This window comes from Pyxicephalus adspersus, chromosome 11 (genome assembly GCF_032062135.1).
Source record: "Pyxicephalus adspersus chromosome 11, UCB_Pads_2.0, whole genome shotgun sequence".
Classification (NCBI taxonomy): Eukaryota; Metazoa; Chordata; class Amphibia; order Anura; family Pyxicephalidae; genus Pyxicephalus; species Pyxicephalus adspersus.
In genome coordinates this window covers 28,611,119-28,683,207 of record NC_092868.1, presented here as the reverse complement: position 1 = coordinate 28,683,207, position 72,089 = coordinate 28,611,119, and the positions used below count along the sequence as shown (strand labels likewise).

Genomic DNA, 72,089 nt, shown 5'->3' with positions numbered 1-72,089 from the left:
AGGTTCACTTGTACCACTCTGAAAGGAGACTTTATTTAGACTCACCACATTCTTGTGAGAAGGATGGAGTGGAATTGCAGGGTAAAGGTTAGAGTCTTCATCATCGCCATCATCATCATCATCGTCATCTTCAACCAATATTGGTTCATTTTGTAAATGTATTTTATTCCCAGAAACTTTACAAACAGGTTCTTTGGTATTAGTAATATTGGAAGCACCGATCTTTGCATTGTCCCTGAAGACCTGTGAATAGGTCTTTTCCTGTCGAAAAGAACGAGCAATGTCCTTGTTCAGTGTTGGCAACCTTTTAAGTTCCATTTCATAAGATGCCTTTAGGTTTTGTACACTGCTCCCATAAGTAAAAAGTGCTACATTTTTTCTATGGTCTAAGGAATCTGGTACAAGGTTTTTCCACTTGTTTACTGAAGGTTTGCTTACCATTATCTTCCGGCTTTCTTCCCCACAACGTTTGTTTATTTCCCCCTGATCTAAAGATATGCGACCATACCTATAACTGGTTCTGCCCTCGACCTGTAGCAATCTGCCTTGTTGTGCAGGCTGTTCACTGGTCATTACAATGGCTGCTTTTTTTAGTCGTTCAGTAGGCAAGTACTTGTTAGGATTTATTTGTAGGGTCCTTGGTACTGTCATATCTTTCTGTTGATTAAGAAATTTAAGGTTAGTTGCAGCCATTCTCCAACTTTCAGGATCCATTCCCCAAGATGTTGTGTATTAAATTAAACGAGATACAGCGATTCTGTGCACCTACAAAGAAACAAAACAACATTATTAAACATTTGCATAACATTTCTTATTCTTGGATCACTGGTATCTGCTAAAAAGTGTAAAATATCAGTAATGAATAATAAAAGGGTTATTAGAAAGCAGCATGTATTAGTATGGCCTGGGTTGTGTTCTAGTATGTAAATGAAAAAAAGAGGCAAAATCACCAACCTACAGGCAAATCTAACAACCAGAACTTCTGCAGACAGGGTACTGGAACTCACAATTGCCTGTGTTTGGTGAAAGAGTACCAATATCAGCATTGGCTTAGCTATGCATACCAAGACTTGTAAAACCTTCCAGTCTTAAAAGGAAAAGATACATTGCCGCCTTACACAAAGAATTGTTTTATTATCAGAATTTAAAGCAACATGAAGAAGAAGCCAGTTTAAAGCTGGATAATCTGTTGCATAAAACTTTCCTGGTGCCTACATTGAAGAGTATTTACGTATTAATATTACGTAATACCAAACATAAGTATTAACTCTGTCCATTTCTTAACGCACAGTACCAGTGAATCTATTTAAAAGCTCTAATTGCCTTCAACCCCTTTTCTTTACTTTAAAAACGAGAGGAATCGTGAAGGAAAGCTATTGCCAACCTCAATTTATTGTGCTAAAAGTTACATTTCCTTTCAGAATAATCTTCTCAGTCTAGTTTCTTACTTAACATATGTATGTTGCCATATAGATGAAGAAAACAGAAAACTGCATCAATACCTACTATAGTTTTACTTACTTGGTGCCTACACACAGCAGCATACAGATCTGTTCTCATTGCTTTATTTATGAGAATAGGATAGTTACATAATTAGGTTGAAATAAGACATAAGTTCATCAAGTTCAACAACTAGGGAAATAAGCATATCCCAGATATAAAACCCTATGGACATAGCTGATCCAGAGGAAGGCAAAAAAAACTCTAATTCAGTTTGCTCCAACAGGGGAAAAAATCCTTCCTGATCCCAATTGGATGTTGCCTGGATCAACAGTCACTGTGATCTTTAATACCCAGATGGTGTAGGTTGTGATGTCACTGGGCTCCCTGCACTGCTCAATGTGTCAGTCCCGTTGTCCTTAGCAACAAGATGATGTCAGTGAGAGCTGTCTCTGCTAGGCTTACATGGCTTTTTCTATGCCAACCACAGAGGTAGGACTAATACAACAATGCAATGACAGCAAGGTGGGGGCTGACTGAAAAGCTGTGTCCACATAGATTAGGATGCTTGTAGACACACTCAAGAGGCCCCCGTTCTAGCCATTATTATTAATTCCATAAGTCCAGGTTTTAAAAAAAAAAAAAAAACAACCCCCAGATTATTACTCACTAAACTAGGCATGTCTGATTCACCAGAACAGGCTAAATATTGTTTTCAGGCTTTCAGCCATAATGATCCAACTACAAGTCAGCCAAGTACTGTTTTATAGGGAATGGTATATTGGAAATATAAAGCTTAATAATAAATGGGTTTCCAAATACAGCTCAGAGTTTAACCAGAGACAATCTGTCCAGCGATAACTGAAATCTATGAGTCTTGCAGACACAAAGACCAGACTATCACAGCAGGTGTTGTGACTATAGGGTCTGGAAGGACACAGGTTGTCAGATAAATAAATATCTGATAAGGGGAAATGTATGACCCTAGTCTGCTAGAGAGACAATTTCCAGACAGGCATTTTAAAAGAAGACAATTTTATATTTAAAGGGTAGATCATGAATTAATGTTATCCACAATATCACATTGGTTATATCCAAACATGTAAATAGGTGCAGCTAAGGTTTTTTTTATGGTATCCTAATAATGTTGTATTGCAAAGTTGGGTCAGTAATAGAGGGCATGGTTACACTGGGTGCAAGTTTAAGTGCTAAAGTTTGGTATGGACTTTGGAGAGGTACAAGTGGCTATAAAGAAAGAAAAGTCCTGATTAAAGAGCACATCTACTGCTGTAGTTTGTTAAAATTTCCACCAGTATCTCTCCATGTATGTTGGATCATGTCTTTCTTTTGTCCCTCCAGCATAACCTTCAAATAGATCCAAGGGGAAAAAATGGGGTGACCTTTTTTGGCTGTTAAAGTCTCAAAAGGTAACCAGATTGTTTCCTTCACAACAGATTTTTTTATGAATTCAGGGTATTTCTCTAGGTATAGTTTCTAAATTACGCCAAACATGACAGCAATGGGATTCTGATTTTGGGTATTATGACTGAGTCTAGTCTATCTTGTCCTTTACTTCTAGGGCACTTCCATTAGGGAACCAAGCTGTCTCATGAAACACCTACTTGTCCTTGTGATTGAAACACTAGGTTCAAACAAGAACTCTTAAACAATCCATGTAAACACATGTGCACACATATCAGGAGATGTGGTGATCTCCATGTTCTGAGAACATTACACATGTGTAGACATATCAGGAAATTCTGTGTCCTGGGGACATTACACATGTGCACACAGATCAGATAATGATGTTATCTATGTTCTGAGGACATTACACATGTGTACAGAATACATGCTACAAGCATGCTGAAGGTGGCCCTCTGGCAGTGCTGTCTTTGGGCTCCCCTGCTCACAGTATACATGGAAGGACTGTGTCTGTAATGAGCCACCATTCATCACTGTCACATATGTATTAGTCTGCCCGATCGCCCCTTACCTGGCTCCAGCCGCTTCCCTCGAATCGCTGTGGCTGGATAGTGGTTTGGGGGAGTGAGTATTTCTAAATAGGAAGAGAAGGGTGCTTCACTGGAATCTGTCCTGATGGAAACAGAAGCCAAGTGGAAAGAAGAAATCATACTTCGGTTCCCGACCAACCGCTGCCATAGTGATAGCTGGGATGACGGGCACACAGGGCTGGCTGGGCAATTCGCCGGTCTGTTCTGTGTGTGAGAACACCCGAATACCGGGATACCGGAATTCCCAGCTCTGTATACAGTGCTAATCTATATACTGAGCTGTGTATAATGTGTATATGATAATATTCCTCCACCAGTCTATAACACCTGTATATATAACACCAGAAACACCCTCAGATATGGACATCTCTACCTCACAAATAAAACCTTGCTTTCTTTATCATGTCATTATTAATCAGCTTTTGCTTTTAAAGTTTATATAAACCGATTGCCTGAGTTGGCCTGCGTTTTGTCAAGGTGGCACAATTATTTGACTTGGCTGCCCACTGTGCCATATTGCTCACAAACATGCATGGCCAGATTTTAAAAGTGTGTTGTTCATTTGCTAACTAAAACTTTTACCTTACATAAAGAAGTAGACAAACTTTTTATGCAAGGTAAAAATTACCTTCTTTTTTTGGGGGCTTCGTTACCCAATCATACGCCTGCGCAGTGTGAGATCAGGTGACGTAGGCAGAAGGCGGAAGAAGGGCAAAGAAGATAACAATGCCCATTGCTTCCTCAGCACTGGGATAAAGGAGGATTCCAGGATGGACGTAGGACCCAATCCAGGAAACCTACTTCTGCTTTATTCTTTAACCTCCCTAGTGGGAATCCCTAATGTGGCTCAGAGTGAATTTTCCAAAAGCGGTAACCCCGAGCCACACTCAGGGTGGAATTGCCAGGGAGTTTAAAAGTCCTACCTGGTTCCCACATTCCACCGGCGTCCTCCAGCGGTGCCCGCCGCGTCCTTTGGAGGATGCTCAAGTAGTCCTCCAGCAATGCCTGACAGCATCTTCCCCCGGCGATGCCAGCCGGGCATCTGTGTAACCTGGCGATGCCCGGGCGGCATCTGCGCCCCCCAGCGTGTGAAAGTTGGGGACATGACACCAGGGGAAGCAGACGGCGGCTGGGCATCTGCATTTAAAAATACTTAGTATTCATACCGCCAAGGTTAAGGTCCATGTATTTTTATTGTCAGTAGTTCCCCATTAATATTATGTGATGAATACCAGATTCACTGCTTAATAAATAAACCCCATCATCTTATTGGAAGATTTTTTTAACATAAATCCTCTGGCTACAAGGTCTCTTTAAAGCGACCCTGCATTTTTTTTACAGCACCCTGTAAAAGCGTATGCAAACACTGTACAGGAACTAAGTATCTGTTACCACCCCTCCAAAACCCCTACATTAAAAACAATTGAAATATAAACAAAACTTTAGAATAAAGAGGTAAAACACAGGCTTGATAACAGTGATGTCCCTGTGTCTGTGTGCTTCGACCTGGGAGAACCACATACCCCAAAATTCTGTGAAAATGTGATCTAGTACAATGCAGGAGCCCCTTATTCACATAAGATGGTGGCACCTAGCACTGGAACGTAGATAGGCAATTCTGACGAGTTTAGTTCTACTGTAAGAAAACAAAACTATTAGAATAACTCCGTTATGGTACCCAAAATGAAGAAAGAACTTTAATTTTGCTTCAGCATCACCCTAAGCACCATAGACATGCCTGTGCCTAAACCTGAATAGTGGTAAATCACTGCTTCCATTGACGGCTTCTCTACCAAGATCGGGATTGAAATTTAGTGATGTCAGTACCATGATGCTCATTGTTCTCTATACTGGAGGGGAAGCTTGACCTGTGAACCTTTAATCAAGCATCTCCCTGCTGCATTATCATTTATCTACTTCCTCTACCTCATCAGCTGATTCTTGATTTTTCCCCACTAGTTATCAGATTACAAGATATATTTGTTGGAATCACTGTACCAAATTGTGTAAATAAGTAATAGAAAGTAATAAAATTAGTAAAATGTAAATAACAGTGTGATGATATAGTTTTGATGTTAGTTCTCAGATAAACACCTTGGATCCTAGACCCCGAATGTACTTGGTGACTCATATTCAATTTCAACTAAGCAATTTTTTCACTTTACTATATTTTTATTGAAGTATTGTTCATTTTATTCTAGTATACAATCATCGCGTTCTTCCTGAAAAAGAGAGAGAGATGTGATTCTGTACCCCCTGAGTTAAAGGACAATTATTTAACATAGCATAGTGTAACATGATATACCTGCAGAGGAGAAATACAGAACACTCAGCTGTATGGTATAAATAATTGATGAATGCATGTATAAATGGCATTGTGGTTTTAGGAACTTACATTTGTGCGCTAAGGTTTTTTTTTATGATTTGGTACAAATAAAGAATGTTACATGTTTAACATACATAGAATATTGCACCTATTGGTGCACAAAGGATGCCAATAAATCCCATTGGGTAAAGGATAAGGCCTTTATTATACTTCTCTTTTGTTGACTCAAATTCAGTGCTATACTATATTTCTAAAGTGCTCTCTGCAATGTCCCTAATCCCTCCCACTGTCATTCTACTCTGGTCTTTTTTCTGGATTTAACATTTTTGGCCAACTACATTAGCTAGATGGGGATGACATAGCATGTGCATGGAAGACACATCATCTCAACAGAAGAATCTCTGGCAGAGGAGACTTCATAGCCTCATCTGCCATTTAAATAAGCCTTTCAGTCAGATTTTTTGCCCCACTTTAAAGAAGAACATACTATATATATTTACCTTTCCTTCCATCTGTGTACTCCTCTCTGGTTTCTTCTGCTGACTTCCATGTCGATAAAAGATACAGCAATTATGTGGAGGTCAGCTGGAGAAATTAGTGAGAGCTATAGGAGAGCCAAGGGATTACATCTTCCATCAGTGTTGGTTTCCCAATGAAAGCAAATTTCAATAATAGGTAAACATATGTAGTGGAGGGAGGCTGGGCAACAGGGTGGAAAATGCCATGTGTGCTGGGTGACGGAGGAGTTCAGCAAAAGAATCAGAAATGCTGTATGATAGATGAGTACAGAGTCAGGACATTTGGATGGCAGAGGAGTCCCATGTCAGGGAAGGCTACAAGGAAGTAAAGTTTGCAGGGGTACAGGGTAAAAATGTGCACATTCACTCTGTTATACATGGGGTAAATGTGACAATGTCATATTGCCCACAGTAAAGAATATATAAATAAATGTAAAATATGGAAGAGCCTCATCCTCAAGAAAGAGTTTAGTTGGGTGTTGAGTGATAGTTTAGCCAAACCAGATGGCTGTTAATGGCACTGAATGTCTGGAGGTGCTGGGTAGGCGGTGGAGGGTGGTTTACCTATATAGATTATTGGTAGACACATTTTAACAGGATTGATATGTATTTGGCATTGCTAATAAGGTTCATAAGTGTTTTAATGTATAGCATTATGTATTCATGGGAGCATTACTGCTGAATTATGTGGATTATTCTGTGATTTTAAGTCATTCTTGCCATCTGTTCTCACCCAATATTAAAGTGTACTGTACAACTACCTAATTCTGTTCAACATCCCAATTTATTCTATTATAAACCATGCTCACATTTTGCAGCTACACACTTTGAGGCTTCCTGTCACCCTATAAAATGTCCCCCTTGATCAACATCTTTAAAATACAGAACATACCAGGATGAAATACAGACTAAAGCTACGTACACACTTCCAATTATTATCGTTGGAAAACGAACGACGAACGTTCCTGCACGATATATATGAACAATCGTATAGCAACGATTCTGCACATAGAGTTAACGACACGATCGTTCGTAGATATTGTACACACAATAGATACGATCGTTTGAGCAATAGAGGAACTATGTGCACGACAGGAAAGTGAACGGACGTTCGTTCATCACGCATGCTCTGACCATGGACGATCAACGAACGACCGTACACACGAACGATGTTCAACGATCGTCGTCCAATCCGATCCGTCGGTCCGGTCGTTCGTTTCCAGCGACTTTCCTCGTTCGTCGGCGTCGTTGGTTACTTTTTTACAAACGATTTTTTGCCCAATCGATCATTCGTCGTTCGATTGGAACGATAAAAATTGGAAGTGTGTACGCACCTTAACTCAAAAACTAATCTTGGTGAACACATTCTTTCCTGGAGGCTAATGTAGCCTGTTTAGATTGTGCTGATACATTTATATGTGTCCCGGAATTAGGGCAAATTAGGTACCCTGTATTATTTATAATTATTCTAAGCAGACTTCCTCCTAATACCCTGTCCTTCCGCAATGAACTATCCTCTTGTATTGCAGCATCACAGTTGGGTACGTTTTGCAAACTGATGTGCTTTGCTTTTCTTCCTTTAGGTACAACATTGCAAGTTTCCACCAAATTAGTAATCTTATACAATTGTTATGTTGTCCATTTTAGATAATTTGTCTGATTTTGCATTAATGACACCCAAGCCAAATGTATTTTAAAAAACTATTTTTTGAGAAAAGCCGACTCTCAGTTACCAGTATTTAGATGTTAGCATTGTTGTAATGTGTGTGTTGGTTGGAGAAGTGGAAGACACCTGTCATTTCACCCAAATTACCACAAATGATTGTTTGGAGCAATGACAATCTAATGTTAATATGGACTTAACGTTTGAAAGCTTGCTAAAATATTAACTGATGGCACATGAAAAAAGATGTTTTCATGTACAATATTCAACTATTTTGTTTTAAGACTTTGGAAAAATCCAGCTAAAACTGCTTCAAATGTACTTTTATTACTTTTCATAAAACATTACTACTATTTTATAAACATACATTAAAGCTTGTTGAACAAACAATATAGCAAAAACGTGGTGTGAAAATATCAACATATACAGTATAATGTATGTGGAAGATAAATCATGGGGGCCATTGAGAATGGGTTATTGCTAGTGTCAGAACAAACCTACCCATACAAATCCAAGAAAATACAAAAGCAGATTGAAGCAGACTGATGAAGCTTAGAAGGTCATACTTAGGCCACAGGGAGGTCAACTGCAAATGATCTCAGAACCATTATTAATATTACACAGTATTTATATAGCGCCATCATATTACGCAGCGCTGTACAAAGTTGATAGTCATATCACTAACTGTCCCTCAAAGGAGCTCACAATCTAATATCCCTATCATACTCATATGTCATTAATGTAGTCTAAGGTCAATTTTTGAGGGGAAGCCAATTAACCTTACTGCATGTTTTTGGGATGTGGTAGGAAACCCACGCAGACACGGGGAGAACCTGCAAACTCCATGCAGACAGTGTCCTGGCTGAGATTCGAACCTGAGACCTAGCGCTACAAAGGCAAAAGTGCTACCACTGAGCCACCGTGCTACTCACGGCAACCATCATAATCTGATCTCAAACTCAAGTGGAATTTAAACTATATTAGAAGAATTAACCCCACCTGTTTATATTCAACATGGCCACATCCCTAAAATAGATATTTATACATACATGGATAGCTTAATAGTGGGACATTTAAGGCCACATATACACAACACAACCAAAATCTGCCCTCCTTATTATCTGCTAAACTGTGTGTAACAATGCTGAAATTACCAATCTTTAGCCACTGAGTCTATAAATATTTATATTGATAGACTGCCTGGTTGTGCCTGGTCTCAGTACTACTTGTGAGTCACAGATCAGGACCATGCATTCAGCAAGCATAAGTCGAAGTAAAGTCAGAGCACCTTATCTCTATAATTATTCAGACACTTTGACTTGAAGTATAGAGAGAAAAACATCAGCTTGAAACAATGCAACAAGCTTAAAAGAATTTTGTGATCTTGAAATGTATCGTTTCTTGTTTTTTGTATCTCTTGAATATATCATTCTGTTGCCTGCTTTTTATCACATGACTGTAACTCATGGTTTTGTGGCTATATTACCTTTGCCGACAATTGTTGGGAATTGTTTTCATGGCACCAAAAATGCTATTTTTATACTGTCCTGATAATATCATGTGATTTCCTACTCACAAGGATGTAGTCCCCAGACATCATGACTCCAGAGACATTTCCATTGTCATTGGCATTGTTTGCCATGTGATCCCTCTTGTGGTTCCAGGGTATGGTCTTACTTCCACTGATCTGCACCTGCATGTCAGACAGCAATTTTTTATTAGCCATGGTCCTGTTTATGCTAATAAATATCTAATTTCTAATAATATATTGCTTAATAGTGTTGTATGTGTGCAGCAGTGGCCAGCTTTGGGAGCTTGTCACATGGTTAATATAATGTTTCTGTATTTGGCTTCTTCTGTCTGTAAATAACATATTTTTGTTACTGTGCTTTGTTGCCTTCTAATCAGACGTTGTGTTTGATTAAAGGTTAGCTACAATCACAACTGATATTTCTGTTTTTGGTGTTTGCTGCCATTCCCCAAGTGTGCCAAAAATCAGTTACCTGGACTGAATGCAGACCTAAAAACAAAATTACCTAAATAATTTTTTTACCCTTCCTATGAGTCTTTGTATTGAATGTTTTTTTTCTATTACTTGACTTTCTGTTCTTTTAATCAAGAGATCAGGTTAGTAATAATTTTTGTTTCCTGTCCAGGAGTGACAATGCTCCCTGGTTCTTTGTGGTGACCCTAGCTATGCGCTACCCCTTTGTGCACAAAGTTACCTTTTATAGAAAAAAGTACCAAAGTACCTATTATATAATTGTTGGCTTTGCAACGCTCACTCCTTCAATGGTTGAATAACAATGTCTGGTCAAATGATTCAGGAGAGATGTGGACATCTATAGTACAGGTACATTTAGCAGAAGTGGCCAATAACATGTTAAGCTCTATGGTTTAAGTACTATTCATTGTAGAGGGTTTATTTCACTTTGAGCTCCAGACTCTCCAATTGTAAGCCCTGTACAGATGTCAGATGGACATCAGAGGACTGTTGCTGGAAATGATCTTTCGTGATTGTTTCCCGTAACAAATGAACAAATGCTGTACACACAATGTCATGCTCTATTCTAAAGAAATGCACAGTGGTCATTTCCAATCCTTGGCAGACTGCTATACACATGTCAGATTTTCAACTAAGATAAGCGGAAGAACATGCCGTTAAGCGTAAGCAGATTGCTCATGCAGTTAGGTTAATAGATTTTCTCTCAAAATTTGTCCTTAAACTACGTTAATGACATATGACTATAGTAGCAATTGTTAATTGGGAGCCCCTTTGAAGGACAGTTAGTGATATGACTGTGGATTTTGTAAAGCACTGTGTAATATGTGCTGACTCGACGTACTGTATGTAAATACTGGTTAATAATATCAATCTGGGATTCCTATTATCTGATGTGTGTATGTAGCTGTAGGCTGGATTTACACCACAATCATTATGTAAAGTACATTTTTTTCACATGTTAAACACAACATATTTGCATACACTTTACATACATTAGAAAGCTCTGTTAAAACCATAGCAGGGGCTTTTTTCTTTTTACACAAGTGAAAGGTATAGATCTATGCAACCAGGAACAAAAAAAATCCCAGGAGCCGATAAGATAAACATCAACCTGGTGGCCTGGTCTCAGAAGTGATGTCAGCTGCAGCTTCTCTATTTTCTAAACCGTTTTGTTTTTACCTGGAGTAAGAGGCTGGCAGGGAGGTGGATTTACCTAAAATGCAACAGCACTTTGGCAAATATACCTTTTTTGCCTGGCTAACACCAATGTACTACATTACTGTGGACTGTGCACAGTAAAAAACATTGATTTTCTTATGTTCCAAACTTAGTATGCATCCCAAGACCCATGGGGTGACTTTGTGCAGTGCTGGGAGCAAACTTCAGCTTGTAGTGTCGCTAAACAAAGGACACATTAAACCCAGAAGTATTGGTTCTAAAGCAGAGCTTTCTGTATTTTCCGTAAACTAGGTTCCAGGTATTTCACACTGTTACCATGCTCCAATCTGTCAGGGTTCCCTTTCTATTTTTTTTCAGTTTTTACTCTGCAATTGGTGAGTACAGTGATACCTTGGCTAATGAAGATAATCTAGTCCGGAATCACACTCATTAGCCAAAATCTTTGTTAGCTGAAAAAAAAACTAACATACAGCTAAGTACAGCTCGCCGCGGCTGCAGTTTGCTATTGCACATCCACAAATGCATTCGTTAGCCGAGGCTGAAACACAGTGGAAAAAAATTTTCATTTGACGAAAAATTCATTAGCAGAGTCACTTGTTACCCGAGGTACAACAACGATTTTGCTACTGATAATACCACGTGATTTACATGATATTGAGTGCGCTGATTCCAATTCTGAACTCAGAATTCGACTATCACGTACAGATTTAAAGTTATAGGCTGCTATGGCTGTTCAAATGGTCGGTAATTGGGTAATGTATTTTTACATGGGAACATAATAACAGTTGCAGCTACCACTATGCCTGCTGCCCCCTCAGCTGAATCACATCCCCTGGTGGCATGCATGCTCCAGAAGTACCTGGGCATGTCTGGGCAAGTCAGTGAGCTGATTTGACGTCATAAATAGGTATATATGGCGAGATGGACCAAGGGCTAGTGCGAAACCATCTTATTGGATAGTACAGCTAGGCCATAGTGAGTCTGTTTTGAGTTAAATATGAGTAGGTGCTGCTGTGTTAATAAACCAGATTACTTTTGCTACATTTGTGGCAAATATACCCCGTGTGAATGCAAGAACCTAACAAAGAGGGGGAGATTTGCCTACATGTATTACTTTGGATATGAAATTGGAGATCAGGATAAAAGCTGGGCACCTCATATCTGCTGTCAGGTGTGTTACGTTGGCCTAACACAATGGTTGAATGGGAATAAAATGCCTTTTGCTGTGCCTATACATTTGTTGTTACTTACAGTGACATGTCGCATGAGGAAAAGGAGGATGATGTCGATGTTAATGAATGTTATGAACCCCAATTTGAAGAGGGTAAGCCAATCAGATTTAGATTATCTAGTAAGGGACCTGTCTTTTCAAAAGAGAAGTCTGAACTGTTAGCCTCCAAATTAAAGGAGTGGAATTCGCTGAAAAAAGGTACAACAACTTAACACTTTTGTGATTGTCACACAAAGTTTGCCGGGTATTACAAGCTGGAAAACGACATTTGTTTCTGTACCGACGTGAGTGGTCCGATGATGGAGATAGGTTGCGAACACATACCAGAGCAGTGGAAATTGTTCATAGACTCGAGCAAAGAAAGTTTGAAAGCTGTATTGCTGCATAAAGGTAACAAAAAACCTTCTGTTCCACTTGCTCATGCCGAGGGAATGAAAGAGACATACAAATCCATGAAGGTCATTTTGAAATTGATTAACTATTCAGAACACAAGTCGAACTTTTGTGGTGACCTGAAGGTGGTGGCACTCCTTCTTGGCCTGCAATTGGGATATACAAAATATATGTGCTTTCTGTGCCTGTGGAACAGTCGTGATAACAGCAACCATTACAAAGATAAAGATAAAGCCACCCAGACCTGAACACACTGTTTGCCAGTACAACGTGAAGCATAAATCACTCATTGATCTACAGAAAGTTTACCTTCCGCCACTTCATAATAAACTTGGATTAATGAAAAACTTTTTTTAGTTTTCAGTATCTGAAGGACAAGTTTGGAAAAGGTACAACAGATGCTTAACTGAAAGCAGGCATTTTTGTTGGTCCCAAATCCACAATTTGATGCGTGATGCCATATTCAGAGACAAACCCAACCCACTTGAACTTGCTGCTTGGGATTCATTTGTGCTAGTTGCACAAAACTTTCTGGGCAACCAGCGAGCTGAAAACCGTGCTGTACTAGTGAACAACATGCCAACACCATACCATCAACTTGGCTGCCGAATGTCACCAAAAATTAATTTCTTTCATTCCCATCTAGACTTCTTCCCACTAAATTTGGGTGATGTGAGTGATGAACAAGGGGAGAGGTTCCACCAGGACATTTCTGTTATAGAAACAAGATATCAAGGTCGGTGCAACCCCAACATGATGGGGGACTACTGCTGGTTTCTGCAACGGGAAACAGCAGAGAGCCACAAACGCAAAAGCAAGTGCCTGAAACACTTCTGAAGTGTACATGTGTGTTGAACAAGGACTCAGGTGAATTATGTGTAATTGTATATGTTGCTGCAACATAAAACTACATTTTTGTTATGTCATGGAACTATGGGGCAAAAGTTAGTTATGTATAGAGATTACATAGTAACTGCGGAATCGAGAGAATGTAGCTAATCGTGTCTATATCGTGTCTATTTGTGTAATTAACTAAAGATTCTGACATCCTAGGCAGTATCAGACTTCAGATTTAGATTCAGCGCACTTGATTTAGTATAGGACAAATGGATTAGACCAAGTAGCAGACAATATTTTTTTGTGATGCAGTGTAATTGTTACAGGAAATGATTTTTAATGATTATTACAATGCTCATTCAAAATAAATGGGCTGCTTTTTTGCATGTTGGCACATTACCATATGTGCATTAATATAACACACAGAAAATGGCACCATGAGGGAGTATATAATGTGAGCAAGTCCCCAGCCATGTCATATAAAGCAGCGGTTGCCAAACTTGCTGACCTCATGGACCACTAAATTCATAATTTTAAAGCCGGCGGACCATTAATTTGATTTTCAAAAAAAAGATAAATACATTTGTAAAATAATAATCTTACTAATGGTACCTGACAAGGACTGTGGATGCTTTGAATAATTGATCAGCTCATGGTTAAAGCATACCTAAAGGCAACCCTTTTATGTAAGGTAAAAATTTTGTTTGATTGTTTTTTTTTTGTTTTTTTTAAGTGCAACACACTTTAAAAAAAAAAAGTAGCTCCACACCCTTAATTCTCAAGAATAAGGAATGAGTCAAGAATGAATGGGAGCACAGAGCCTCCGGGAATACCAATGTCACTTATCCCAGGGAGCACATCGGGCATGCGTAGAAGAAACCCTTTTGTCAAAAGGAAAAAAATTGCTGATCTCATGCATGCGCAGTGAGATTGGCAAGTTTTTTTCCCAGTCTACGTCACCCGATCTCGCACCTGCATCGGGTGATGTAGGAAGGACCCAGTAAAAGAGAAAAAGATGGTGGCGCCTAGCGTGCCGGCCCGAAGACAGATACTGGGGCGATGTGGGACCCAATGGAAGAAACTTTCTCACCGATCGACTGCTCTGCAAGATTTAAGGTAAGTGGATTTTTTTTTGGTTTTAGACAGTTTTGAGTTTACCTCTTCCTTAAAGTTTTACTATTGTTACTGTTATCAATAGTTGCAATATTTTTGGTATTACTAAAGAAATGCAAAATATTTGTTTGTTTTTGTTTTTTCTCACTCATTATGGGTTTGTTTAATTGAACTCCAAGGCAAAACAAGATTTGATAGTTATCAAAGTCAAACTATTTGATGCCATTAAATATAACAGTTAAAGAAAATACACAGTTAAGGTCATTCTTACCTAAAAGAGCATCTTAAAAAAAATAAAATAAAAAAATCGGATGAGAATATTGGCAGAGCAGGCTGACTGCTGTAATGGTGGACACAATACTGAAGCTTATGGCTCTGCAACGGTTGCCTCATTTAACTTGAGACTACACTGACGTCACGATGCACCTCCCTTGTTTTTCCGTCTCTAGGACAATTTGTGAATTTAATGCAATATAAAGGCCAAAAATTTCATATACAGTTAGGTCCAAAAAATTTGGACAGAGACAAACTTTTTTCTAATTTCGGTTCTGTACATTACCACAATTATTTTTAAATAAACCAACTCAGATGCAGTTGAACTGCAGACTTTCAGCTTTAATTCCATGGCTTGAGCAAAAAGATTGCATAAAAATGTGAGGAACTAAAGTCTTTTTTTACACAATCACTTTATTTCAGGGGCTCAAAAGTAATTGGAAAAATTAAAAAGCTGAAAATAAAATGTTCATTTCTAATACTTGGTTGAAAACCCCTTGCTGGCAATAGCAGCCTGTAGTCTTGAACTCATGGATATCACCAGATGCTGGGTTTCCTCCTTTTTATGCTCTGCCAGGCCTTTACTGCAGCGGCTTCCAGTTGCTGTTTGTGGGCCTTTCTGTCTGAAGTTTAGTCTTCAACAAGTGAAATGCATGCTCAATTGGGTTCAGATCAGGTGACCCAATCAATGTGACTGCATTTAGCTGGATTTGAGCAGACAGTATGTCTCTGAACACCTCAGAAATCATTTGGCTGCTTCTGTCCTGTGTCACATCATGGATAAACACCCGTGTCCCAGTGCCATGGCAGCCATGCACGCCAAAGCCATCACACTGCCTCCGCCATGTTTTACAGATCATGTGGTATGCTTTGGATCATGAGCTGTTCCATGCCTTCTCCATACTTTGTTCTTGCCATCATTCTGGTAAAGGTTGATCCTGGTTTCATCTGTCCAAAAAATGTTTTTCTGGAACTGTGCTGGCTTTTTTAGATGGTTTTGAGCAATCTATCTTTTTTTTTTCTTGAGGCTTATGAGTGTCTTGCACCTTGCAGTGCACCCTCTGTATTTACTTTCATGCAGTCTTCTCTTTATGGTAGACTTGGATATCGATATGCCTACTTCCTGGAGAGTGTTGTTCACTTGGTTGGCTGTTGTGAAGGGGTTTCTCTTCACCATGGAAAGGATTCTGCGATCATCAAACCTGTGTTGTCTTCCGTGGACATCCAGATCTTTTGGCGTTGCTGAGTTCACCAGTGCTTTGTTTATTTCTCATGATGTACCAAACTGTAGATTTTGCCACTCCTAATATTGTAGCAATTTCTCGGATAGGTATTTTCTGTTTTTGCAACCTAAGGATGTTTTGTTTCACCTGCATGGAGAGCTACTTTTACCGCATGTTGTCTTAATTGATAATGACATTACTTTTGATTCCGTGAAATGAAGTGATTGTGTAAAAAAGACTTTAGTTCCTCACATTTTTATGCAATCTTTTTGTTCAACTCACTGAATTACAGCTGAAAGTCTGCAGTTCAACTGCATCTGAGTTGTTTCATTTACAATTACTTGTGGTAATGTACAGAACCAAAATTAGAAAAAAGTTGTCCCTGTCCAAATATTTATGGACCTAACTGTATAACGCATCCATGTCCAGTCATGACACATAAACCTGTACAGACTTCCAGTCAAGTTACACTAACATAAAGCTGAGACATATCTCCAGCCATGTAACAGGAACATTTCCCCATTTATGTTACATTAGGCAGTGACATATCTCCAGCCATGACACATAAACAGGACTGTGAATAGACAACACTTGAATGGCAGCCACCTCATCCCTTGTACTATGACTGATAATGACATGAGGCGCCCCCTAGCGGAGAGCAGCCGCCCGGTCTCTGACAAGATGGATGCCCGGTCTCCATAGTGAGGACAGGCCATTATAAAGGAGGGCAGCCCCGGGCCGGCTCTGGTTACACTCCGCTTCCTTAGTGACGCAGGCGCCTGGAGATGGCGTTCATGTAGGGTGAAGCTCGGCTAAAATGGCGGCGCTGGAGGTAGAGGAGAGGTCAGAGGGTATTGCTAATGACAGAGTTGGTTTTATTATGTGCATTGTGTGTGTCTGTAGGATTTATACTTTGTATTGGTTTTCTCTTTATATTCCTCATGCTGTGTTGTCTGCAGCTCTGACAGGTGCCGGGTTCTGGTGGAGGTTCGGGCTGTATGCCCAGTGCCATCCCTGGGTCTGTCATGCCCCTGCATTGATTTGTCCTTGAGGGGCCCTTAGGTGTGTGGCCCCGAGCTGTCAGTCACAGGGAGCTTCCATTCTATATGACAGCTTCCAATGTCTGAGCAAATCCTCCCATCTTTATCACATCTTATTATTTCCATTACTTTTTGTATGTCCTTCTATTAAAGATCAGACTCCATGTACACAGGTGAGTGTAATCTGAGCCAGGGTGTTCCTTGTATTTAGACCCCACAATTCACCCTGACAGAGGATTCACACCTGTGTACTGTGCTATACATATAAACCCCAATATACATCTACCAATGTACAACACACCAGTGTGAATCTGGTCTAAGTGGGTGAACAAGGTCAGGCTTATTCACAGTAATTCACACTAATTCTATTTATTACAGTGTACCTAAACTCAGAATTTTCACTTTATATAAAAGGGTGGACAACCCTTTTATGTTAAGTAAAAATTCTTTTTTTTTTCTTTTTAGTGCAACACCTGCAGTGCCGCCCCCATAATGAATTGGGTGCTCCTTCTGCGCATGCCTGATTATTGAGAGAAAAATTTGCCGATCTCACGCATGCGCAGTGCGATCTGCAATTTTTTTTTTACATCCTACGTCACCCTTTCTCGCACCAGGGTCAGGTGTCGTAGGAAGAATAACCAAGAAAAAGAAGAGGAGGAGAAGGAACGGATGCCGGGACGATGCAGGACCCAATGGAGGAGACCTCTATAGGACTGCCCTGTGGGATTAAAGGTAAGTGGCTTTTTTTTTTTTTTTTTTTTTTTCAGATTAGTTACCTTTCAGATTAGTTACTCTTTAAGTTCCAGCAATTACTTGCAGGAGGTAGAGAACACTTTGCTCCTGATGATCTTCCATTTATGATATGTCCAGGCTAGGGGTAGGTGATCAGGTGTGGGTTTTTCATGTGGCTACAAAGCAAAGCAGGTTTTAATTAAAGCAGCTTACAAATGCTGAAAAAACACTTGTACTGGTGGCAAGTGGTTCCAATTTAGGTCAATGAAGGGCGGGGGTGGCAAACCACCCCTGGATGCTGTATATAGTGTCTGGGGAAAACACAGCAGTCCACTGCAAAAACAAATAATAAAAAAAATATATATTTTTTTAAAGCAGTGTAATAGGCTTGCAAACCCTGCAAGTGTGACTTGGCCTCAGAGGAAACTTGTACAGAGTGGAAGATTTGGCTGCCGTGCTGGAAATGCTAGCTGTTTGGCTGCCCTGACCCTCTTGAGTACTTTGTGCCACTAATTGCTTGATCCGTTTCTTGTAGTTATAGTGGAGCTATAGGGGTTGGTGGATCAAAGGAGCACCCAATATATCGGGAAATGTTAACTTTGATTCTAGCAGCAAAGACACTTAAAAAAAATCTTAATAAACTTGCATATATTTTCTTTGTTTTTCAGGATCAACCCTCCACAGATGGATTACTATGTAATTCATGAAGTTTATGATGGCGACTTCTCCCAAGAACAGTTTGAAGCTGAATTAGATGCTGCACTGGAACACCAGTATCGGTATATAGTAATAGAACCAGCACGCCTGGGAGATGAGACTGCCCGCTGGATTTCAGTGGGCAATTGCCTACATAGAACTTCAGTCGTAACAGGAATTATTTGTCTTTTGACACCTCTCAGCCTTCCTAGCTCGTCTGCTCTATATTTAGGACTACCAGCTGGAGCCTTAAGTGTGGCGTGTGCAGCCCTTTATGGTGTCTCCTGGCAGTCTGATCCATGTTGCCATTATCAGGTCGATCTGAGTGGCCGAGAACTTGCACTGCTCCCTCCAGGGACTCTAAGGACTTCTTCACCTGTAGTATTAGTCCGGAAGGAGGATACACATCGCAAAAGACTACACAATTTTATAGCACTGACTGCCCTAGTATACTGTGCCCAAAAGGTTTTTGAATTGTGTACAGACTGGTAGCATAAATGCTCTAACAGTAAAGATGCTGACCAATCATTTGGCCTTCTTGGTTATATTATGGGTGTGTGTTTGTAAGAATAAAATGCATATTAGGCTTGAGGAGGTTCTAAATTGCATATTAGACTTGGGGAGGTTTTGCAGTATTGATACCGCTAGTACTTTGTACTAATAATTTGCAGGGCTTCCTACGGCAGCTACTTTTTTTCTATTAAGTAATTTAATTGGAGGGGGGGAGCTCACCAGCATTTGCCATAGTGTTTAGGTAGACACAGCACAATATGGCGCACTTATCTTTGGCTGTACCCCTCTTGCAACAATCTTAGGGTTCCAATTACCTTGACGTCACTGTCAACTAGGCTGCTTTTGTTTCTCAATATCTTCTACATTAAACTGCTTCTCTCTTTACCCACTTATGATGTAACATACACCTGGTACTTGTATTGACTTGGCTCTCAGCAGCAGAAAAGTATGTAACTTGTTAAAAGCTCATCTACCAGAAGACCAAAAACCTAACTGTAGTAATAAAAGTTTAGTTCCACTTTAAGCTGACTATACAAGGTAAGGTTGAGGCAATCTCTCATATCATTAGAATTACCTGTTACCATTATGTTCATGTGAGTACATATTCCCAATATACAGTGGACAAAGGCAGTTTGTGGCCCACATGGTAGCAATCAGAAAGGTAAGGATCTAGGAGTCCATGGAATCCCCAGATTGTATTCAAATTAGGATACCATTTAATATAGAACAAAATAAGAGTCTTTGATGGTGAGAGGTCGTTATTTGAGTGGTCAGGTACATACACCTGCTGCAGCCATGGCAAGGGGAGGCAAGCTTCACCTGTTCGATTTTTCTTTTCTGTAAAGAGACTAACCAGAAGCATTAAAGGATTCCCATATGGAAAGGGAATGCCCAACACTTCCAGCTGTGAAAAAGCAGAACTATGAACTAAGAGATGTTATACTGCTGGAGTACCAAAGAAACACAAGAAGCTGAAGGATAATTCAGCCCACCAGCCAGAACCTACAATAGACACTTCCAATAAATTAGTGGTGATACTGTTTAATATTTAACACTATTATACCTCATAGATATGTTTAGGAACATAGGACATTTATAAAAACCCATGGAATTTGATTTGAACATGTAACAATACTGAAACTGATGAAAGATTTTTTTGAACATATGAGTATATTTTTTACAACAAGGGGTCAATATTCCAGGCTACATAAGGGAACATATATATTAATCCTTTAAAGGCATGGTATGTGGGTCTGAAATTGTAAAAAAAAACTTTTTACTTATCCCTTATTATTATTGATCATTTTGAAGTAAGACTCACATTTTTGGTTGGAAAATATAACATATGTAAAGATAGAGGATGGTTCCCTATAAAGTGACGTGTGGAATCTGAAGTCTGTAGGTAGTGAGCGTCTGCTATAATCAGTAAGTATTGTTTCACACTCTTACCCTGTACAGTTGCCCTGCAGCAATGGCAGGTTGAGGACATACAGGGTAATTAGATGACAATATCAGCAGATTACATTACGCAACTTTTAAATAGAGGTGTGTTCTACACTTTTTGTACACTTTGTGTACAATATTAGGGCTACACACACATGGCCACTTTATTAGGCACACCTGTTTCACTGCCTATTAGGGCAAATATCTGATTGGCGAATCAAATAGCAGCAACTCAATGCTTCAAGGCATGTAGATATTGTCAACACAACCTGTTCAAACTAAACATTGGAATCGGGATGAAAGATGATTTGCGTGACTTTGAGCATAGCATGTTTGTTGGTGCCAGGTAGTCTAAGTATTTCCCAAATTGCTGATCTGTGATTTTCACATACAACCATCTCTAAGGTTTACAGAGAATGGTCCAAAAACTGTATACTACCCAGTGAGCAGCAGTTCTCCGGGTGAAAATATCGATTTCAGAGGAGAATGGCCAGACTCAAAAACCACTCATTACATGGGAGGTATGCAGAAGAGTATCTCTAAATGCAGAATGCATCAAACCTTAACCTCCCTGGTGGTAATCCTTAGTGTGGCTCATGCGAGCATCTGCATGCGAGCGTGTGGCTGGGAGGCAGGAAATGTAAAATACTAAGTAATTTTTAAATGTACCGCTTTTACATTTAAAAATACTTAAAATTTATACCGCCAGGGAGGATAAAGCAGATGGGCTACTGCATCAAAATTGGAGCCAGAATTTGGTGTCAACAACATAAAAACATAGATTCGTCCTGCCTTGTATCAACAGTTTAAGCTGGTCGTGGTGCTGTAAATGGTGTGAGGGAAATTTTCCTAGCAGGCTTTGGGCCCCTTAATAGAAGGTAAGTATTATTTTATTGCCACAGCCTAGTATTGTTGCTGACCACGTCCATAGCTTTATGACCACAGTATAAACATCCCCTGATACGACCACTTCCAGCACCCAACAAAGATGCAGCAACTGCATCATGCTATCTTGTCAATATGGATCACAGAGGAATCTTTCCAGCACATTGGTGAATCTTTGCTACACAGAATTACAGCAGTTCTTGTTTAGCTTGACTGACTTTTTTTTGTTCTACAGGCATTTTCAAGGGAGTGCAGGCAAGTGTAGAATATCAAGGTGTAATATGTATATCTTTACAAAACCAAAAATGTATCGAGACAGATGAACAGACAAGCATCCACTGATAAAAACAATGGAGACGTAAACAATATAGGCAAACAAAGCTAAACTATTGCCCTACTATTTGTTACTTTGTTTTAATTCAGGACTTCAGGCATTTCTGCTTCCCCTGTATCAGTCTCTATTTTCCTCTGGCTCAGTTTGTAAATCTTCTCATTGTCGCACCAGACAATCTTGACAGACCAGTCCATTTCAAAGCAGGACATTTAAGGTAAACCTCAAACTGTAGCTAAACTCAAAATGGAAGATTTTTATATTGGCTATGATGAAAATGATAAAAATGACCATTGCAATACAGTACTGAAGCAAAAGGGTACTTGATACTGCAACCAGATACTTGAAGGATGTACCTAATGCCATTCAAGGAAACTGGTTTGACTTCATTTTATTTCTAGGATAAAACTGATCGAAATGTATCCAGAGCCATCTGATAAGGGATGAGTCTATGTTCTTAGTCTATGTGCACACATCAGATGATTCTCAGCAGAGACGAGCCTGACGAGAATCTTGCTTGTGTACAGATGTCGTCCGACATCTTTTTTTGATGCTTTCTGGCAGATACATGAACGACAGAAGATGAAAGACCGTAATGTAAGTGAAAGGAAGAGAGCGCAGCAGAGTGCCACTCGCATGTTCTCCCCTCTCCACAGAACAGAAAAGCGCTGTACAGGTACATTGCTCGTTCATTCATTTTTAGATGTTTGTCGCTGGAAGCAATCATGAAAGATCCAATATTCAAGTGTGTTTATGTAGCCTAGTTCTTGTGTGTCAATGATTTGAATTGGACTACTGAGCAGTGTAAACAGCAGGCTAGAGGAGCTCAACAGAAGAAGCAGTGAGTACCTTCTAGCTCCTTTATTATTTTTAATATTATACTATATTTGTAAACCAGCGACATGTTACACAGCTCTGTAAAATAAATAGGGTCTGCAAATGACAGACAAACAATGACACAGAAGGTGGAGAGGACTCTGCTCAAAAGAGTTTACAATCCAAGAGATAGGGAAAGCCGTACACAACTGGAGGGGGGATTCTTAAAATAAAAGCTATATATTTGTGTATAATGTATTATATTTCACCAATTGCAATTTCTGTTTTGCTATCAAAAACTGTAAAACCTTAGAAAATGTCACTCAAACTTTAAGTTCAAAAACAAATTATTTGTTTTAAAAGGTATTGAAGGGTAGATATCAAACACAAAGTCCTGTGCACCGAAAATAGACTCCTAAAACAGATTTCACCCGAGAAGAGAGCTGAGAATACTTCTCTACTAAGCATGTGGCTGTTGAATACATTTGAAATATCTTCCTCTATAGTCATTAATGGTTTATTTAACTTACAAAAAGTTGTTCTTTAGACAAGATCACAAAAAAAAAAACAGTTGTACAAATTAATTTTACATTTACCACACATATCTGATTGTACAATGTTTTTTTGGCATACAGACTATGTGGGTGTAAACCTGGAATGGATTGTTTAGACAACTTTTGCACTGCATACGTGCTAATAAATTAAAACGGTAAATAATAGTAATAAGGTTTGGAGGAATCAATCACACTGGGGATCCTTCACAGATTATCAGCTGAGATTTTTATCACACTAACAATCTTTTTACATGTGTGCCTGATCATCATAAGGTAAATGAACAACGGTGAATGCTATGTATGTGCATTGAATGTGCATTGTGCATTGAGTTGAATGGTAGATCACAGTAAATTATTGTGATGGTCAGTAATAGGAATGCCCCCTACATTGCTGGTCAGTGGGAAGAATTTCATCCTTAGGCTACATACACACGTGCAATAATTGTCGTTGGAAAGGATCTTTCACAATCTTTGCAAACGACTACACGATGCATGAACGAGTGCTGTACATAAGCACCGTTCTGCTCTATTGGGAGGGGAAGGGGAGAATGACTGAGCGGCACCCAGACTCTCATGCCAGACTCTCGACTGATATCACATGCCAGACTCTCGACTGATATCAGCCCTGAGACAATTATTGGATGAGAATTATTGCACATGTGTACATAGCCTTACAAATAGCCAAAAAGATCATTGTTATAAGTGGCCTCTCAGGGCAATAAATTGACACATTTGGTATTAACATGTCATTAACCACCCGGGCAGTTAGCCCGACCTTGGTTCAGGCTAAGTAAACTTGCTACTATCGTTTACCCCGAACCAAGGTTGGGGTAGCTAAAAATATAAACAAGCCTTATATTGCAATCCGATTGTCATACAACATTGTATGACAATCGGATTACAACTGAAAAAAAAAATACTTACCTTGTCCCCGCAGCTCTTCCGGAGACGTCTTCTCTCTTCTTTCTTCATCCGGCGTGTGCAGTGACGATCTCCTGGGTTTCCCGGTGACTTCGCTGCATGCGTCGGTGCGGGCGGGAAGCGGGGCGGGAAATTCAAATCACTTTGCATTGAACTCAATACAAAAAAGCTGTATTGAGTCCAATACAAAGAAATATTTATATAATATATATAAAATTGTATTATATATATATTATATAAGCTACTCTACAGGTACATTACATTATACACTCATTTTTTTAAAGAATTTTTTCTTTTTATGTTTTATAAAAAAAAATTTTATTATTAAATTTATAAAATTTTGGACATATTTTGGTGAGTTATGCGGTAATTCGGTGAATTATAAGTAATTTTGAGTAATTCGGTGAATTATAGCCTACAATCTAAAATTAATTTCCATGCAAAAAATTTAACACTTTTTGCATGGAAGTACGGAAGTTCGGAAACAATTAGAACACCCGGCGTTCGGCGTTACTCGGCGATTCCTGATGATGTCAGTGCATGCACCCGTCGACGGGGATCGTAGCGGGAAATTCAAATATTTTGTATTGGATTCAATACAAAGTCCTGTATCCAATCCAATACAAAATAATACAAAATATATTTATGTGGTTTTGTCTATAGATATGTGACGTTGGACTCTGCTTTAAAATTTACCACACTAGGGAGGTGTTTTAGAAACATATATTACTATACAGTATACAGAATTATTGCATTTTCAGTATTTTTTATTTATTCATGCATTCTTGTTTAGGCTGATTTTTGTGTTTTTTATTTCATTTTAATTTTTAAAGTTAATTTTTTTTACATGATTCTGTGTTTTAAACGTTATTATATTTTGGATATCTACTAGACCCTTGTTTAGACAAATTTCTGTAAGTTACAGGTCTACAGCTTTTGGTACAGAAATCCAGACATCAGTGAAACGCCCAGGTGGTTAATAGAACCCGATGTTTACTGGTATGTGTAGTGAGGGTCACAGAGCTTTTCAGAGGCCATAGTCATGTCACTGACTGTCCTTCAGAAGGGGCTCACAATCTAATGTCCCTACCATAGTCATATGTCATTAAAGCGTACCCAGATTTCACTTTAGATAAACGGGTAGAGAACCCCTTTATGTAAGGTAAAAATTCTGTTTTTTTTGTTTTTTTTTAGTGTGCAGCAAAGCTTCCCGGGATGCGTGACGTAGGTATCTCTTTTGGGTGCTCCTTCTGCGTATGCCAGAGCATTGCGTTGGGTGACGTAGGAAAAAGAACCAGGAAGAAAAGAATATGGCGCCAACTCGGGGACGGATGCCGGGACCCCACAGAAGACATCTCTAGATGGATCTGACTGTCCTGCGGGATTGAAAGTAAGTCTATTTTTTGTTTTATGCAGTTTTCAGTTTATTTCCTCTTAAATTGGCTTCCCCAGAAGTTGTCCTTAGACTTTATTAAAGAGGAACTAAACTCAAAAGTCCCCCTAAACAAAAAAAATACTCAACTTTAATCCCGCAGGGCTGTCGATCAGTCCAGAGCTCTCTTCCATCGGGTCCTGTGTCTTCCCGGCATCTGTCTTCGGGCTGGTCCTCCGGGCGCCGCCATCTTCCAGGTGTTTGTTCCTATGTCACCTGACCAGGCGCAAGATTGGGTGACGTAGATGGGAAAAAACATGCCGATCTTACTGTGCATGTGTGAGATCAGCAATTTTTCCCCATTTTGACGAAAGGGCTCCTGAATTAGGGGGCGGTCCTGCACTGAGTTTAGGTACACTTTAAAGACATATGACTATGGTTGGACAGATTGTGAGCCCTTTTGAGGGACAGTTAGTGACATGACTACTTTGTACAGAGCTGCACAATATGTTGGCACTATATTTATACTAGTTAGGAATAATATTGGGAGAAGCCATTTAACCTAACCTTGGGATGTGAGAGAATCCCATGTACACACTTGGAGAACATACAAACTCCATGCAGGTGGCTGAAGAGTGCAAGGCACCCCAATGATGTAAGGAAAATGGTGTTACAACAATTGCCCTCTGGTTTATTTATATGACCAGATAAATCTGTATAATCATCCTTTGGTCTAATGTAACATTTCTTTCTATAAACCCAGATACAGACGGTGCTTTACACCTACATAAAGGCAGCCAGATCCCCAACAAAGCACAGCCATGGCTGCAACTCCCGCCTATTAGCACGTGGAGCATAACACGCGCTCCCTTCCCCCCTCCCAGCGCCCTTTGTTCTCCCACATTCTACGTGCACTCAATTTGAATGATGGCTTCCAGTCTCGCGAGATTTCTGACCGCTTGCGATTGGTAAATAAAAACAAACCTTCGCCGCCTATTTCAGTGGCTTGTTGTGATTGGCTAGATGATACAACTGTAACAGGAAACGGAACTTCCATTGTAAAAACCCGAACATTCTATCAAAGCGCCGCTAATTTCACATTCAGCCTGTAGGCTACTTAAAACCCCGCCCATCACTTCCGGGAGTAGCTGATTCGTTAATTAGATCCACCCATTTTCTCCGAAAACAGCCGAGCAATGAAAACGAGCAGGATTGTCGTTTACTGAGAGTTGATGTGTGTTGTAAGTCCCGCCCCTTATTTTCCGGAAATAGCCGAAGCTCCTTTAGGTAAGTGTGGAGCTGTTGCCTCGTCTTCCCCCTGAAGAGAAGGAGTGAGTAGGCCGCGCTTGAACATTTGCCGCGGTCACCGTATCGGCTGCTTCAATGATGTCTGACTTCGATGAGTTTGAAAGGCAGCTGAACGAGAATAAGCAAGGTGAGCATTACCAGGCGAGGGCCCCGCTCCGGCCTTATACTGGGCGGCGGCGGGTAATAAAAATGTGCGCGGCTGTGGCCTGGCGGGGCGGAGCTGTAATAAAGGCCCAGCCGGTGGGAAGCCCGGGCCTGCCTGCACGCGTGAGGCGGCTCTGTGTGTACCAGAAACCCTTCATGGCTCAGGCCTGGGGAGGCTGTGTAGGCCGCGCTGGGCGGTAATGGCAGCGGCGCTTTGTTAGTGTTATGTAGCGGTGTGATATACAACTATTTGTGTCCGAATCGTCATTTCCAGCCAATATCACCACAAATCAATGTGTAAGTTCTGTAAGAATCCTGAGAAGTCTGATAGTTTGAGTTAATTTGATAAAACTGCACTTTGTGGTTCCTGATCTCTCCCTCCATGGTTTGGTCCTCTGTCCTTTTTGATTTTTTTGTATGACGAATTAATGGGAATGGGAAATAACCTTTTACTGCCATGTTTTAGTAAAATACTCAATGAAAGCCATAGCTGTTTAATAGAATGATTCACTGCTTGATAATTGAATGAAAGTGTTGGTGAATGTGTCGGTCAATGTTTGGGCCCCATTTACACCTGAGAGGTTCTGTTAAATGTGATCACTATAGATCCGCTCTTCATAATTAGCAAACCAAAGCATCTCTAAAGGGCAGCAAATGGACGGCATAAACCCTAATATTGGGGAATTGTATTTTATGTGGGGGAAAAACCAAAGAGCACCACTAGGAGTACTTTGCAGAGGAGACATGACTTGCTGACTAAACTTTTTCCTTGGCTTTTTGTCTTGGTGCCCATTGCATGGAGTATTCATCATATGTTCTAGAGCCTGGCAGTGTTACCGGCAGTACCAGGAATAGACCAAATGCCGGGACAATGTAACTCCTGTGCATGCCCATAACGTCTAAAAAAAAATATAAGAATTCCCCATTCTGTCTGCGCAAGTTAAGGCAAGTGGGATTTTTTATTCTAGTTTAGTTTCCCCGAAAACAATGTTTTTTAAGGGAAACCTAAAGCGTACCTAAACTCACAATTTACACTTTACATTGAAGGGTTGTCTACGCTTTTATGTAAGGTTACGTAGTTACATAGTAGGTTAGGTTGAAAAAAGACATAAGACCATCAAGTTCAACCACTAATAAAATAAACATCTCCCAGATATAAAACCCTATAAGACATTGTTGGTCCAGACAAAGGCAAAAAAAAAAAACTGGTACTATTCTGTAAAAAAAAGTAAATCTGTTTGTTTTTTGTTTTTTTAAGTTCAACACAGCCCCTTATTCTCAATCGCCTAGGCAATCGAGAATGAGTGCAAAGCCTCCCGGCATGCCTGCGTGACGCATGCCAGGAGGCTTTTGGGTGCTCCTTTTGCACTTGCCCAAGCATCTCAGGCATGCGCAGGAGCCTTTTCGTGAAAAGAGGAAAAAATTGCTGATCTCACGCATGCGCAGTGAGATCGGGAAGTTTTTTTCCCCATCTACATCACCCAATCTCACGCCTGCGGCGTATGACGTAGGAACAAGAACCAGGAAGAAGTGAAGATGGCGGTGCCTGAAGCGCTGGCATGTAGGTGGATACCGAGACATGGTACCCTATAGAAGACACTATCCCTGCGGGATTATAGGTAAGGTAATTTTTTTGTTTTGGGGGACTTTTGAGTTTAGTTCCTCTTTAAAGTATATCTAAACTCAGAACCTTACAGAACCCTACATAAAAGGGTAGACCTTTACCTTACATAAAAGGGTAGACAACCCTTTTGTTTAATGTAAAAATGTTTGTGTTATTTTTAAGTGCAACCCAGGGTGCAGCACCACCCCCTTAATTCCTAAACGCCTAGGCGATCAGGAATGAATGGAAGCGCAGAGCCTCCCCAGATACCAAGCATAGATATCAAGCATCCTGGGAGGCTCCTGTCTGGCTGCTCTTTCTGAGCATGCCCCATCATCTCTGGCATACGCAGAAGGAGCACTTTCATCAATAGAGAAAAGATTTACTGACCTTATGCATACGCACTGAGATCGGCAAGTTTTTTTCCCAACCTGCGTCACCCAATCTCGCGCCTGCACAGTGTGAGATTGGATGACAGAAAGAAGAACCCGGAAGAAGAGAGATGTTGGCGCGCTCCCTGTGCACCGAGCCAAATGCAGATACTGGGACGACGCAGGACTCGATAGATCATTAGACTGATCTGCAGGAGTCAAGGTAAGTCTGTTTTTTTTTTTTTTGGGTTTACTTTCACTTTAACCCGTGCAACTCGCAAGGTGCCGCCATCTTCCTGCGTTGGCCATCTTGATTGGCTGTGCTGGGATGATGTAACAGCTCATTTATCCCGGCACACACAAGGGAAGCCGGGTTTCCCTGGCAACCAAAGCTGACGCTGCATTTGTGCAGTTCAGCTTGGACGCCAGAAACACGGAGCGATCAGGCAGGTAAGACAGATTATTGCAGATTGCGGTCTCCACTAATGACCTGACTGATCATACAAACTTAAGTGGAACTTTACCATATCAACATAGCTGTAGAACTGGCCTCCTAAAATTATTTAGCTATCTGCTGTGTTAAATTGAGAGGGGTGCTATGGGGTTTCCTGCTCTGAGCTGAATTGTACTGTGCACGCAGAATTTGTTCCAATGTCGCTGGAAAAAAAATCCTGAAGGATCTTATCTGGCAACAGAAACTACACTGCTTTAGACTGTTAGGGACATTAGTTTTAAGCTTTTTTGGGGCAGTGTAGAGTTCTGTGTGATTTTTAGTGCCATAATAATACTTGATGGTAATCCACATTAAATAGTCCATGCTGGCAGGGGACAGGCCTTTCCACTCATGCTGTTGCTGCTTTCCAAACATCTAAAGCTTAGCACATCTTTTATGTTGGTGCATGTGAAACATAAGGTTTACTTTGGGGCTAATCTGTCCTTGCAGCAAAACATTAGAGTTTACAGTGGATCTGAAATAATCGTGTAAGTTTAATTTCTTTCCCTGGGTAAACTGCATTGCATGTTGTTTGGAGACCCCTAGGGTAACAAAAGTTGTTTGTGTGTAGAGGGGATAAGATGGTTTACTTGCCTCATTCCTCACCCCCTGGTGGCCAGCTGATGCGCTCCTGTTTCATCTGATGCTTTGGGTTGTAGCTGACTTTACATCCACAGCCTGGAACAAATTTGAGTACAAGCAGCAAAGCAGCAGTTACAGAGGAGCGAGGAATGAGGCAAGAAAATCTTTCTTGTTTCATGTAGACAAAAAAAGGGTTCCTGCTCCATGAGTACATTGCTCTAAATCCTGAAGCTGGATTTTAATCAAATAAGTATCCTATTAAGGCTGGGTCTACATGGACGTTTTTTAAAAAAACACATGCTGGAAAACGCCTATACCACGTTTTTGGCGTCTACCGCTTTTTTAAATTTGCATTTTAAGTGCTCAAAACTGCAGGAAAACATGCCTTTGAAATCAATGGGCGTTTTCCAGCATTAACCCAGCATTTACATTTTTTAAACGTTGCAAGCAACGTTCTAGATAAATGTCATAAACGTGCCTCAAGGAAATGTCTTGGTGTAGATTAACCCATTGTAATGCATGGGGGGATTTCAAACAAGGGCTTTAAAAGCCTCCAGTTAAACGCTGAGGAAAACATCCGTGTAGATTAAGCCCAACACTCAACAGTACAGTTAGCTTAGTGCTTCTAGTCTGTGCATTCTACTTCTGTTCTGCTTTTTTATACATGGGATCATTTGCTGTATCTGGTGGCTCTATTTCTATGCCAGTGACTTTTTCCATTAAAGAAGAAAAAGCAGTAACAGGGTGAAAGCTTGTGGAGCAAATGATTCGGGCCAGCAATACTCCTGTGCTGTTTTTGGAGACTAGGAAAGGACAGAATGGAGGGTAGTGTAAATATCACACATTTGTCTCCTGCTGTCACAAGCAAAAGTATGGCGACTGTTTATTTTAACACTCTTGTTATTCCTTACTTTATTTGCATTATATTAAACATGTAGAAGTGCTGGGGGCTGTTTGCATACAGGTGTCCATGTTTAGAAGATTACAAAATCAGATCCACCAAGTAGTCCTTGCATGCAATTGCTCAATTTGTTTTATATTTTCAGAACTTATTTTCCTTTTTATTTGACTGAGCTTGTAAGTAATCTCTCCTGTACTTTGATGACAATGTCTACTTTCTATCTTTTATCTGTGTAGGAGAAGTGTGGTAAATGTAGCCTGCTCCTCTGCTTTTCATTAGACATATGTCTGCGGGGAGCTGGCTTAGAAAACAATCTTAGTTTGATACTTTTATCATCCTTGTACCCTCCTGAGTACCAAATTTCTAAAACCAATGCAGCTACCACATCAAAGTACTGATAGGCTGCAGTAAAGTACATTTTTTATATGTAATATACAGTGTGTGTGTGTGTGTGTGTGTGTATATGTATATGTATATATATATATATATATATATATGTGTGTGTGTGTGTGTGTGTGTGTATATATATATATATCTATATATATATATATATATATATATATCATAGAGTTTGCAGGGATTTTTCAACCATTGCACTTGAAAACATTTACAAATGTTCCATTCATATAACTATTAGAAGGATTAATTTTCTTGTTAGACTGGTTACCTTGTTTAAAGAAGCCAACCATTATAGATTTTAGCATGCCTAATTGTCATTTGCTACATGCAATTATTTTTTTTTTGCCCCCACTGTATCTCTTGATTAGTGTTATATTTTAGCATGGGATGCAGTTGTTAGAGGGTCTCCAACTTTTAATACAGGGGGCCAATGTAGCAGCTATTACTTTAAGATCATTATGTTTTTGGTAAAATTCATAACCCCCGTCTGTTGTAAATTAGCCTTTGCTGACCTAACTATAAATCATTTCTTTCTTAATCAAGAGCGAGACAAGGAGAACCGTCATCGAAAGCGTAGTCACAGTCGCTCAAGAAGCAGAGACAGAAAACGTCGGAGTCGTAGTAGAGACAGAAGAGCAAGAGAACAGCGCAGTGGTTCTAGGGATCGGAGAAGGCGAAGGTATGATTCAATATTTTCTTTTTTTGAAGACCCTACTTTAACTGAATATCAGTTTACTTGCTGATTCACTTTATGTCCCAATGCTTTTTATCAGTTAACACTGTTTGCTTCAGTTGTACTACCTAGGTTAATTTTAATCCAATGGAGCAGAATAGTGACGTTTATGTTCATTATTGTTTATTCTTCACTAGTGTTTTAACATTACTAAAATATTAGGTTGTACATTATTAAGCATGTAATTTCCTTATTTAGTGTTTTCTCTGCCCCCTCTTTACTTAGTCGGTCTCCCAGACATGAAAAGAAAAAGAAGATTCACAAATATTGGGATGTCCCTCCTCCAGGCTTTGAACATATCACTCCTATCCAGTATAAAGCCATGCAAGGTAAGTCTTGTAAGCTGTGTGAATAATGCAGCATTATTTTTTTTAATCTAGTGCAAAATTATTTGAAGTAAATATAAGTATAGTGTGCACAGTGCGTGTTGCCCTAGGTCTAGTAATTGTTTTGCTGTCGCTATTTCCTAATGTGGCAGTCCATGTTTTGTAGGGGCCCTATATGTCAGGGGCAGCATGACCTAGAGGGTCAAATAGTGAAATATCACTATTGCTATCTCTTCCTTTACATGTTGATAAAAGTGGAAAATACCAAGTTAGCTAAAGTCCTAACATTTCTTGCTAATGTGAGAATGCATCTCTCCAACTACTGAAGTCTGTGCAAGGGTAAACCCTTGTTTAATGTGTGGCATTAGTTTTAGTGAAGGCTAAATTTTAGTGGCTTTAACCTGGTAAGGGTATTTCCTTAAAACCAAAGCCAAAATTGAACAAGACAATTTCTCAAAGCAAGAGGGGCAGGTAAGAGGCTTCTATATACTAAACTTCTTGATGGCAGGTTTTGTTTCTGCTTTAACACAAGGTATGTTCATGCTGGTGCACTAACACAGCATATCTGTGTGAAAAAGCCACAAGTTGCCATGTTGATGCCTTAGTGGCAGTTTTTTTTGAGACGTAGAAAATCTTTAAATTGGTTTTGCCACTACGGCAAGCTGCTAGTGTTCTGTGACAAAAGTATTTTGTTTTGACCAGAAGTTAGATTCACATGCACAGGTACTTACATGTAAAATAGTTTGCAATAAGTCTCTTTAAACATTGCCTAATTGTTCATATACTTTTTTCTCCCATTTAGCTGCTGGTCAGATTCCTGCTACAGCTCTCCTTCCAACAATGACACCTGATGGACTTGCTGTTACACCCACACCTGTTCCTGTTGTCGGCAGTCAGATGACCAGACAGGCTCGTCGACTTTATGTTGGAAATATTCCCTTCGGCATAACAGAGGTACTGAGGCTTACTGCACTAACACCTGGTTCCAAACTTTCTCCTCCATTATTTCAATTTGTATTGCTCTTTTTATTAGCCTTGTATACAGGCTAGCCTTTCTAAATTACCACACATTAACATTTCCTGGTAGCCCTCTACTTGAAAATCATACACTTGACAGTGCTTTGGTGCTCTTCACTTGAGCAGAAAGGTGATAATCAAATGGGTAAGCTGTTTCCCCTTTATTTGTAAGACATTAATTGCTTTCTCAACCTACACTTTTAGTTTTAACTAACTTTATATTGGGTAAAATTTTGCACAAGCTGTAATGTAGTTCTCCATCCCCTAGATGGTCACAGATTTACTGTTGCTACTTGTGTAGGTCTATATCCTTGCTAAACAGGGCTGGACAAATCACATGATTCAGGTAACCAATGTACCTTAAAAAAGTCAGTGTTACTCAATTGGGTTATGATGAAAGTTTAGAATGTAAGTTGGTGGCCACAAACCTGCAGCAGTTCAAACCCTATTGATGTAAACACTCTTTTAAAAAATGAGAATTATGGTATAAAGGTCTGTAGGAAGGGATGGTGCTACGTTACAGTTTGTGCAGTAAAAGTAAATTTTGTACTGCTGATGGAATAGTGATAGTTTTGTAGAGTAACACCATTTTATGTATCTGCAAAAAATCCATTTAATAAAAGTTGTCTTTTAAGCAATGCATTAGGAAATATGTTTGTCTGCAAGAAGGACTTCTTGCTGCAACCAAGCATAAGGTTTACTCAAAATACCTTTTTTTTTTTTTGCACAACATGGGTCTCAGTGTTTACTCTTTTTACTTCTGGAAATGGTAACATTACAGACATCAAAGGGAAAATGTATCAAATGGCCCTGCAATCTCCTTGTAATGCCTTTGTTTCAAAGTTTGGCCAAATAACACTGCGGTTAGTTTGGTGTTTGCAGAAATTGGTTGTTAGTTTATAAACCTTTTATTCCTTACGCAAACTTTGAATAAAAACCCTTTCTATTTTGAAAAACAAGATCAAAAAGTTGTTTCCATTTCTTTTCAAAGTGAAAATTGTGGGGCTGAAATCCCTTCGTAGCAAAATAAGTTTGCTACCATCATGCAAGGCAAGTAGGATATTCTAGATCTTACAAATGCTATCTTCGTTTATAGTCCGCAGATAAATAGACAACCTATCTTTCATATTTTTTTCCTTACAGGAAGCAATGATGGACTTCTTTAATGCTCAAATGCGCCTTGGTGGATTAACACAAGCACCTGGAAATCCTGTCCTTGCAGTGCAGATCAACCAGGACAAAAACTTTGCTTTCTTGGAGGTTTGTATTGTGTGTGTGTGTGTGTGTGTGTGTGTGTATACGTGTATATAACTGCAAAAAACATTTAAAGTTTAAATATTAAAGTAAATATTATAATGTGGTCTGTTGCCTTTTTTTTTTTTTTTTTTTTGCAGTTCCGATCTGTTGATGAGACCACACAGGCAATGGCATTTGATGGCATAATTTTCCAAGGCCAGTCGTTAAAGATTCGCCGCCCACACGATTACCAACCTTTGCCTGGCATGTCCGAAAATCCATCTGTGTATGTGCCAGGTAAGACTTGATCCTTGTTGCTTGTCTGTTATACAAAATTTGAGAGTGAACAATGTTTGCTATATCTCAATTTCTCCATCTATTTTGTGAAACCATCTATTTTCAGTTTGCTTTTAGCACCGTGCTTGTTCTGTAGCAGTCCACGGTCATTTGGATAATTTAGGTTTTGAGCAATAACAGTGTTTTTCTGCCAGAGCACAGTGCATATTTTATTATTGCAGAGTTCGCAGTTCCGTCCAGGACTTCTGAACTGACAAAAGCCATAGATGGAAAATGTCCTTTTTGTAAAAGCGAATGGATCTTGCGCCATATTAAGTGGGTTTTTTCTCTCCAAATATCATTCCTTTCTTAACAGGGGTGGTATCCACCGTTGTTCCAGACTCTGCACACAAGCTATTCATTGGAGGTTTACCCAACTATCTGAATGATGACCAGGTAACCATGGCGTCATTAAGCCTATGGGTTGGTAATTTCAGGCTTACTTATTTATTGTTTTTCATACGTGGGAATGTTTTGAATTTGGCGGCCTTTTCCTTATCATTGTGGTCTAGCTCTAAAGGTGACCACTTTAATGATGCTGTTCATCTCATTTGAGTTCTCTGTTGGCCTGCCAATATAGAAGTCATAAAGGAGATTGAACACAAATCCACAGGAATTTCCTGCATAACTGGTAAACAGTAGCAATATGCCAACCTAATTGGAATGTTTCTACTGTTGCAGCAGTTAAACATTAAGGGTTTGGGTTTCCAGTGCAAAAAGAGGCACTTCATTTCCAAATTGTTTTGGGTGGGTGTGTAACTAATGCTTTATTTTTTGGCAGCTAAGCATTTAAAATTTGCATTTCAGAAAAACAAATTTGCAGGTTGTTACATAATGCTAAGAGTATGTAAACTTATTTTTCATCATCTTTGGCATCATTCTTTACTGTATACAGTTTTCTTATTGGGCAACATTGAACAGGAAAAACTTGAAGTAGGGAATTGTTGGACAATATAAGGTGTTTTTGTTGCTGTCCATATTTTGGAGATTACCACCCAATGACAAAAGAAAAAGCCAAAAAACATTTTTTTAGTTTTGTGTAGAACTTGTCAGACAACAATAAAAATAATTGTTGTAAAGGTAACTCCGAGTCCCTGCTCTATACAAAATAGATGAACCGTCCTGGTAAATCTTTCTTGCTACAAGTTTTTTACCTGGAGATCCTGTCAGTAGCAGTACTTCTTTGTTGCCCGCTGACATCTATAAGTCCCTGTGTTGTCAGCTTGCTGTGCAAACATATTAAGTTAACGCTCTTGGGTGGTCTACCAGATAGGTCATCTAAAAGAGTTTGCATTGTAGGCTGTCAGCAGGAAAAAAATAAATACATTTGAAACTGATGTACCAAAATTATGTTAAGAACACTGTATACAGTGAGATGAAATGCTCATATTGGAAAATAAAAGGTTTACACGCAGAATCGGTATTGGCCATATACAAACGCTGCTTTTTGCCAGTGGGATGTCAGTTTCTCTTGTAAGCATGGTTTGCTAAACTTTTTTTTTTTTTTTTTTACTTCTAACCCTACCACCTTTCTTGTTGCCAACAAAGTACTATGATTCCGCAGTAAGAGAAATAAAATTTATAAAAATAAAACCTATTGAGGAGAGAAGCAAAATTTAAGTCTGTAGAGCCGGCTTGGCTGTTTGCAAAAGTAGTTCAGTTCTGAACGCTTCTCGGTTCGGGGATGTCAGATTCCAGATGTTTATGCTTAGATTGGGGACAGTTTGTACTTAACTAGACCTGATCTAAAAAGATTTAAGGATTTCTCATGGAGCAATAACTCTATACATTCAATCACATTACTTACAGTGAGGATAGTTAGGTTTTGTACATCAAAACAATTGTTACCAGGAGCATATTTTCAGGGTGTTTGTGAAAGTTTCCACAGGCATCAGGAATGTATGCTTTACATACAAGAATTTGTTTTTATATGAAAGGCAATCTCTGCATCTGGATTTTCTAGTGCTCATTATAAAGTTTCAAGCAATCAAAATGTTATTTCTTTTTGCTGAAGACTCTGTAAATGATTTGCTTGGCTTTAATGCTAACAACACTGGCTTCAGCGATGTCTGTTGCTAAAAAACATTTATACAAAGTTGGTCTTATTGCTCTACATAATAACTCTGGTTTAGCTAATGAACTGGCATGACAGCCAGACAGCAAAGATTTGTTTATCAGCAATGCAGTGGCATCCCCCTTGTGTAATAGGAAAGGTTTAGTATTCATGTGGAAATAGAATTTTTTTTTTCTGTTTATATAATTTTCCAGTTGGACTAATCCAAGATTGAGAAGCTCAAAAATCTCACATCTTGGAGTTATAAACAGTGGCATCTTAATTTAAGTTGTGGATGTGGAAACAAACTGCTGTGTTGTGCCACTGCCATCAAGAGACTGACATGCCAAAGGCTACATACCTGCACTAAATTTGCAACTCAAACAAAAATGTTTTTTTTTTTAAATTGGGATAGAGTGTGAAAGTGGTACCATCCTCGGCAGTTTTTAATGTTTGTGCCCGACTTGGGCGGATTCACCTCCTTCATTCTGGTTTCTTAAGTAATAGAAAATCTTAAATTTAGTGTTTTAAAGAGGAAATGACTGGAATTTTTTCTATGGGGAGCCTTTGCCATGCAACAGCTGCCCAGGAGATTTCCTTTTTTTCTAAATAGATTTTCTGTTTGGTCTCTGGAACAGGAAGGTGATTCTCACCACTGGGACATAGATGGAGAGGGGTCATATACATTCTATACTCTATCTACAGCAAAAAAACATTTTGTGGTACTCTCTAAGTGACCCTATTGCAATTTAAGTACTATTACCTGTAAAAGACAGTAAGCCCTTGCAGTTCTATTCCTCCACTGCTGTTTGCCACTCCAATTGGTAAATCTGGTCCATTGACGTCTACTGGGAAACACTCACAGGATTAACTTCCGGATTACCCAGCTTCTCCCCCACTATTTTTTTCTGCAATGACAAGAAAAGTCGGGGCTGAATCAGTGGGAGATGTGGGGAACTTAGGAGGTAGACATTGCCTGAGGGTGTTGGTTTTCCTGAACTCTTAATGGAATCGGTTGTGGTGAGTGGTGATTGGCACTGGAAAGTATTTACTGTCTTCCCCCTACAGGTAATAGCACTTTATGGGGGGTAAAATTGTGGAAGAGTCCCCTTATCTTTTTATTTGTGCATTTCTTTTATAAAAAAAATATTTTTTTCTGTATCTTGCTTTCAATCTTCATCTCAGAATTTAAGCCTTTATCACTTTGTATTTTGCAATTTATATTAGTTGCTTAAGAGGTTTTTTTCTTCCCCCTCCAGTACCTAATATTGTCATTGTAACAAGAAAATGTCATGTGTAAATTAAGTAGGGTGGAATTTTTTTTTCTCTTAGCAGAAAATACATTGATTTTCCTTACTGAACTTATTGCCTTTTGTGGCTTGTAGATTTTATCATTTTGTCTTGGTGAAATTTTCTCCACCTTCATTTAGACATTTTGGAAGTACCTTTTTACCCCTTAGCAGGTGCCTATAAATGTGTACTTTGTATATAATGCATTGTGTAATACCTGAATGCAAAATATGGGGCTTTCATTTTTTGTACAGGTTTTCAATTGAACATTGATGTAGATCTTATGCTCAATATTAGGCAAACCTAATGGATTTAGGGGTTAAGGGTAATTTAACCTGCTGAATAGTTATAATGAAGTACTAGAACATACCCCTGGTATGAGGATCTCTCTACTAATGGAGCTAGTGAAAGTGCCCAACCAAAATTCCAGCCTCCTGCCATCTGTACAAACTGTACTTATATGAGCATTTACAGAGAAATAGGTTGTTTTATCTAATTGCATATGAAGGGTTTGGGGTTGGTATGGCTCTTTAGGATTATAGTGGTACTTCATTTTCACCTGTATGTAACACTATAACTTTTTCCTTTATATAAATTTAATGTGTTTATACATGCATGCATTTTTCCTTTCATATTATGGAGGTGAACCATTGGTGTTTTCTGGTATGTTCCTTTTAATGTTTTTGTTTACTGTCTTAACAGGTTAAAGAGTTGCTTACATCTTTTGGACCTTTGAAAGCATTTAATTTGGTGAAAGACAGTGCAACAGGTCTCTCTAAGGGATATGCTTTCTGTGAATATGTGGATATCAATGTCACAGATCAGGTAGGAAGCTTTTGTCAGTGTTTGAAGTCATGATAAAACACATCTGGAATAAATATAGGCACGTCTGGAATAATTGGACAATGGTTGCTGGTGCTTTGGGTGTAAGGAGATTTATTGACATAAACCCGTCATGGTTGAGTTCGCAATTTTATATTGAATACAACGCTATATAACAACCCAAATATTTACCCTTGACATGGAGAAATGTAGATGAGGTGTGACTGTCTTTGCAGACCTAAGCACCATACAGACATCATATGATTGTTGCTGGAAATTATCTTTTGTGGTAGTTTAGGCAGTGAGAAAAATACAAACTCCACTTTATGTCCCACTCTGATTTCTGTCCAAACAACTGCATTGCTGGGAAAATACACCTGTAGTTTTTTTTTTAAAGCATTTGATAAAGCCTAAAGTGCTTGAAAACCACCCGAGGTAAGGTGCCTAGTAACTACCTCAATCGTACATTTAAACAAGCCCCAAATATACCTAATTGCATAATACTCCATTGTTTTGCTTTATTCTTACCAGTCAGTGCTAGCAGAGAGTATTTAAACATTACATCAAGCAAAAGACTTTTTTTTATATTTCTAAATTCTCCAGTTTAGTGGGCAGTGAGTTGCAGTCCTACTAATAGGTTTCTGCTGTCATGCTGTTCAGAACTAAATTATCTGAATGTGAAGAATTTCGTTGTGTGGATTCATTCCTGTAAACTTCAGAGTAATTCTGAAATATGCCTTCACGGATGGTTCAGCTTATTCTTTATATATTATTGTTTATATTGAGTTTAATTGTTTATATTGAGTTTATATTCATCACCTGGCTCTTGTTCACTTTAATACTGCAAACAGACAATACTAAAAATTCTGCAAACAGAACTTAAAACTAAAGTACTTCACCTAAATCAATTGTTGCTGGAAAATGAGCTAAAATGTATTCTGTATCAATGTTTATACTGTGTACACAGCTTATACCTTGACTGTCGTCTTTATTTTCAAGGCTATTGCTGGTCTCAATGGAATGCAACTGGGAGACAAAAAGCTTCTTGTACAAAGAGCAAGCGTTGGTGCAAAGAATGCAACATTGGTAAGGCCTTTCAGTAGCCTGTTGTAAAACATGAATTGTACCCATACAAGGCAGTGGGGTTTTCGTTTTTTAAACAAAATATACGTTTAGTAACATAAAAACATAAACTCTGGTTTGCTTTGCTTTAACTTACAAATCTACCCGTTCGTACTAAATTTATTGTACAATAGAGGCTGCACATCCTATGCTAGACAGGGCTGTAGTTGGAAGGTATTTAGCAGCTAGCCTTAAGTTCATCCTACAGTATGTGTTTTATGTGTCGAATTGGGTAGTATTTTGTGTAGGTAATACAGACTTTTATGTATTTTTTTATGAAATTCCCTGATACTTTGTTCCACAATATTGTACAGTTTTATAATACATTATTAAACATCTTAAACATAATAAAACACCTTTTCCAATGATCGTCAGAGATTTTGTGTGCTGATGCTCAGAGGCATCTTGCTTTTGAGTATCTTTCCTCAAAAGCATACAGTCAGAGGCTTGTTTGACAATTATAGGTAGAAATAACACATTTCTAAATGCAAACTCCAGTCTCTACCACTCTAACCCTGTTTTGCCTACATAAAGAAAATATTTTAAAACTATGTGCAATATTACTGTGCAATCCCCATACAAACACATACTTTGTTTATTCTAGAGCACGATAAACCAAACTCCAGTAACTCTTCAAGTCCCTGGCCTCATGAGTTCTCAAGTGCAAATGGGAGGACATCCAACAGAAGTGTTGTGTCTGATGAATATGGTTTTGCCCGAAGAACTACTGGATGATGAGGAATATGAAGAAATTGTGGAAGATGTTAGAGATGAGTGCAGCAAGTATGGCATTGTTAAATCAATTGAAATACCACGGCCGGTTGATGGTGTGGAAGTACCTGGATGTGGAAAGGTATGTAAAGTTAAAATGAAGATTACTCTAAAATGTTGTAAAATTTGTTAAACTACTGGTGCAGCCTTTAAAGAAGTATGGGTGCTTTTGTGGCTTTGAGAGAAGTCTTGCCTTTGCAATTTCAACTTGGTAAGTACATTAAATGGCTTTTAGTTATGCCCTTATTAATGGCTTTGCTTATTATTGGGCTTACCAGTAGACTACTAAAGTTGTTGAATATAATGGGGACTTTTGAAACTCAAACAAGGAATGCTAGTTAAAGGTACATTCCTGTGTTCATGTACTGTACTTCACTATATCATGACTTGACTAGTTCTGTATGATTGTAAGTCTTGAGTGGCTGAATATTTGGCTTCAGTATTTTACTGTTTAACCTTAAACAGATGAGTCGATCAGGAGTTCTGTGTTTGCTTCATGCTTATACCAATTGTGAATTCAAGGTAATGAAGCCTAGTCTAGCACCAAAAGGAATATGTAGTGTGGAGGCCTTCATAATCTCATTTTTATGTAAAAATTTATTCTCATCATTGCTCTGAGTACACTTGTTTGTTTCTCTTTCAGATCTTTGTGGAATTCACCTCAGTCTTTGATTGTCAGAAAGCCATGCAAGGACTCACAGGACGCAAATTTGCAAACAGAGTGGTCGTTACAAAATACTGTGATCCAGATGGTTACCATCGTCGTGATTTCTGGTAGATGTAGTTGTGTACAAGATACTGAGTGGAAAGAAAATGAGTTTGAGAGGGTACTGGATGAAATAAGAACTTTCCCCCAGCTCCTAATCCCTTCGATCCCCTTTTCTTCCAGGAGGCTTATTATGATCAAGTGTTTATATATTATGGCCAAATTTATGATTTTTTTTTTTTTTTTTTGTCCCCAGAAGCAACATAACCACCCATTTTCTCTTTTAAAGTAAGACACAAATCCTTGTTGACCCCTCTCATTCAGTACGAAACAAGCCCTGGAATTTTCCTCCATAGTCCCATGGACAATGAGAAATGTCAGTGGTTATACTGTAGTAATATGTTGTCTCTCTAATTTCTTTCTGTGGCAGTTTCATATTTGCGAAGAAAAATTGCTAATTAAAAACATTTTGTTGTATTTTACTTCTGTGCATTTTTTGTGTTGAATTTACATATGTCAAACTATGAGTCCACATACCACCATAGAGAGCAGGTTTTTATGTGTGCTATTTTGATCATTTAGATTTATCAATGTCCCTTTTAAAACCTTAAATTGGTTTTGGCAAAAAAAAAAAAAAAAAAAAAGGTAATCCTAAAGAAGTTAATTGTCTATAAAGCTGTAAACAAGCTTCATGTAGCTTTCTTGAAGCTTTTAAAAGTGGATCTAAAAGTTGACTGTATTTCTGCCAGTTACTTTTGATGCTCCAATTTAAAGAAAAATAAAATTTCTGGCAAGAATAGGCTGCCTGGTTGCTTCTGTGACAAATCTGGCTATTCCACAGTAATCCAACAAAAAAGCTATGGAAGTGTGAAAGAGGAAAATAAAAAGATCTTATGTTAAGCCAAACTTCAGTGCTATATTTGGTTCATGTTCCAGAAGGTGGATGACACTGCAACTGGCCTGGTAAATCAACAAATGGTCATTAATGTCATATCTTTTAGCAATGTAAATATATAGATGTCTGCTAAACTAAACATAAAAAAGCCCAATCTGTATAGCTTTTTAGTGGTCCAGAAGAACCTTAAATGTGGACAGCATTCACCTTTTAACAAACCTCCCCTGGAGCCTTCAAAATCGTCTTTTGATGTCCTGTGAATCCTTAACATAGTATTTTTTACTGGTCCAAATAAGCCTTTATTAGACCTCTAAATTTCTCCAACAGACACTTTCAGCAGCTTTCTAATTTCTTCCTGGTACCCTCCAGCCTTCGGAGCAAAGGTCATAGCTCCAGTTCCTGGTACAAAAAGGTTTCTGGGATTTTACACCAACCAGTTTGCTATTACAATGTCCAAGGTTATGAATTACATGAAGATTATGATTACATTTTATTTATATATATATATATATATATATATATATATATATATATTATCGAGATCGATAATGCATAGGTTATGATATGACCAGCAAAATAAATCCTTTTACAATCCTGGTATGAACAGGTATTTTTGTATAATAAGTTTGGACAGACCACTATCAAAGATCAGAGGCTAGAGATGTATTCAAACAATTGCTATTTGAGTCTTTGTGATGTGGATCAATGTGCAATTCCTGCACAACAATCTATTATAAATTATTATTATTATTATTATTATAAAAGGTATGTAGAGGTCAAGTTGACTTCCATTTTGGTATAAAAATAATAGCATAATAATTACATATATAATTTTCTATTGTGGGGATTTGAGATCTCCTTTAATCCACACCTTTATCTCATGTAAAACACCAGACACAATCTTAGTGCTTAAGCAACAGCTCCATCTAGTGTACAAAGAAGGTTTTGTTGAAGGATTTGTTTGATAAATAGCATGATATTAATTGCAAGGTTATGTTCCCGTCCGAGTTTCTTATTTTAGTATTCATTTTTTTGTATGTTGTGTTTAGATTACCAAAATATAAACAGTCAAAGATCAGTGCACATATACCATCAAATAGTACTAAAGATAAGCCACAAAGCCTACTGTGTTGACACAAATGAGTCAGCTTTATCATATAAAGAGATCAAAGCAAGAATAAACTACAACTTTAAAACTGATGTAATACCTGTACAAATTGAAAAAAGTGAACAATGTAACCACAAGATAGAAAACTGAAAAAGAAGGTGGGCTCACCTGGTTAATTTTTGATTGATTGCTAAAACAAAAACCTCCTGTTCTCCCCCATTTTATATCCATAACCCCTTGTGCGCAAGTAAGAAAAATTAAATGTTAGATTTTGCATTCCCTTTAAATTATTCTTGTCTGTAAGGCAAACAAACCTAAAAAATGTGTGAAATCACAGTTGTATCTGGCACACCAAAAAATATATTCAGGATTACCCTTTTTTATTTGCTATGCTACAAATGTGTACAGATATGTGGTGGAATCCTTTTATGGGGGATTTACATTTTATTCTCTGCCCAATCTGTTCTAGTTAGCCAGGCAAAGATTTGGTCTCCTGGTGATTGGTTGTTTCCTCCTTTTGCTGGGAATATTTTTCCACTGATAGTTGAACAATAAACTAATCCAAGGCGAGGAACGTTTTTCTGCCTCCCTCATTCAGTCACTGAGGGTATTCTGCAGTGGGGTGGGCTGAGGAGTGATAAATAGTTTTGAGCATAGATGGGGGGGGGGGGGGAGATGTCTTCAGCCAAGGGCAAGTAATCGGGAGAAACCATTGTGGTCTGGCATGTCCCAGCCTAGACTACCTGGTTATGATGCTTGAGATTGCCTTGAGACCTTTATAAAGATAAGTCCCGACTTTATGTAGCCCTAGCTTATATATTATCTGCTAAATACAGTATCCTGCAGTTCATATGTATCACAAGTCTGTCAGACGTTAAAGTCAGAGACGGGCTACCCAAGGAGGCGATCCGGGATCACTGTACCTGTAATGTCCTTGAGATGAGGGATCCATTGGGGAGCTGAAGTTTGTCAGGTAAATTGGTTGGGGCATTTGGAGGCTGAAATGAGTGCAGGCAAGACAAGTAGCTTCTGTCGGTGTGTGCTCTGTAAGCAAAAATGAATTTCTTTTAAATCTCTTTTGGGGGGAAAAATACTGAACTAAAGCTACTTTTAGCAAGCATACACCTAGTACAAGTGTAAATATTAGGGGGTAATATATTAAAACACAGTGTGATGCAGCAATCCTATTGACCTATGCAATACAGAAACAAGTCAAGAACTGCAAAAAGTAATTTTTCCCCCAGCAAGTACAGATGTGCCTGATGTGCTGATAGATTTATTGCTGATTTTTGACACTTGGTATGCAGTGGCCTAAATTGCCAGATTTTACAAAATGATTTTCTGATAAGTGGCTGCCTACACTAAATGCTAGATACTGATATATTGTGATCAGAATATTATTTCTACCTATTCATTATAAAGTCATTGCAGTTCTCATATTATCTAGCAGTGCAAATTGTTTTTGGTCCATACAAATGATTACCAATTAAGGACCAAACTTCCCTATATCTAGACTCATCCACATTTGTATATAAGATTTTTTAACAAAAGTACAATAGTTTACAGTAACAAATCAAATAAGAATTGTTTTATAATAAAGCTTTTTCATATAACCCTATAGTCTGATATCTGTATTCTAAGCAACATTATCCTAGATGTTTATCTGGTCTACAAATGTATACATTGCTACTGAATGTAGCAAATACCAAGGACACCTTTCAAATATTGTGGGACATGCAGCATATTAATGTTATTATTAAAAATAAATAGAATTTATATAGCACTAACATATTATGCAGCACTGTACATTAAATAGGGCATAACAATGAAAATAATGGAGGCTGATTCTTGTTCCCTATGTCTCATTTTCTCTTCACACTTCTGTTTAAACTTGAATGCAGCAAGTACTGTGGCTTTTTTAGCTCTAAATCCCAAATTCTAATCTTGGCTAGGAAACAAGAATAAATATACTGAGCCCTCTGCTGCCTGTAGTCCTAGGCCAGTGAAGCAGAAGACTCAATAGGACAGCCAAGATTCAAATGCAGCTTCACTGCATTCAATACACTCTACATACTATTCTTCCCTAGTTAAGCCAAACAGAAGAATTGTCTCTTAAACCATATAAACTTTGGTTCAATTTATGTAATAAAATAATGACTAAATGCACCAGCTCCTTTGACTCAATTAATGATCAACCTAGCAGAGTGGGTGTGAGAGTGGAATTACAAAATACATTACATTTCAGAACTCGGTTTAGCAAGGACTGAGATATGTTTGTTTATAAGATCACAATGGTACCCCAGTGCACATTTTTTGTGTGGTGTTTTTGCAAAAATAAATAAATAATTGTCTGATCTGGGTCATGTGCCCTGGGTGCTAGGATTAGGCAACATCCTTCCATCAGGCAGATTTATTTCTTTATCAGTTCCTTATGATGTTTATTACATGAGTTTATTGTCTACTTACTCCATATTGTGCCATCAAACATTTGTTTGCAATACACAGGCATAGCTGTGCCGTGTGATTCGGGGCTCAGCCATGATTAACCTAGGTGTGTCCAATCTGCTAGGAAAAGGTTAAACAAAGACAGAATGTAAACTGATCCTTTTCACCTCCTCCCTGCTTTTCTAAACCAGTCCAACCAGTTCCTACTTCCCTGTTCTCAACCCATGCCCTGTTGTCTTACATGATCACACCTACCTATACAGCACCTGGTTTGACTGTTCAGTGATGGCTGCTAATGCTTTAGACCGCTGCCGGCTTGCTCTCCTATTTGCAGTTTTTATGGACTTGGTTGGGTTGGTCTCTCTACTTGTTGGTATCTTTGCAGAGCTACAGCTGAATGGCCAGGATTTTGGTGATCTGTTGATTTATACGGGAGCAATCCTTGTCTTTCTTAGTTTGATAGGGTGGATCTTCTGGTACACTGGCAATATTGAAATCTCAATGGAGGAACTACAGCAAGATTACACAATTAAAGATGGGACACTTGCTCGTCTTGCACGTAAAATTTCCCGTCACCTTTCTCATCGTGATGTTAGCCATGGAACTAGAAAATGGAGAAATGATGGACAACGTGGATCAGACAAGCCAGATACACTACAGTTATCTAGAACGAAGGTCCATAAACGAGATTGGTTAACAGAAGGAACAGACCAATGACAAGTAAGTCAAAGATTTACATCATTAAATGCATAACTATACATAAAAGGAATATTTGTATTTAAGGTCTGTGGACATGTCCTGGGTAACATGGAGGAGCTCCAGATTCAAGTTTGACTGATCTCCACATTTATAGTGCATGCTTAGCAGGCTTCAAGCAGATGTAGCAGAACATGCATGAAAACATGACCTGTTTGTGAATTACTTTCACTTGTTTATGTTCACACATGCCAAATTTCTGAACTAGTAATACCTATACAGTGCAAATGCCAACCAAAGCTGTTGCTGATTGAGTCAACTTCATGGAATGGATTAAGTGGCCAACTTTGCTCATATATTGTAAGCTCTTTGGGGAAGGGTCCTCTTCTGCTCCCGTGTCACTGTGTCTGTATCTGTCTGTCATTTGCAACCCCTATTTAATGCACAGCGCTGAGCAATATATTGGAGCTATATAAATCCTGTTAATAATAACAAAAATAATATATGAAGCCCCACAGACATTGGACTTTTTCATTCAGATGCATGCTCATTGCCTAAACCTACATTCCTGTGCCCAGTTCAGTCACTTGGTGGTTGATGTTTCTCAAGATAAAAGAGGCTACTGGTTAGGAAAATCCATCTTTACTAAATGGTAGTTCCCATGAGATTGATCAACACATACGTATTTGGGAAGATGGTGCAAAGCCTGTACATACGCCACTATTTTCCATTCTCATCATTTCAACCAGGTGATGACCATTTTATGTATAGGTGCAATATTCATACAAATATGCTGACTCCTGTATGTCCCAAAATAAACCTCATCATTTCCAAAAGCTGCATTGTTTCTTCTTTAAAAATTCCACAGAACAAATATGATAACAAGAAGCAGGGATATATGTATATAATCACATTATTTCATATTTCAGAGAACAAGGATGTTTAATTACAACCAGCAATGAATTACATTTTATTTGTAGGACCACATTAAAATACCATTGAGAAAATCTTTGTAGAGAGAAATTTGCTGTCTTGTGAATACTTTGCCTGTTTGTCTTTGGCTTCAATATTTTATACACAATGCTTACTCACTATACTGTATCTATGGAGGAGCAGTGTGGTCACCCTAGGACACTGAATTCCTATTTCCTTATTATTTCCTATTTCCTCTTCAACAAAATATAGGGGGCAGTGTTTTATAGTCCACGTATCAACAAGTTTTTTGTTTTTTTTTTATAATTATCAATCAGTTTATTAAATGGATATAAAAAAAAACTTCAAATATTTAATTATTATACTACTATTACTACTATTATTATACTATGAGCAATTTAGAGAAGTTTATTGTTAAAACTGATATACCTGCAGTTAGAACTCCTTTTCTATATACTTTTTCTAAATCTTTGAGTCAACAATAAAATCAAAAGATTGGCATCATTGCCAGACTAGCATTTTAGGGATATAAGGATCAGCAATGCCGTCACAGATTTCTTAGTAGATAATACTTTTAAAATTAAATTAAAATAACAACTTCTACACATTTTTATAGATTCAATAAAGCAGTACAAAGATAATTAAATAATGTTTCATTAATAGAAAATTACAATTATTTAAATATATGCATGCAAAGCTGTCTAATCTTCAAAGAATTATAGCATTCAAGTTGCTTTTTTTATCTGGATTTCTGTGCTATAAACAGTCACAAATCAGACAAATTTCAGTACAAAAATTTAGATGAGTTAATAATTAGCTAATCTGAGTGACAATTTCTGTAAAATGTATTTTAATACCCTGTGTTCAAATTTCTATAATCCATAATACCATTTATATTGACCTTTTAATGGTTCAGAGGGATATATATATATATATATATATATATATATATATATATATATATACATGAAATCAGTTTTGCAGGTGAAATATATTCCTTTAAATTGTTATGTTTTCTAGTCAGATTTTGTCAGATGTTGTTAGCATGTGTAAAGGACAGATTTGTGATAACTTTTTGAGCTAGAGGTGACAGGAGGGGGTTTACAGAACTAAGCTTTGAATGAAAGTTCATAGTCAAACATTAACTGCAGTCATAGTTGAGGCTTTTAGTTACCTACCTGCATAGTAATTACAGGCAGTGAAACAAAAGGAGATGAAACACAAAAAGTTTTGTTTGACTTATGTTAGGTTTCAGGAAGCAGGAAGACCTAAATGAGAAGACAGCCAATAGACAGCCAGGGACATGAGATAGCAAAGTCAGGAGGTCAGGAGCTGAGAGGTGGTTTTGGGTGTTGTCTACAGGCGTGGCACTAGAATCCAAAGGATTACATTAAATGTCTGTCTATAAGGCTATTCAGCAGAATAAAAGGGGTCAGAAAACCAAAGTCTGTAGTAACTCAACAGACAACAGAGAAAGTAAAAGAGAACCAACAAGTAGGAAGAGATCCAGGACTGAAATAAACCCTGGGTACTCAGATGAGAGAATTCAGAGCAGTAAAGAATAATCAACCATGCCAAAGGCTAAATTAAAATCAAGGAGGATGAGAAATACTTTAAAAGGAAGATGGGAAACTAGTCATTTCTAGCCTGACACAAACTCCTTGGCTTGAGGTTTACTCTTTGTCACACTGCCTTCCAGGAACCTGAGAGGATGTAGACACAATGCCTGCGCCACTAGACTGGACATCTGGAAGAAGTATTTCTCTTTAACAATTACACATACTATTCTATGTTAGCTTAGCTTTACAGCCAAACACATTTCCGTTAACTAGTTATTTTGTAAGCTATTTAATTTTTTTTTTCTGTGAAAAACCTTTAGCAAGTCCTTGTAATGACATTAACATCTGACTTGGAATACTTTCAATCCATTTGTGCCTTTGTGCCCAGTCTTGACTTCTGCCAACAACAACCAATTTGCAGCAAACTAGTATGTTAATTTTTGCTGAAGAAATTCCAGATCCTTCTGCAAACCTGTATAGAACCTGCATGGTATTTAAAGCTCAGCTGACACAATTGGCAGCATTATGTCGGAGTTCCCTGTCTTCTTCTGGATACCCCTATGACCCTGTGTACTTGGCAATGCCAGTCCTGTGCAGTCCGGGTACCTAATTATAGCAGCATTTCTTTTGTCTGTTAAAGAATTGCTTTTTGATTAAACACACATACATCCTTTAGTACCACATTATGCTGACGTCACATATATACATCATCGATTTTGTATTCTCTACATACACATGTCTTTTTGATATTAAAAGCTCTCATTCCTTGTCTATCTCTGACTCACTGACCTCTTATCTGCCTTTTTTCTTTTTACTTTCAATACCTTCTTCTCTATCTAGTATTATCTCTCCTTCCCCCTCTTTTTCTTTTATTTGTATTCCCCCCCCCCCCTCTCTTTGTATGTTTTTCTTCTTTTGTTCCTCCCATGTTCTCAGATTCTATCTTCCTCGCACTATTTTCCATGGTGATTGAAGTAAGACAAGGAAGTTGTAGAACTTCATTATTGTCTTGTATGAATTTTGCCATCTAATGAAATTTGAATGATGGTATTATTCTGTGTTTTGTTTGCAAGCGGGCTAGAATTACCACATCAGCTTGACAACCAAAGCAAAGTCATCTTCATTCAACTGATGGCAATTGTTTAGAATGGCAGACTTCTTCAGGGAAGGGCAAAGTATAATCTGAATATACATAATACAGTAATCTACAGTGACCAATTAGATTTTTTTTTATCAAAGTAAGATCAATGAAAAGGAAAATTTTGATTGATTGCTACTTACCTTAATAGCCAAGCCTATTTATTACAGTGCATGTCTTTGGTTTAGGGTCTGCAGGGTTTGGACAATAAACTAGTCTGTGGCCCGTGGGGTAGAAATGGCTACAACGGATAACCTTTTGCTCTACCTGCTAAGATGAGCGTGTCAGCTTGTTTAGACCAATTTAATTCCTGTTTTCCCCCTAATGGTTTTTCAAGCTAGATTTATATTTATTTATTACATTTTTGTTTGACAAAAGTTTTATAGCTCTAACACACAAACAAAATAGGCGATTTGTGTACAAGTGCCACTGTAATTTTCAGTATACTTTCCTGGCCATTCCTGTGCTAGTCTGGCTCTAATCCAGTCCTTTAGCCTAACAATGACGGTCCAATACAATGCTCGAGAAAGGATTGGAACATGTAGTGGTACTTCTAGGTGCTAATGAGTGTTCCCATAAAGATTTCCTTTCCTTCTTGGAAAGTCTTAATGTTTACTAGCCAACCCTTCTGTATTTTCAGTGAGAAAAGGGAAGGAATGAACAAGGCTCACTGCTCTATAATCAGTGGAGGATTTTAGCATTGCAGATAATGGTCAGTTATCTTTCTGCCCCATACCCTGTCCTTCTGTAGACACAGTGCTTCTAAAAAAAAAAAAAAAAATTGTTTTTTGGGTAAAAAAATGGCTTTGGGTAAAAAAGGGCTTTTTGGGAAAAGTTGTGTTTTTTCATTTAATTGTTTCTATTTTCCTTAATATAATCCCTATTTGCATTTTTTGATAGATTCCACAAATATTTCAGCTTGTTGGACTATGAAGAGAAGATTTTTCACGGCTACTGGAAAAAATTGTGCACAGGAAAAGACTGGACTGAAAACAGATGTGCTGCAACATTTTATTATACGTTTTGTAAAATGAAAGACTGTTATATTTTTCTATTTACTTCAAGCTTACTATCCATTTGTTTGCAAGGCTAATTCATTTTTATTATGTATAAGTGTAGATGATATATGGACATTGCAAGACAGACAAGTTAATTTTAGCTCAGATCATCATTTCAATATGAAAGTTTTTAAGCCCAGACAGAAAATAAAACAATTAGCACTCCTTTTCAGTTACTGAATGTGTTGCACCATTATGCTATTTTATGCAGAAATATACTCAAAGGTGGAAAGGTAAATATGTCACAATATTTGCTGAGTAATTGGGCCCAAATTTCCCCAATACTGCAACTGTCTCTGAAATTGCTGACAAAATGCAGTAAGACGTTAGATGTTGGCATTCCTTTTGACATGCTTTAGGCAATCTTCTGCAGCACAAAGAATACTTTGGAGGAACTAATTACTTTTCAATTTGCCCTTGGAACAATTTTTTTATGATTGCATCCAATTTAGCTCCTTGAGATTTACATTTAGAGGACTGAATACTGGAAAATGGGAAAAATATAACAACCCATGACTGTTCTGTTGAACTAGTATATTCTGTTTGTTACTCCCATTAACCTGCCCAAAACAGAAGATTACAAAAATTAGGTTTATTGATTCTGCAATAACATGAATTTATCAAATAGCAATCATCTTTCACTGTTTAAATCAGGTTCCTAGCTGGGCTTTAAAAAAGCCTTGCTGCTCCACTATTGCCACAATAATTTGAACATCAATAGCAAGACAGGTCGTCTTGTCTAATAGCAAAACGGACCTCTTGATTAATATTTTGTGTACAAATTCCTGTAGACACACTCCACACTTTGTGGAAAGCCTTTATGTAATGGAATGTCCAAGAAACTCTCAAAGATGTGATGGCCAGGTGACCACAAACTATGACACATGTCATAAAGCAGTGTACTGCGTTACAGTAAAATTAAATAAAAAAAAGGATCAAACTGTAAAAAAGGGACCAAATTATAAAAAAAAACCTACATTGCTATGCTTGTAAACAAAATTGCTCAAAAGCAAAGAAAAAGACTACATAATTCCCTCCACATTATCCAGACACACGTTGCTAATAAATATTTGTTTTGTCCCCTGAGCTGCACTGCCAGATCCATTTATGGATCACATTTGAATGCTGCCAGGAAAGTGTGTCATTTATTCAGACTAAATAATCTACAAAACAAGAATATTACAAACTTTTCAACATTTCAACTGTTAAAAATTGTTTTAGTGGTTCTTGATGGGGTTTGCATTTTTTATACCTTTTATAGTAAATAGTTCTTCTAAAGAAATTAAATGGAGAAAGTTTTTAGTAACTTGGGAAGCATGGGAAATCAATTAATACTGATTTGTAGAAAGTGAACAATAGAATTATACAGATTTTTTTTGCTGAATCAACTAAAGATGTTAAAATGACAAGTGCAGATATGATTGCTATCACAACAGTTTTTTTATTAGTATCAGTTATACTGTATGTACATATACCTTCTTGACTTTTCTGTGTAGTCCATATGCATTACTATGTACTAGTTGTACAGTTTGCTCATGAGACTCACAGATACAAGTTATCATTTGTATATTTGCCAGAATATGTATGTCAGTGTCATTTTCATGGCATGAGATGCTGAAATAAGTGACCTATGTATATATTATTTAAAGGTTATTTTTATTTTTATGTGTGCTGTTTTTATAGAAATAAAGATTTTATTTGAAAACTTTTAAGTGTCTATTAATCCTATTTTAGTATATTCATTTTAATTGTGACACACATACAAACTTCAATGCAATATTTTTAGAGCTTTTTATTACAAAAAAGATCATTGCTGATTGGCAGACATTGATGCTTCATTTTTCTTTACGCTGTATTTAGTTAGCCAGTAAATCTTTTTTTATTTAATAAAAATATCTTTACAACCTAAAATGTTGGCATAGTTTCTCTTTCCCTTAACTCCAGTAATATAATATCTTCATATGACCAAGTGACTGAGCAATGATTATGTTAATGAGAAAAAGTGTTAGTTAATTATTGAAACACATAAGGATCAAAGAAAAGAAAATGACAAATGATTCAATGTATAGTTTGTGATTCTATTTGCACACAGAATCACCCATATTCTCTAAGTACAAAAGCAGTCTCTGTTTCTTTGTTTGCTGTACTGTACAATGGTTCTTTATTGCCTGTTTTTGGCTGACTTACTGTAAACAATGCACTCCCTGTGTTGGTGATATCTCATTTCATTAGAACATCTACACCATTACTGTGTATTGTGTTGTATGTGGCCCTTACACACTACTTATTCCAGACAGCTGTATTTTTATTTGTAACAAAAGCTGGAAAATTAAACTGATAGAAATAATTGTATTCAGAAGTACTATATACATACAGCTTTCTGTATAACTAAAGTCATCTGATTGATTTGATGACATTACACAATCTTAATGGGTTGGGTTTGGTCTTTCCTGTAAGTTTTGCAGTACTTTTCCTCTAATTCTGTATCACCTAAAGTCAGGGCCACCTTTAAAAATGTCTGGGCCCCATACTATCTAAACTTTTTGCACTCATATCTAAAAGTTCCAGCTAATGTTATTTGACCATACAGGTAAAGTATAGTAGGGCTCAGTCAACCCTAGCCACCAAATCCAGTCAGATTTCTCAAATGCTCCAACCAGATTTGAGTCAGAATTTTTGTGTTCTGACCACCTCTGGTTCCATCATTGCAAAAGTCAAGTCAAAAGGCCTGGGCTAACTAGCACAGGAGCCAGGTTCAATTATTTCTTTCAGGATAGCAAGCAAGGGAGCCAGGTGTAAGTAGATGATCTGGGGTAGCCAGAAAGAGAGACGTGGGGAAATAGGGTCAGGCTTTATTTGCACTTGGCTAACCAGACCCTCCACTTTCACTTGGCTCTCTTTATGGCTAGACCCTTCAAATCCACCTGGCCTCCTTTCTGGCCAGGTGTAAAAAGAGAGTCTGAACTAAACCAGCAATGGAGACAGGTGCTGCATGGAAGGATGACAGGGAGGATGCCAATGGAGGTGGTAAGTGGGTTTTCTTTAAGTTTAAAGCGACCCAGAGTGTGACTCGGGATTACCGCTTTTAGCATGATAAATCCACGCTGAGTCACATTCGGGAATACCGCTAGGGGGTTAAAGACCAACATAAAGCCTGTGAAAAAAAGTGACAAAAACTGAACTGTTTGTTGCAATGCTATTTAAAACAAGTAGTCCCCAGGCTAGGGACATCCAACATATGAACAACTCCTAGATACGAATGGGGCTTCTCTACTCTCTTGTGTGCAGGACCGAGGCTTGGAGGGGGTAGGGGGCGGTTTGCATGACTTGCAGAAGAAATCTTTTGCTAAACACAGCTGAGACTGAGCTCTTCTGCAAGCTCTTGTAACCCTTCAACCTCCTGGGCGGTTCATTTCTGTCTGGATTTATATGTCTAAAAGCGGTACATTGTCTTTCATGAAAATGTATTTTACAGTATAATATAATACTATGAGTATATTAAAGTTTGAAACACAAAATCATGTCAAAATATTAAATTAAATACATTTTATAAAAATAAATTTATTAAACTTTGATATGATTTTGTGTTTCAAACTTTATTATACTCTATATTTTATATTATACTATAAAATACATTTTTTGGACATATATATTCAGTGTATTGCATTCAATACAGTTATTTTGTATTGAATGCAATACAAAATAAATTGAAATTCCCGCCGTGCCCCTAGCGATGGCTGTACGCACCAACGCCACAAGGAACTCCCGGGGAAGGTCAGCACATTCGCTGGGGGACAGATCGACAGGGCCAGAGGATGGCAGAACACTGGAGGACGCCAGAGAACACTTATGAGACCAGGTAAGGCTTTTATTGTTTTACTTTTTTAGCTATCCCGAATGTGGCTTGGGGTTACCGCTTGCAGCAGGTTTTTTTTTTTTTTTTTTTAATATTTTTATTGCCAACTCATCATAGACATAACAATTCACAGTAAATACAGTAACAATAACACCAAGAAAATGTGTACAAAAGATGACCAGAGATGATTATGATTCCTAAACACATATAACATTAAGAACAAAGAAATAAAGAAAAAATGTTGGGGGTTGATAGGGAAGGGCCAGGGAAAAGCAGGCATCTACAGGTTACACAATAAGCTCCATCTTGATTACTCTCAGATCAACCTTTTTTCTCACTGATTTTCTAAACCCACATATTCAAACATTCATAAACATAAACAAAGAACAAATTTTCAATCTGATTTCAGAAGTCCATAATATAAATTTCACACAAGATCACCTGAAGGCACTAAATTCATTGAAATTACAAAAAAAAATATCATAAAACCTTCAGACAAGGGGGGAAATATTGTAGTATTGAATAAAAATCACTACCATCAAATTTGCATCATTTCAACAATGAGGACTGGTACTGTAAAATCCCTCATGATCATTTGTTAACATAAAAGCAGGAATTTCACCAAAACCTCTGGCAGGGTTTCTCAGATGGAATGATTGACCAAAAAAACTAAGAATATCTCTTAATTAAATACCCTACACTTCCCACCTTTTACACACTGCCTAGTGCATAAAAAACAACTTTGCCCAACCGGACGTCCTAATATATCAGGTATTGGTTCGCTAACTGCAAATGCGAGCGAATTGATAGACACATACATACGTCCCTTAGTTACCCAATTATCATAGACACTATAGATGTACTCAAACTCACACACAATATGTCAGTTCCTCTAAACACTCTAATAGTTACAATTGATGTGGAATCACTGTATAACAGCATACCCCACACTTTGGATAAAAAAACTATCTCAGAATGCCTAAAGAGATCATACCCCTCGGCACAACCCCAAAATAGTTTCATTATATCTCTATTGACCTTTATCCTAAATGCGAACACCTTTACGTTTAATGAAAAGATCTACCTACAAAAACAGGGGGTAGCCATGGGAACAAAATGTGCACCCTTTTATGTGAACCTTTATTTAGGTGAATGGGAAAGAATCCTTCTCTCAAACCTCCTCACTAGCATATACATCAAATACATTCTCTCTTGGAAACGTTACATTGATTACGTCATTCTGTTTTGGACTGGCTCAGAATTACTTCTTACTGAATTTTCTAATTACATTCAACAGATTGAACACAATGAAACATAGTAGAGCACAATGACCCTTTCTACTATCAGCGGTTCCTGGAACCACACTTTCCAGGAAGCCAACGGCAGGGAACACTATACTGCATGCGGATAGTGCGCACACGATAACCTTAGTACACAGTATGCCATTCAGCCAGTACCTAGGACTTAAAAGGAACTGTACTTGCAAATCAGATTTTAAAAATCAGATTTCCCTTACAGGAAAGACCCTTACAAATGGGCTACTCTAAAAATCTCTTTTAAAAATCTAACAAAAGAGCCCTAAAACACTAAAGGAAGGATCTCCTTTATAAAACAGACAAATCTAGTGACCAGTCACCAACTCCAGTGAGACTGATTACCAGATACAATGAAAACCATGCGTTTATTACTAAAACATTAACTTTAGAACTGGCATATTCTACAAGCTGATCCTAAAGTGAAGAAATTCATAGGTAAACCTATAATTACTTTCAGGAGATCACGATCTTTAGAAGACCGCTTTGTCTCGAGCCACTATAAAATATAGTGACCACGAAAACCCAATCCAATAAGTTGCAAGGCACTTTCAAATGTGGATGTTGCAATCAACTGGATAAAGGAATCTCTAATGATCACATTGCCAAATGGCAAAAAATCATAAACCGAACTTCTACATTGATTGCAATACAGAAGGCGTAATTTACATATTTGCATGTATTTGCGGTTCCATTTATATAGGAAAAACGAAAAGACCATTTAAAAGAAGAATTTATGAACACCTGCATTCAATTAAAGTAGGCAAAATTTGAATGTACCGTTTGATTGGGCAGCCAAGTGGCAAATGACATTTAATATAGATAAATGTAAAATGATGCACTTGGGAGCTAACAACATGCATGCTTCATACTGTCTAGGGGGAATACATTTGGGGGAGTCAGAAATGGAAAAGGATCTGGGAATCCTGGTAGATCATAGACGTAATAACAGCATGGAATGCGAAGCTGCAATATCTAAAGCTAGTAAAGTACTTTCTTGTATTAAAAGAGGAATAGACTGCAGAGAGGGAGACATAATCCTGAACCTGTACAAAGCATTGGTCAGACCACATCTGGAATATGCAGTCCAGTTTTGGGCACCAGTTCACAAAAAGGACATTGTGGAAATGGAGAGAGTGCAGAGAAGGGCAACTAAACTAATAAAAGGAATGGAGGAGCTCAGCTATGAGGAGAGATTAGCTGAACTGAATCTATTCTCCCTTGGGAAGAGATGTTTAAGGGGAGATATGATCACCCTGTATAAATATATAAATGGTCCATATAGAGAACTCTCTTCCCCATTATTCATTTTGAGATCATTACAAAGAACAAGAGGGCACTCTTTGCGTCTGGAGGAAAAGAAGTTTAAGTTCCGGATAAGAAAGGGATTCTTCACTGTAAGGTCTGTGAAAATGTAGAATTGGCTCCCTCAGGAAGTAGTAGGAAGATCCAGGGAACATCCGATTGCCTCATGGAATCAGGAAGGAATTTTTTACCCTTGTTGAAGCAAATTGTACCAGGGTTTTTTGGCCTTCCTCTAGATCAACTATGTCTTATAGGGTTTTATATCTGGGATATGTTTATTTCCCTATTTGATGAACTTGATGGACTTATGTTTTTTTTCAACATAACCAATACAACTTGAATGTTTTGCAATTTTTTGGTCTGGAACACATACTTCAAATCCCAGAGGTGGTGACCTGGATAAGAAATTACTACAATCTGAAAAAAAATGGATAGTGAACCTCAGAGCTACAGTAACACCAGGTCTTAATGACACTCTGAGCTTCAAGTCCTTCCTATATTTGGATATATGTAAACATTTCCAGAACATACCAAAAATAGGACATTCCCCATACCAATAACTTAACTAATACAAATATATATCTCTTCACAACATATATTATATGCTTTATGGGACTTAAACATTTTTTACCCTCACAACATATACTGCCACTTGTAAACAATAGGTAGAACATTCTTACTGCCACTGTAAATCTAATCAATGATCCACTACACCTACATAAACATATGGTGTATATAATATATACAAGGGCATATAGTAACAATAAATAAGATAAGCAGAATGTATAAAATATATTATGTAATTAATGGTTTGTATTTATCTGTCTGGCATTCTTTTGTTTATTGTTATGTCAGTACATATGTAATTAATCACAATGTATATATACTTTACTGTATTTTACACAATACATATATGAAATTAACCTGTATTATGTATGTACATTGAATTTGTTTGGGGCCATTCATCCATTGCCACTTTGGAACCCCCCTGAAGCTGATCACAGCGGACACACTCCAGCCGCCCTCTATGTGTACGGAGTGAAGCCCGGATGACATCACAGGGATTCCTCCACCTGGTTGCGAGTGGCAGCGCTCTTGCGCCCTGCAGGAGGCTTGCAATCTCAGAAGTAAACGCCATGCATGGCGTGCTTCACTTATTCACAGCGCCTTCGGCTGTCTGGACACATCACCCATGCTCTGCTGCACTCTTCTTTGATCTCCAAACCACCTTAAGGTAACTTAATATCCTTTTCTCAATATAAGCTTCACCTAATATTCATTTTGATGCACATAGCCACCGCATGATTACCCACATATATATATACATTTATACTTTCTAGACCCTGGAAGGCCTTTTCTATGAATATCTCAGTAATATCCTTAATGTTGTTAAGTTTGTGCAAACATCTTTTCAGTATGTATTCAAACATGGCAATTTTTTGATTACAAACAGCATACCGTCAAATTAAGCATAGCAATAAGCAATAATAATGTGGTTTCATTATACAATTTATCAACATACAGCAACATCTACAGCAGAGATTTTACCAATGTCAATCGTCTATTGGGGAACTAAAGTCTTGGGAATTTTTCGCCCCTGCCTCCTCTCTGGATCTAAACACCGTGTAAGCAAGATGAAAAGTTTAAAGTGAGTTTCCCTCCACAATTCCTTCGTCATAGCTGTACGTACATTTTGATATAGCAAGTTTTTTTTTACCCTGAGTCACACTCGGCCCTCGGCTCGGGAGGGTAATGACCAAGAAAAGCTGTCCAGGCTCCATAATGTTTTTTTTTGCTTTGTTTGTGATTAGCTCACAGTGAGGATTTTGAACAGTAACTGACACCACCCTGCCAAATAATATGTTGAGACAAACATCTGTCCTAATTGTATTTATTAAAATAATGTACCTGTTCCGACTTACATACAAATTCAACTTAAGAACAAACCTTCAGTCCCTATCTTGTATGTAACCCAGGGACTACCTGTACTTTGTAAAAAGTTTTAAGCTACTTAAAACTGCTTACAAAAAACACTAATGTGAACTAAATCCTACACTTTGTTTCTAGACTGGCAGTGAGGTTGCAGTGCAGTTACTGCTTCCTTACACCAGTGAACAGCTGTGTTGCGGTGGGATGCTACATGTAGCACCCCCCGCGGCAGCCACTAGATAGCAGGATTGCTTGCTCTGAACCTGTCCTTGTACAGCAAACCTACACCTTGGTACGCCAGGGCTTTGCTGTGGCCAACAAACAGGGTAATACCTGACCTTTAGTAACCTTTCAGAGACCCTGCAGCCTGTGGGCTCTGCTCAAAGGTTATGAAGGAGAAAGATTCAATATTAGCAAACTTTACAAATGTATCAATCTCATTGCTGAGACAGCTGGCAGGCTGGCAAAGTTTATTGTCAGCTCTATCTGCAAAAAAACTGGATTGAGTTGTTGTGTAATAGCCAGCCAGCTGGACAGGAAGGTAAAACACAGCAAAGACTTTGCTTGGTGGCAACCGGGCCCCTGTTTTGACAGGGCCCAGTATAGTAATCCGTCTTATCCCCTCCTTATGGTGGAACTGCCTAAGGCTATATATTGTGCTGCATTCTCCCCATTCCATACCACTTTGGGCTGTACACAGCACTGCATGTCTTCTCTACACTATACTGTACAATTCTGTTTTGTGTCATGGTATTCTGAGATGTACATTTAGCATTCCGCACTCCCGCAGTCCTTATGATGGGCTTCCTATTCTTCATAATCTTACATTGTAAACTGTGTTGTACAATGCCTATTCCTCACCACCACATCCTGTAATGATTGTTACATTCCACACTGCCCCATTTTGTACGCAGCGCTGTACATTCGTTATTCTTGCACATTATATTCTGCCCAATCTGATTCTTTACTCTGTGCTGTACATTTTTTGTTGGCTCTGCACGCTCTGATATATTTTTTTTCATTCTGGAAAAATTGCGGTATTTGGTTCTTTTGAACAGACAGGTTTTATCATAGGCAATGTTCTTAAACTGGAAAGGTACAGTTGGCTGTCTGTCCCCTCAGAATAAATGTTCCCGGTTCCCAAGTCTCTATATCTGACAAATAAAATATTTGCTCTGTAAAATGTAAAAGTCACACCTGAGACCCATTGTAGGAAAATATGAACATTTGCCACTGCTCTTCTCCCATAGAGTCCTGTACTGTGCCCTGTGTAATGTACAGATTAGGTGATGGAACTGTTATGTGCTTCAAGGGACCAGGAGATGGGAGACTCCTAGGAGCGTCAGTTGGGGATTGCTCTGTATAAAGAAGTCATTATACAGCACAAGCAGCAGGAGAGGAAAGTATTGTGTTTTTTAGGGAATGCTTTTATCTGAAAATTAAGTTTAGTGGTGGAGTCTATTTAAAGGAATTTTTTACCATTTCCTGAAATTTTCTTTTTGGCGAATTCTTTCAAAGCTGTTTTAAAGGTCCTTTAGTCTTCCATGCTCCAAATGTCAAATTATGTCACAGAGCTGGACATGTTATCATTATCACTAATAATATCTAGGAGATCAATGGAGAAAGCAAACATTATTCTACATATCAGATAAATGCATTGGAGCCAATAGATGAAACAAAACTAGGGTATTGTTGAAGTTCCTATGATTCAATGTTTTTAATTTAAAGTACTTCCATTTTTATAGTAACTGCTGTTTTTAAAAGTGTCCACATATGGAAGTAGTCTGAGATACTATAAATTTTTACACAGGGAGCCTGATTAATCAAGCCAAATCGGAAGCTTGCTTGCAGCGCACCCACCTCCTGCAGGGCGCGATCCGGAATCGGACACCAAAAATTTATCAACTAAATTTTGGCCTTCTCTGGTAGCTCGACACTGGCGAGCTTCCATTAAAAGTCACTGTTCCCATAAAAAATCATTCTTTCTAATCACACACATCTTTCACTTAGACCTAAAAAAATATTGGGGCTGTTCAAATGTTCCAAACATTTATATTAGCTGTGTAATAAGCTTATTTTTAAATTACCTAATTTTTTCAGATTCAGAAAGAGTTAACTGATTTCAGCTCTTTACATAGGCGCCTATCTAAATGCATCCGATGCCAGACCCGAGGATCCACCTGGTGATAAATTCCAGCGAGCTCTGGCGGGCGGGAGCTCGCTTTTGCCAGCGAACTCGATTTTTTCCACAAAAGTCACAGGCACACACAAGTTTTTTTTTGCTTTTATAGATATATATGTATATATACATGTGTATCTATATATATATATATATATATAATGGTAATAATGTTAATGTCATAATGTTATAATGTTAATGTTAATGTGTATCTATATATATATATATATATATATATATATATATATATATATATATATATATATATATATATATATTGTTAATGTTATAATGTTAATGTGTATCTATATATATATATATATAATGTTAATGTTATAATGTTAATGTGTATCTAAATAATGCGTATATATAGCGATTTTCAGCGTTTTTAGCAGGATTTGGAATCTGAAAGCTCCCTTTAGGAAGACTCCCAGATCTCCCACACCCCACCCTGGAGAATGAGTACAGGGGTACATTATACCTTTTATTCATTTCCTGAAAGGGTTCAAATATGTGTAAAAAAAAAAGGCAAGGCTTGTGTTAAAATATTTTATTTTTTATGTGTGTTTAGTGTAACTTTTCTACTTTTACTTTTTGAGGTTATCCCACAATGACAGTATGATTCACACAGCTGCATTCATTCATGCGCACAGCTGTGAGCCTACTAAGAGTGTGGGATCCATGAGGACAAGTCTCCCCATTCAGCTCTAGTGATGAATGGATGAACAGGGGAAACCCTGATGACAGTTCAAGCATCATCAGGTATCCCTTTTGCTCAGCCAATCACGGAGCACTAGAGCTGAAAGGGGTGACTTGTCCTTATGTAACCCCTAGTGCATGGGGATCCCACACTGTCAGACCCACACACTGCTTATGAATGAATGGGGCCGTGGGAATCAATCATCCTGTCAGTGTGGGATAACCTGTACAAAATAAAAGTTGAAATGTTACACTAAACACACACACATTAAATAAATTCCTTTAATATTAAATCCTCCTGTACTTTGATTTTTGTTTTTTATTCTTGAATAGCTGTTTACTGGTGTACAAATCTAAAGGATCAGATCAATAAATGATTATGGAATGTCAAACTGAAAAGAAAAAACAAACAGCCAAATTTCATGGACTGTGCACGTCCAATTGCATGGTAATTTTTAGCACCTGTGCGCATAATGATGAGCATATATAATGGTGTTGTCTAACTTGTTTTTTCCTTTGACTTCATTTTTTTTCTAGGAGTGGCTGTTGTTTTGTTTGATAGCCTAATCTATGTTGCTACATTTGATACTTTGCTTACCATTTAGCACAATAGCTGCCTTTTTTTTTCTTTGAATGTTTCATTGTCCATTTTGCAATTAAGAAGTCGATGTTAATGCTATGTTCTTGTGTTTGTGGCCATATTGTTTCATTTCAATAATATGTCTTTATTACCACCTTTAAATGTTTGTCCTGCATAAATATTTTCTAATCCAGTTTTCCACCCTTGATAGGTCAAAATTGCATATTGGTTTGGCAAGTATTTTTGGAATGCAATATTTGTTGGGCCATTTTTTAAATAATTTGTCCTTATATGGAAGTGTTTTTTTGGTCTCTATTTTAACCCCCCTAGCGGTCTAATTCTGTCCAATTTTCCATGCAAAAAGCGGTACAATTGTTTGCATGGAAATTTATTTTTCATTTTAGGCTATCATTTCTAGGAATAACTCACCAATATTTAATAAATGTAAATAATTTATTAAGAAACTTTAAATAACAAAACCCAAACATCTGTTAAAAAAAAAATGTAAACATGTAATGTAAGTGTACAGTAGCATATATAATATATAATATATATATATATATATATATTATAATTATATATATATATTATATGAATATTTCTTGGTATTGGACTCAATACAGCTACTTTGTATTGAATCCAATACAAAATTATTTAAATTTCCCCACAATCCTCCCGCACGAACTGGCACCTGCACCGATGTCACCGGGAAACCCCGGATATCTCGTCTCTCCACTTCGCGGCTGGAGATTGAAGAGGAAGGACGTGTCCCCAGGATCTGCAGGTAACAGCAGGGGGCCAGGAGACAGCGACAGAACAAGGTAAGTGTTTTTTTTTTAGTTAAGAGCTACCCCGAGTGTGACTCAGGAAGTAACATTCGGGAATACGGCTAGGGGGGTTAATGTGACCTTTTAGCAAATAGGTTTATTTTAAATAAAGTTTTTTGAAAATTTTTTTAGTTTGTTTTTGGGGGGTTTGTTTTTATGTGATCTTCTTTACAATCTCCCAGGACCTACAATTTAAAAAATCAATCATGCTTGTTTTTAAGCAGTTCCCTTCTATGATTTGTTTGACTGGCTAAAAACAGCACAATTGGCTTATTAAAACCCAGTTTGATGCACATAGTTGTGCCCCAAACCTTAGGAGTGTGATGCATATTGTTGTGCACCAAGGCGTAGCCGGTATGTGCGCATCAACTGTGTTTTATCAGTTGAAAAATGCACTGGACAATTTTCCAGAGAAGGATCCTCATTCCAGTAAGTTTTTCTTTTTAGGTGTGAATTGTTCGTTTTGCCGCATGTGCACTAATGTAATATGTACATATAAAATATATATGCATTTATGTGTGTACATATACATAAAAAAGAGAAGGAAGAAATAGGCAAAAAGGATTTTTTGAGCATATTGCCTAACATGATTCAAATTGAAAAGATTGCCTATTTCTTCCTCTGATTTCTCATGTCATGGGCTTGGCTACAAGCAACATTCATGGATGATATTGCTTCTGGTTAAAGGAGGAATCCACCTTTGTGCTTCCACTACCAAGCTGAGGTAAGTAAATATATATAGTGGGCCAAGGTCTAAAATGCCATTCACACCTGCAGACACACCCTGAAAGGCTGGAAAAGCAAGAACATATGTTTGGCACAAGGTGGATTTGTCCCTGGAAGATACTAGTACTATTTGTTTTGTGTAAACACATAAATAATGCATACACTCCAGTATTTAATGAGCAAACTTAGGTTGAACAACAACACAACGTCTGTTCATTTCTAAGAGTGCCTGACCCTGCTTGTGAGCTTGGCAATCAATGTGCTTTGATGTTGTGCTTGGCAACCTGACCTCCTTCCATCACCATCAGGTGTGTTACAATGAGTATGCAACTCAGCTGGACAACTAATTCACAACCAGTTTGGACAACAAGCGGAAGTGTGTTTGTATACAATAGTGCTAAGATCAGGCAGCGCAGCACAATAACAACAAACCTATAACACTACCACAATGGAACACAGGAGTTGTGTGGCAGCAAATCAACATGAGTGCAAATGTCAGAATAATAAAATTAAAAAAAACAAAGAAATTAAAACCATGACAATTTATTTATAAAAGGAATATGTACATAATACATTGAAATACTAATATGTAACAATGTGACTTTGACGATGGGACAAAGACAAACAGGGGGGTCAATTAGCAGTTTGTAGTGGAAGCCATGCAGACATTTGTACTGAATATTCATGGAAAAAATGACAAAACATTCCTGAAAAATTGTTAAACAACAAACCAGGCACAGAAACATTGCAGCAAAAGATGAAACTAACAATAATGAGGAATACAAAGTCACATCAATGCATAACATCCAAGCACTTGATGACCCCCCCCCCCCCCCCGCAAACCAGTCCAGTTAAAATGTGTATTTATATATGTATTTATATGCATTTAAATGTATTTTGACATACACACACAAGTGAAATCACTAAATGTTCCTTGATATATGTATTAAAACATCTTTGCTAACAATCCTTTTTTCAAATATTTAATTTCTAGAAAGCCAAACTAGAATGAAATTTTAATCAGATCACAAATGCTTGGTGACATTTTTTTACATTCATACTATTGTGTGATGACATATTATAAAGTGCTAATTAGTATATATACACAGCTTGAACTAAATTAGTTTGCAGTGTTGCAAAGCAAACCAAAAACAGTGCAACAAATTAACAACAAATGAATGAATTTTGTGAATGAGTATAATGTAATGAGTATAATGTAATGTTATAATGTAAGTATAATAATACTAATATAATGTAGTATAAAAATTTAGCACTTACCCAAAATAAGATGAAGCAATAAAGATTCAAATTGACCTGTAATGGACTGTAGATGTGCACAGAACAGGGAGCAGGTGTGCGCTAATTAATTGCTATGACCTCACCATTGACAGAGCTTAACAGATCCTTCTGAATCAAGCAGCAGCAAACTAATCGCTATAATTGGCGTAATCTCGACCCCTATTGCTCATTTATCAAGGCAGGAATCGGGCTGGCAAGTGAAGGCGAGTGTACTAGCACTCGTCTCCGGCTCCTGCACCGGTTTGCGGAAACGCGCCTCGTAGATCGGCGCAGCAAGCTTACTCGCACTTGCTTAAGGGCCATACTCTCTATCTATCTGTCAGTCTATATGTCTCTTTATCTATCTATTCATTATATCATTTACATTGTGTGTGTGTGTTTTTACCTATACATTTTATACATCTGTGTTCGAAGTCTAAAAAATATATCTATATCATTGATCTTATTTCCCTTTTTATTGGGATCTAATTGTAAATCATTTGTCTTTCTATGTACTTCATTACTAAACCTATCTATCCTTTACATTTATCTTTCTATTATATGGTATTCTTTGAGAAGGGGTTACATCTAATATTTATTAAATGCTGAAACCTCAGTGTAAATTGTAAATTTACAGACCTCGGCAACAGCACCACGTGGTGGACTTTTGTTTTTTAGATTGATATCCTCATGGATGTTACCTAGATGGAAAACCAGAAAGGTTTTAGAGGATTAGATGCTGATGACACTTGAAACCAGTCAGTAGTCAGGACTCGTAGTGAATGCATCTGTAATTAAGTGTTCAATGTAATATAGAATGCTTAAAGATTTTAACGTCAGCAGCTTGTTCTTAATCCTTGCAAATCTTCTTGTACTTTTTACACTTGCACATCTCTATGGCACTGTTGGAAAAATGTTTTTATCTGGAGCACATTGTTCATAGAATCTGTGAAAACTGGATGATGACTGTGATCTGTGCTTGTGATCTGTCATCTGTAGCATTGTTCTGTCCGGTGCACTATACTCCAGTATGTTGGGTATGCATGTGACTGTAACAAGACCCTGAATAGTTAACTTGTTTTATTTGTGTAAATCTCCTCCAGTATTATTATTTTAGACATCTGGATTCAGAATCAGAGCCTGACCTTTTTTTTATTGAAAAAAAAAAATACCAGTATCTGAAATCTCGCAGAAATTTGCACTGCTGCATTGTTCTGGATTGACATCTCATGAGATTGCAGATACCCTTTAAACAATTAAAACCAGGGGAAATGGAATCTAATAATTTTTTACATATATGTTTTAAAATTTTAAAGCTGCCAATGGTGATGTGAGAGAGACTCTGGTATGTTACACAGACTTTGCATAATGCTAAAAAGTATGCGTTTAAATGTAGCCAAAGCTACCAAACAAACCTAAATTGTTTGGTGACTTTGGCTAAACCTTAACAATGTTTCATAATAAAAGTGATAGTAAAAATCACCACTAATAATAAAAATTATTCAATTCTTGGCAAGAGAAAGTTGATGGACCTTATTTATCATGCTGCGATTGCACTTAAGGTATACTAATGTGTCCTCTCATGTATTAATATAATATATGTAATTATCACCTAACAGACATTAGAATGCTTCAGATAAGGCCCAAAGCCCACACATGAAAACAATTAACCTAGTTCTAACTGTTTACCTGTTTACTCAAAACAGGAAAATATGAGTGCACAAGTAAAAGTAAGTAACTGTGTAAGTGTTCACCCTGGTAATTGTAGAGCAGTCAGTCTTTTCAAAGAAAATCAAATATTTACAAGGTGAAACCAAATCTAATTAAACTATGGATGGCAGCATTTTCAGTTACTGACAAAATATGTTCATCAATGTCAATAACGATCAATGTCACTCAGTCAGGAGGACATAGGGCTCTACTGTGAATACATTGGTCTGCACCCAATGGGCATCACCACTGTGTCTTTTGTTGTACTGGTGCAGGATGACACTGACTTTATAAGTTTATTGATAAGGATTGCACATCCAGAAGAAGAAGATTGATTACGTGACAACGTGACAGCAAGGTGGATTTATTAAATATTGCATAAAATACAACATAGGGAGATCCTCAAGTAAGGGAAGAAAAAAGGGCTGCCTGGGGAGAAAGGATGGAGCCTGGTGGTGGGCTCATAAACATTGGAGGATCCTATGAATATTAAAATACATTAGTAATTAAAACAGCCTACATCCACACCAGTCTGCATTGGAGTGCCAATGCCACAAGGTAAACTATCTGCCCCTAAAGTACATGTTCAGTTTAGAAAAGGGTAGAATACTGCCTTCCTGTAACAATAACATAATATTGAAAGGTCAGGCCAGGGCTATATACCGTATTTTTCGGACCATAAGACGCACTTTTTTTCCCCCTAAAGTGGGGGGAAAATCAGGGTGCGTCTTATGGGCCGAATGCATATTTTTATCTCAGGGGAAATCAAATGAATTTTTTTTTTCTTGTTTTCCCGTGCGGAAAACCTGGTGCGTCTTATAGTCCGGAGCGTCTAATGGTCCGAAAAATACGGTAATTAATTGACAGTAAACAATTGGGTGTTCCTGCACAGTGTCTGAATCAATGTGCCTCATTAACTTATATTATTAACTTATTAGTATACAAATATATTTATCAATCTATAGTGATCTACACACAAACAAAAGATGGTATCAAGTTTGTTATGAAAAAGAGATCTAATATTCTTCTAATATTCTTTTGCTATTTGCTAGTTAACAAAGAGTTTTTACTAATCACACACAATATCCAATGTATCCAATAATAAAAAACTGTTTTCAACTTTAAAATGTATGTATTGGTTATTATGAAAAAAAGAGAAAAAAAGATCAACTTACTCAATTGTGAAGATGACACATATATACACAAAGGTGGTGTTTTCTGCTGTTGGGGGGGGATTACACAGTGTTGCTGTAGTTTCTGGATCCCAGATAAAGTGGCCCAAATGAGTTGCATCAAGGTAGCAGGTATTCACTAGCAGGTGTGATACCTATAGGTATTGTCATAGTTAATAATAGGTAGACAAGAGTTCTTTGATATAATATAGTTCTTTTTAAAAACAATAAGGGTTTGTTAAGTGACAACAGTAATAATGGGAAGATATTAGGTGAGAGAGAGATAGTAACAACTCTCAGAATTTGTGCATAATAACCATGGTATATAGTAATGTAGAACTGCTCATGCTCTATTTATTTATGAATTAAGTCAGAGATAAGTTGTATAGGTATTATTTTCAGAAAGATTGATTAAAGGCTATAAAGGAGATAAGGCTTACCTTAGACAATTGCAGCTGTAAAGGATGAGGAGGGACATGCAAACCGCATGTGCAGCCAGAAAATCGCTCAAGGCACAGCAGCAGCAACTGCTGTTTTATGCCGATGGATGAAATGGCGTCCTTGTGTGTCAATGGCATGTGCGTCACGTGTGACGGCATCGGGCCCAGAATTAAGGATGCAATGAAGTACTTCCACCTTCACTGTGATGCCCATAACCCGTGGCTGTACAGGCAGCTATATTAGCTGCCTAATAGTCCACACATAAAACGTGGGTTAATGGCAACAAATTAGTTTTGCCTATTTAGAATGATCCACATTCGCATGTAATCAGGTATATTACAGATTCAGTTGTACAATCTATGTATGCGTTGGGGCGGTGGACTTTTCCATTGGGAAGTGTAAAACATATTGCTTCATTCACCCATTCGCTTGGGGAACATTTCCCACATCGGAATGTTCCATTACTGGGATATGTAACAGCACAGGTTTAATTGAGGAACCAGTGGTAGTGCCTCCCTCTAGGGACATGTTCTCAGACCAAATTTATTTTATTGGAAATTCAAGGATTTTGAAAAAAATTTTGGACGATATATAGCCTTTTCCGGTGGAATGCTCAATTACTCCAAAGTTCCTTTCCTGGTGTATTTTATTGTTAAATTCCAGGAGTGATAGACATTCAGCTTTGGCATGCATCCTTGATCTGCCAGCCGTGCGACACGTAGGTGACGTCATTATGTTGCCATGTGAAGTGACTCGCCACCCCCTTTATGGGGATTATGCAATCAATTATTTTATACCAGGAGATATTTAAAAAAAATCGGCCGTACACCTACACAAACCACTGCACTCCTGTCTTACGCTGATTTCTAGGCCCACTCCTGCTTTCTCTTCTAGCCATTGTAATTCTCTCCTGGCTCCTCTTTCCTCTTCCTTGAGAATCCTTCCCTGTCAAACTTCTGCTCTTGCTAGTTTCTTTCCACCTATTTTGTAACTTCTCTCCAAACCTTTTTCCAACCTTCCCCAACACTCTTCTTTTCTCTCTTCCCCAACACCTGTGGTTTCTGGTGGGAAGGGTTCTGTTGTGGAACGAGCCAATTATACTTTACGAATAGGTTTGTAGTAAACAAACCGATTATTAAAGCTGTGAATAGGTAAAGTGAGGACAGTGAAGATTGGAGGCGGTCAGCTAGCTTTGATCAAAATCAATTTCTACTCAGATTTAAGCTATTCTGACCAAAAAACAGAACTCAGAATTTGCACAATTTGAGCTCAACTATCCAAGGTCCTCTATCAGCATAGTATGAGGTTTGCAAATTATTATTATTATTAATAATAAACAGGATTTATATAGCGCCAACATATTACGCAGCGCTGTACATTAAATAGGGATTGCAAATGACAGACTAATACAGACAGTGATACAGGAGGGGAGAACCCTGCTCCGAAGAGCTTACAATCTAGTAGGTGGGGGAATTCCACACACAATAGGATGGGAGATATGTAGTGGTGGGAAGTAGTGGTGGTTTCAAAAGACAGAAGAAGACGGGTAGGCAAGTTTGAAAAAATGGGTTTTGAGCGCTCTTTTAAATGAGCAGAATATATGTGTCTGACTCCCCAAAGAGCAAGTTAGACCTCTGCAGACAGACCACTACTTTTAACTTCAGATAAGAGTCCTTCATTGCAGCATGCATGCAAGAGTCAGGTGTTCTTACTGTAGCTCTGGGTACTTTCTAACACTGTTACTGGTTGTAGGTTTAATAAAGTTCATTCAGTCTCTCTGTAGCTTCATTCTAATAAGCATAGCTACACTGCCATCTGGTGGTTCCCTACGCACAAAGCACATTTTATTGAAAAAGACCTGCCTTGATTAATGTTCAAGAAGTAAAGCCATAAACTCAATGACAAGTAACTAACTTTGGTTACAACTTGGAAGCAATGTCATATTGGAGTAAAGCATATTTTATTTTTGTTGAGGTCAATTGCAAAAAAATAAAAAAAAGCCTTAAAGTTTAACTGCACCTTACAAAAAAAGAAGAGTTATCACCATCCCATTCCTTCCTCAAATCTAACCCAACCTACCCTCGATTCCTCTGTTTGTTGCAGAGATTCCCAATAACTGAAAGAGGACAAAGGGTTTGTTTGGCAAAAATAAAAATAAATTGTATTTACTTGATACGTATATACTAGAACAAAGAGTAAACATTTTTTTATTAAATGTATAACAATTTCATATAAATTACACAACAAAAACAGAAAAGGGTCCACTTCTTGGCTCTATGTCATTAGTTACAGGTTTCTTATAATGCCTGTTAACATCTGAGTAACTGAAAACATCAGTTTAAAAGAGCAAAAAAACGCGTTTCGCCAAATTAATAGGCTTCATCAGGGGTACCTATTGGCTTGCTGGTTAATGTTACAGTTCTGTTTGTGAACATAATTAAGGAGATAAAGTAGTACATTAGTGGTGTATCAATTTTGTACTGTTTGTATAGAGTACATTTATGGAATTAAGG

The 72,089-nt window shown here is 37.9% G+C and overlaps 4 protein-coding genes across 11 annotated transcripts in view; 3 read left to right on the top strand and 1 right to left on the bottom strand.

Moving 5' to 3' along the window:
• Window positions 1–3,560, bottom strand: part of LOC140340704 (uncharacterized) — a 6,403-nt gene extending 2,843 nt beyond the window's left edge. The window contains exons 1-2 of the mRNA XM_072426065.1: window positions 3,434–3,560; window positions 1–765 (exon numbers count right to left, since the gene is read on the bottom strand). The exon at window positions 1–765 is cut by the window's left edge and continues 2,843 nt beyond it. Of these exons, the coding sequence (XP_072282166.1) occupies window positions 1–714 (714 nt within the window). The 5' untranslated portion in view covers window positions 715–765; window positions 3,434–3,560. The remainder of the gene's footprint in view (window positions 766–3,433) is intronic.
• A 12,138-nt stretch (window positions 3,561–15,698) lies between these two features.
• Window positions 15,699–19,209, top strand: LOC140340911 (transmembrane protein 11, mitochondrial-like). 7 transcript variants are annotated; one of them, XM_072426353.1, is made up of 3 exons: window positions 16,932–17,056; window positions 17,868–17,985; window positions 18,654–19,209. In XM_072426353.1, exon 3 carries the CDS (start codon window positions 18,670–18,672, stop codon window positions 19,171–19,173), a length of 504 nt encoding a protein of 167 aa, XP_072282454.1. In that variant the 5' UTR covers window positions 16,932–17,056; window positions 17,868–17,985; window positions 18,654–18,669; the 3' UTR covers window positions 19,174–19,209. The 7 variants fall into 7 exon arrangements, with proteins under 7 accessions (XP_072282451.1, XP_072282457.1, XP_072282452.1 ...); XM_072426355.1 differs by having other exon boundaries at window positions 17,027–17,045; XM_072426354.1 differs by having other exon boundaries at window positions 17,046–17,064.
• Window positions 19,210–26,754: 7,545 nt separating this feature from the next.
• U2AF2 (U2 small nuclear RNA auxiliary factor 2) lies at window positions 26,755–42,211 on the top strand. Of its 2 annotated transcripts, none has more exons than XM_072427342.1 (11): window positions 26,755–26,951; window positions 31,861–31,996; window positions 32,276–32,379; window positions 33,179–33,330; window positions 34,537–34,653; window positions 34,788–34,926; window positions 35,282–35,361; window positions 39,011–39,133; window positions 40,130–40,216; window positions 40,857–41,105; window positions 41,667–42,211. In XM_072427342.1, exons 1-11 carry the CDS (start codon window positions 26,900–26,902, stop codon window positions 41,799–41,801), a joined length of 1,374 nt encoding a protein of 457 aa, XP_072283443.1. In that variant the 5' UTR covers window positions 26,755–26,899; the 3' UTR covers window positions 41,802–42,211. The 2 variants fall into 2 exon arrangements, with proteins under 2 accessions (XP_072283443.1, XP_072283442.1); XM_072427341.1 differs by having other exon boundaries at window positions 35,282–35,388.
• A 4,210-nt stretch (window positions 42,212–46,421) lies between these two features.
• On the top strand, window positions 46,422–53,269 carry TMEM238 (transmembrane protein 238). The gene is made up of 2 exons (XM_072426317.1): window positions 46,422–46,897; window positions 51,404–53,269. Exon 1 carries the CDS (start codon window positions 46,463–46,465, stop codon window positions 46,892–46,894), a length of 432 nt encoding a protein of 143 aa, XP_072282418.1. The 5' UTR covers window positions 46,422–46,462; the 3' UTR covers window positions 46,895–46,897; window positions 51,404–53,269.
• Window positions 53,270–72,089: the final 18,820 nt, after the last annotated feature.

What these genes read in the sequence shown, in the direction of transcription:
- LOC140340911 (XM_072426350.1), top strand. Translation starts at nt 15,714, where the DNA reads ATGTCTCTGAACACCTCAGAAATCATTTGGCTGCTTCTGTCCTGTGTC. An exon ending in CATGTTTTACAGATCATGTG is followed by an intron (nt 15,854 to 18,653) that starts GTATGCTTTGGA and finishes TTTGTTTTTCAG; the next exon opens with GATCAACCCTCCACAGATGG.
- TMEM238 (XM_072426317.1), top strand. Translation starts at nt 46,463, where the DNA reads ATGGCTGCTAATGCTTTAGACCGCTGCCGGCTTGCTCTCCTATTTGCA.
- U2AF2 (XM_072427341.1), top strand. Translation starts at nt 26,900, where the DNA reads ATGATGTCTGACTTCGATGAGTTTGAAAGGCAGCTGAACGAGAATAAG. An exon ending in TGGCGTCATTAAGCCTATGG is followed by an intron (nt 35,389 to 39,010) that starts GTTGGTAATTTC and finishes CTGTCTTAACAG; the next exon opens with GTTAAAGAGTTGCTTACATC. An exon ending in AAGTACCTGGATGTGGAAAG is followed by an intron (nt 41,106 to 41,666) that starts GTATGTAAAGTT and finishes TTTCTCTTTCAG; the next exon opens with ATCTTTGTGGAATTCACCTC.